The following is a 60948-nucleotide window of genomic DNA, read 5'->3' as shown; positions in this document are numbered from 1 at the left end:
GGGTAAAGTAAGGATAGATTGATAGATGCAAATAAGAGTGATAGCAAATAGAACGCATCAAGGTATTTTTGAGTTTTTGATAATATAGATCTGAACACAAAATAGTAAATAAAGTAGAAACGCAAATATCAAATTAGAGATTGCAAATAGATGATGTGAAGTAGACGTGGGGGCCGTAGGTTTCACTAGTGGCTTCTCTCGAGAAAATAACAAGCGGTGGGTAGACAAATTATTGTTGCAAAATTTATAGAAGAGCAAATAATTATGATGACATTCAAGACAATGATCATGTATATAAGCATCACGTCCAAGACAAGTAGTCCGACTTCTGCCTGCATCTACTTCTATTACCCCACACATCGGCCGCTATCCAGCATGCATCTAGTGTATTGAGTACATGGAGAAACGGAGTAATTCCTTAAGAACGATGACATGATGTAGACAAGATCTATTCATTTAGGAATACACCCCATCGTTTTATCCTTGATACCAATGATACATGTGTGTCATGTCTCTTTCTGTCACTGAGATTGAGCACCGCAAGATTGAACCCATTACAAAGCACCTCTACCCATTCCAAGATAAAAGATCAAGTTGGCCGCACAAAAACCAAATATCGGAGAAGAAATACAAGGCTATAATAATCAAGATTGAACATGTTTTCATAGATCTGATCATAAACTCACAATTCATTGGATCCCAACAAACACACCACAAAATAAAGAGTTACATCATATGGATCTCCAAGAGACCATTGTATTGAGAAACAAAACGAGAGAAAAGCCATCTAGCTACTCCCTACGGACCTATAGGTCTGATATGAACTACTCACGCATCATCGAAGGAGCACCAACGAGGATGGTGAACCCCTCCGTGATCGTGTTCCTCTCCGGAATGAGCTCTAGATTGGATTTCGTGGTTCTAGAACTTGCGGGAGCCGAAACCATTTTTCTTTGACTCCTCTAGGGTTTTCTGAATATTGGAGTATTTATAGAGCTCAAAGGCGGTGGAGAAGGTTCTCGAGGGCTCCACTAGACACCATGATGCGCTAGGGGCCTCTTGCGCGCCCTGATGTCTAGCGGGCCCCCTCGGCCTCGTCTGCTGGTCATTCTTGATTCCCAAGTTTCCTTCTGGTCCAAAAAAATCTTTGTAAAGTTTCATGGCAATTGGACCTCATCATATATGGATTTTCCGTGAAGGAAAAACAGCAAAAAATAGCAACTGGCACTAGGCACTATGTCTATAGGTTAGTCCCAAAAAACGATATAAAATTGCTATAAATAATTATAAAAAAATCCAAGAATGATAACATAGCAGCACGAAACAATAAAAAATTATAGATACGTTGGAGACGTATCAGCATCCCCAAGCATAATTCATGCTCGTCCTCGAGTAGGTAAATGATAAAAAATTTTGATGTGGAATGCTACCTCACATGTTCATCATATTGTTTTTCTTTGAGGATGGACATATGGAGTTATAGATGATGGAAAGCAATAGTCTATAATTTGACATGAAATTTGCAATACCCAAGCATATCAACAAGCAACCAAGTCTTTCAAAATATCAACGCTAAAGAACATCATCGCCAGCCCATCATGCGCTATCATTGATCCATTCATGCAATACACTCAAATGTTAACTACATCCAATGACGAAGTGTGATAATGATGTTCCTTAGTTGGTGCTTTATAAGAGAATATGGAGAATCAAAAATAATTTCATAAAGTAAATAGATAGGCCCTTCGCTGAGGGAAGCAGGGATTTGTAGAGGTGCCAAAGCTCAAAGTGAAAAATTTAGAGCTATTTTTTTGGGTGGCATGCTTTTCCTGTCAAAGAGAATAACTAAGAGTTTACAATATCCTCCATGATAAACAAGTTATAGGCGGTTTCCAAATTGAAAATAAAGTGTATTCCTTTTCCACCATTCTTTCAAATTCCACGGCTAGCCTTATCCACGGGTGTCATCCATACCAACACTTTCCATGGAATTTATTATTTGACAACATAAAATACAAAAATGGGACTGGGCATCCCTATTAGAGCAATACTCTCATGCAATCATAAGTGAACAAACACTCATCTTGAGAATAAACTATTTAACATAGAAGATACCGGCCACCGCTCGCCGCTTCATGAGTGGTATGGGTAGACAAAACAGAATTTTATTTTGAAAATTAGAGTAGATACTTGCAAATTTACTTGGAATGGCGTTGAAATACCACATATAGGTAGGTATGGTGGACTCATTTAACACAACTTTGGGTTTAGGATTTGGATGCACAAGCAATATTCCCGCTTAGTACAAGTGAAGGCTAGCAAATACTCATAAGAGACCATTGTATTGAGAATCAAAACCAGAGAGAAAGACATCTAAGTACTGCCTACGGACCCATAGGTATGATATGAACTACTCACGCATCATCGGAGGAGCACCAATGAGGATGGTGAACCCCTCTGTGATCGTGTTCCTCTCGAGAACGGGCTCTAGATTGGATTTTGTGGTACTAGAACTTGTGACGGCTGAAATGATTTTTCTTCTACTCCTCTAGGGTTTTCTAAATATTGGGGTATTTATAGAGCTTAGAGGCGGTGGAGAAGGTTCCTGAGGGCCCCACTATACACCAGGCCGCGCCAGGGGCCTCTGGCACACCGTGATGTCTACTGGGCCCCCGGGCCTCGTATGTTGCTCATTCTTGATTCCCAAGTTTCCTTCTCGTACAAAGCCAATCTTCGTAAAGTTTCATGGCAGTTGGAGCTCATCTGATATGGATTTTCTGTGAAGGAAAAAATAGCAGCTCACACTAGGCACTATGTCAATCGGTTGGTCCCAAAAAAATGATATAAAATTGCTATAAAATGATTATAAAACATCGAAGAATTATAACATAACAAAATGGAACAATCAGAAATTATAGATACGTTGGAGACATATCAACGTGCAAGCGACTCGCTTGAGGGCCTTTGCATTCACCTTAGGGAGCCTTTACGCTCTGGGTCGATAGGGCCCAACCATGCGCATATCTCAACCGCCACTAGAGCAACAGGGGGTGAGAGGCTACATGACTAGTGAAGGTCGTGAGTCGCGATGCTCAAGAACCCCCCCCCTTGATGTGCAAGTAGCTCCCTCGAGGGCCTTAGTGCTCACTGTTGGGAGCCTTTGCACTCTGTGTCGGCAGGGCCCAACCCTGTGTGTATATCAACCGCCACTAGAACATCAGGGGGTGAGAGGCTACATGACTAGTTAAGGTCCCGAGTCACGATGCTCAGGACCCCCCCCCCCTTGATGCGCAAGCATCTCGGATTCTGTGACGAGGGCCTTGTACTCTGCATCGGTAGGGCCCAACCCTGCGCGTATATCAACTGCCACTGGGTCACTAGGGGGTGAGTGGCTACAGGACTAGTGAAGGTCATGAGTCGCGATGCTAAGGACCCCCCCCCTGACGCGCAAGCGTCTCTCACATGCACAAATTGGTCAAAGCGTCGTGCGGCCGCCTGCTTACGCCTGGGTGTCGCGCAGGAAACTAGACACCAATGAACCCAGGAGGTGACGTACCCCGGAAACACACCTGGAAGGAAGGGTCGCCACAACAACCATTTTGGAAGGGGACAAGACTGCAGCCTGCCCTGAGAAACGTGGTCTTCGCCTGCAAAAGCCCTTCACCATGACGCACTGGTAGGCTCGGGGGTGACCTCCGCCCTGCTGAGCCCCCAGCCTTGGACCTCTTGCACCAATCGAGAAACCTTTGGGGCTTGCTTTAGGAACCCGCAGGCTGGCTCGGCTCCCTTAACACCAAAGGGGAAAGCTTCTTTGTCCGTGCTTGCTGGCACCGACCCTGGCGCTGCGCAGCTTGGCTCATGTCACCCATGTGAGGAAGCTGGACCATGTGACTCCGGCAAGCCGCCCTTGGTAAGTACGCCCCGCAGGGGCGGCGTTAGGAGGCGGTTTCTTGATGCGGGCCTCGGGGGGAACAACCTCGAGTGGGGCTCTGTAGGTCCCCGACAACCTTCAATGACCAGCAGCTCACGAGGAGGCGCCCTCGCGAGGGTCGGACTCCTGGTCCTTGGCATGTAGCATCCTCGGTCCCACAACATGCACCGTGCCCCGGGCCGCAGGCAGGCGGGCCTGGATACCCTGGGTTCCAGAGCCCTCACACCATCCTTGTAGCCGGGGTCATTGTCGCTGGCCCGTACGCCACTATGGTACGTCTGACAACTATTAGGCTGCTCGTTTCATTCTATGTGTTCGACACATTGTTCGACTTGGTTTATTGTGATTCCTTTTGGGGAAAGAAATGAATTTGATGCTTCATAAGACGAGGAGTATTGATCGATAGAGCTTGATCAAATGATTCAAGATGAGTTCTTTGATTCGTAGGATTCTCACGAAGAAGTGGACATGATCATGTTCATGAGCATGCAATAGGAAATGGACCGGAAGGAGGAGGTTATTCTCAACTTTAAGGGCTCGATCAAAGGGAGAAGAGTGAGCAATCAAGATAGGGTCTTCGAAGCATGGCGACTACACAAGGACTACTTTGCTGTGAACCCAATTTTGCCGTATGATCTATGGTTCTGTTGTCGTTTTCCCATGCGAAAACCATTGTTTTTGTGCATTGTGGAGGGTGTGGAGACACATGAGGACTACTTCAAGCTCACAAGCAGTTGTTGTGGCTAACTTTATTTCTCTGTTAAACAGAAATGCATGGCTACCCTGAGGATGTTTGCACTTAGTATTGTTGCAGATGTCATTGGTGAGATGGTCTGGATGGCGGAGAGCACATGCATGAAGATAACGATCAAGTTTGCTCACGTCGTGGTGTTGGTGTTTGGAGCAGAGTATCTAAGTAGAACCAAATGTGCAGGACACAGAAAAGTTGTTGGCTATTGGAGAGGCCAGAGGGTTTCCAGGAATGCTTAGATCAATTAATTATGTGCATTGGCAATTAAAGAACCGCCTCAAAGGTTTGCGAGGAATGTATCAAGGTCACAACAAAGAGGCCACCACATACTGGAAGCAATGGCATCGCGTGACTTATGGATTTGGCATGCTTTGTTTGGAATGTCGGGTTCTCACAATGATATCAACGTGCTTCAACAATATTTGGTGTTCTTGAGTCCATGTAATGGGGAATCGCCGCCGTGCAACTACATTGTCAACCACCCTGACTATAACATCAAATACTATCTTGCTGATGACATCTATCCTTAGTGGGCGACATTTGTGAAGACTATATATGAAACACATGACAACAAACAAAGCCACTTTGCAACAATGCGGGAAGCAGCTAAGAAGGATGTGGAGAGGGCATTCAGATTGCTTCAAACTTGTTGGGAATTGTTCATGGAGTTGCAATGATGTGGGAATCAGAAAGTTTGTGGCAGCTGATAACATGTTGTGTTTTTTTGCACAACATGATTGTCGAGGATAAGAGTGATGGTGTTGCCCAAACCAATGTTTTTGAAGCATGTTGAGAACAAGTTAAAATCCCAGAAGATCAAGATGCAAATCAGCTTATGAACTTTCTACATATGCATCGGAATCTTTGATATCATCAGGTGCACGCACAACTACTCGACGGAATTGTGGAGCATATGTGAACACACAATGAAAACCAAAGATGTAATGTTTGAGTTGTGCACTTAAAATAAAATTTATATAAGAGCTATGTATTTTCACTACCAACATTTGTTATTTACATGCGACATTGGCGTGTGATGGACGCACATGATTTTGCATGTATTTGAGAGTCCGGATTTGAGAGATGTGGATGTTGGACACGAGATATGAGCGGCAATCTAGATGCGCACGCGGGCGCGCCATGGATGTAGAGGGGAACGGATTTGTAAAGTCCGACCATAGGTGCTCTTGGGCATCTTCAATGCTCGCTCGCAAACCACACATCACGTCCATCCACAAACATGGGAGATCAATCCACAGACACGGATGCGGGAGCCGGCCATCCAAAGCTATCAACATATTGTCCATCAGTAAAGTAAATTTGTAATTCAAATCCATAAATCAATGCATTGGATCATGTTTAGCACGATCACAATCAAAGATATGCAACTATACTTAGTTTTTACATGTCTGATGACAAAAAAACCAGTCTGCCAGCCTGTGTAAAAAATTGAATTTTCTGCCCTGCCGGACTGACAATCACGGCCTCCGTGCTCAATTTTTCGTCATTGCCGTCTCAGCCGATGTCGCCTCCTTATCCTTTGTGTTTTCCCTATCCAACTCATCCTTCTGCTACTGCAACATCTTGAAACAGACGACTTGCAATGCCATTCTTGTGTCCTATTCTAAATCCTCCATCTTCAAGGTGAGCATCTTTACGCCTTCCAAATTGGCTGCGATATCCACCTTCTTCTCCTCGAGCATGACATTCTTCTCTTCGAGCATGACCTTCTTGCCATTGAGCTTGAGCTTCTTCTCGGTTCTCATCATTAACATGTTAAACCTCTTAACCTTGCATGCCTTCCTGGCGTTCGAGCGCTTGATGTATGTCTCCTCCTTCTTCGCTAAGATGTCTTGAAACTTCTCCGTCATCTTGGTCGCTGCTCCTTCTCGCTTCACCCTCTGCCCCCCCCCCCCCCCCCCGCTTCTTTCCTCGGAACGCTCTTCTAACCTTCTTGGGAATTTTTATTGGGTCGGTTGGATCATCGGTTTCTTCCTCCGTGCCATTGATGACGGCCTTGACAATGTATATGTTCCACTTGGGTTATCCATTCCACTTCAACCAAGAATCCATGATGGTGACGTTTTTTGTTTTCCAACTTCAAAAATACACTATACACACAAGAAGGATATAAAATAAAAACATTGTCAACAATGCATATCCGGCTACAAATGATATACACAACAATGCGTAGATATTCGGCTACAAATCATCAACAAAACAATGCATATACGGCTACAAAAAATGCATATCCAGCAAGTAATCTACACAATAATGTATATCGTCCAAGGTGATCTACAAAATATGCATATCGACTATAAATCAACAACAAAACAATGTGTATCTGGCTACAAAATAATGCATATCCGGCAAGTGATCTACACAAAAATGCATATCCGGCTACAAAACTATGCATATCCGGCAAGTGATCCACACAACAATGCATATTCGGCTATAAAACTATGCATATCCAGCAAGTGATCTACACGACAATGCATATCCGTGAAAATGGTCTACAAAACTGTGCATATCCGGCTATAGATGATCGATGGAACTATGCATATTCGACCAAATGATGTGCATATTTATAACTTACTTGCTCGGTGATTTACGTACCACTTTCCCATTGTGTGATGAGTTGCCTCAAATGTGTGCAATACTTTGACATGGCCTCTTGTATGGTGTATCATCGATGGTTGAAGGACTTTGGTACAAGGTTGCAGATGAGTGCTTCAGAGTAGGGCTCGAAATGCTTGTGTTCATGGAATTAAGTGTGAATGTTGGCCCAAATATTTATGCCCTTTTGCTCTGTGACATAGATCACATCGAGGCTAGTGGTCAACGATGCATCGCAAAACAGCTCGTCCTCCCGCATGTTGAAGCTTTCTCCTCTACCCCTCTTCTTTGAATCGACTGCATATTCATCTGGATCATCGTCCTCGACGTCCTCCTCCTCTTGTTGTCCGACGGCCTAATCATGCTGATGTGTGCCCTTGCCTGGCTGAGCAAACGTGCCTAATTGGGTGTAGCCCACATGCGTGCCAAGCTAGGTATGGTGCGATCCTGGCTGGGAGTACAAGCTGGCCTGGGTGGGCTCCGAGTCATTCACTTGCCCTTCCTTGTAATAACTTCCTCCTCTTGTGCCTCCCTCGTGGATGATGTCGAGCATCACCTTGTCCGTGTCGTCGTACGTCGGCTCGCCCCCTTTACGCATACCAGCGAACAACGTGTGAGCACCCAGCTGCTCCACGCCCGGCGCCCGCGTCCGGGCAAGCTTCGACGATGAGCTCTATGAGAAAAGCAGCGGCACCGCGTTGACATCGACGATGAAGGATATCTGCCCGAAGGCTTCTTGGCGGCATAGCAGTACAAAGCCTTTTAATGGTCCGGCCATGGCGGCGTCGGCACGATCGTCAAGAGCAACGAGGCGTCGCTGCCGAGGCACCGACCTCCACCACGTCCGTGACTTGCACGCCCACCACCATGTCCACCACCAGCACACCCCTCTGTCGGCCTTGTGCTCCTTATAGTTTTCGTCTTTGCGACTTTCGCTTTGACACAACGATTTTGCCATGTCGCAGAGTTGATCTTCCAAACGAGCTCATGATGCTCGGATCCTCCATTACCTTCGTCTCCATCAGGTTCACTTTCGAGTCCATGCATCAATGATGGAAGGGAAGAAGAGAGCGGGCGAAAAAAAAGGTGAGAATTATATGGAAAACTGTGAGATAGGAAACTATGCGGCCAACTCTGTTTTCGGATGGACCGAGGGTGTCGGGGTCCTACGTAGCTCCTGTCCAGACTCCCACAAAGCCCTCCCCCTCCTCCCCCTCTCACATGTTTGGTTCTGGTTTATGCGAAATTGTGATCCGGACCGATGGGGTCGGTGTTGGATGTCTTGCAGGTCCGAATAATTGCGTCCAGGCGGATACATCTATCTATGTATATCTATCTATCTATCTTCTATCTATCTATCTATCTATATCTATACTATAATCTATCTATATCTATCTATCTATCTATCTATTTATCTATAAAAGGACGAAGAGGCAGATCCAAATCACAATCTTAACCGCTAATCACATCATCAATGGTCTAAACATCTTCGTTAACAAAAACGAAAACGAATCTTGCGTATCAGCCTCCTTGTGCCCACGACCTTCTCCAACTGCCGCGGCCCACCCCGACGCCTACATCGCTGCCTTAAAGAAAACTAGCATGGTGAACAGGTGCCCGAGCAGGAGGAGAAGCAAGGACGCCCCGCGCCTGGCCGCCGCTCGCCCGGCCGCCTGGTCCTCACTGACCTCCCAGGCCGCGCCCGCGCGAAGCGCCGCCTCCGCCGGGAGAGGACGACGACAGTGCCATGGAGCTCCTTCCCCACAACCACGCAGTGGTAGAGGAGCTCCGTCTCCGTCATCGCATCTGGACGCCGACCCGGCAACAGCCACAACCTTGGAGTTCTCCTCGAGCGCCTCAAACACTAGCCCACCTCCACCCATGGTGACCCCCTCTCTTTCACCTCCACCCATGGCAACCCTGCTGCGGAAGATCTCAAGTCTCCTCCCCAACAACAAAACAGGAACATGAGCCTCCTCTCGACCAGGATATGAATACCTCCTCCCTTTCTCTTCTCCCTTGTTGTTCTCGCTATCTGATTTGTGCGGTCTGTGCAGTTGCCAAGCTCTTCCGGTTGCTTGTGTGAAGGGGTTTAATTTGGTTCCCCCTGTTTTCTACTACCAAGGAAGGTGACGACCTCTCCCCCCTCTGTTCAAGTTATTCATTAGAGAATAAATCTGGGAGCAGAATCATGTGTGTAAGTATTTCATATTTCATTAGAGAATAAAGACTTGACCCTCTTGCATGTTTATAGTATAGATTTCTGTTAGTGTTAGGGTTGAGGAGCTCGCTTACTGTCGGGATGGGTCCCCTCGGCCTCCACCATGAGGTACAAGCGATGGAGATGGGTGGGCATCATGCAAGGCATGGATGGCTGTTGCTTGCTCTCGGTTTGGAGAAGAGAGATAAAGAGAGGAAGAAATTGCCGTGATGTAGACTGCTTTGCTACTTTTATTGAAGTGCAGGCTATGGCTTAAGAGAGGAAGTAACGGGGAATCATTCAGAGTGAAATATTGCTGCTTTGGGCTGCTGCTGCTGTTTGTTCAGTACTGCTATATGTTACTGATGTGTGATAGATGTTGAGATTAGAGACTGTGAGCTATAGTTCATTTCTCCCTTCTTTTCTTTACACTGCAGTTGCTCTTTTTATTTGTTGAGATTAGAGACTGTGAGCTATAGTTCATTTCTCCCTTCTTTCAGCTGTAAAGAAGTCTAGAGAGAGTTGTTGCTGAATAAAATCAGAGAATAATTGTGCTCGGTTCACATGTGTGGCAGTATCAAGATTTTCTCTTTGAAACAAATTGCCAAATGCTAGGATCAAAATTTCTTGGGAAAGTTCTTGTCGAGAACTCAATTGACGTGTTCCTTTTGTTTCAAGAAACTCGATATAGACATTATTATTTATTGGTAGTAACCCGTGTGTGTGTATCTTTATATTTCTGTTGCTAGATCTAAATTTGGACATACATAGATAGCTTCAGATTTAGCCTAAATGTTTTTTACTACCCATATAACCACTGTTGTGAAACCTTGTGCCTAGATCAATTAGAGCCTAATGTACACTAAGAAGGCTTGGGTCTTCCTGTGCGTGCTGCTGCGCTGCTAGGTTTCTTGCCATCTATGAAGTTAGTATTCATTAGTCTTGGGTGAATTCATGTATGGATGGTCAGTTTTTGTACCTACAAATTAGAGATCAAATTCAAGTCATGCATGCAAAATGGTAATTAATATTTCATTACAATCACTACTATGCATGAAATTATTTTCCCATCTTGTGGGTGCCAGCGTCATTGCTATCATATGATTTTATATGAACCTCTGTGTCTTTCTTCCACATTTCTGCTTCAGTCACACGAAGACAGTTTATCCAACAGATAATGTTCAAGTATGTGCTGCTTGCAAATAACCTTGCTTCACCAGAAGGTAATTTTTGATGGAGTAGGAGCAGTTAGCAGTCAGCAGTCAAGCTCATAAAATGGACGTAGATGCTAACAGGAAATGAAATGACTGCCCGTACCATCTTTGTGTGTACGATTACTGTATTTCAGTGGTATTGATCTAGATGCCCATACCATCTTCTTGGCCTCAAGCACCACCACCTACAGGATCCTGGTGAGCGAGGAGCAGCCGCGGTTGATCCTGCACCATCGCAGCACGTGCGTAGTCGTCGTTCACCATCGGCACCACCATATGATGTGCAGGTACGGCAAACAACCCCATCTCCCTCTTAATCCTTTTTTCTACCCTCACATGGATATGCAGAGGTAAAGGAGCAGAATCAATTTATTCATGGTGTTACTGTCTGTTTAGACATTTGTGTATTAGTGTTTCACTGAAATTCACACTCCTTGATTCAATGCCGGGAGCTGCCGCCCCCGCTGGGGACATGGACATACGCAAGGCGGACGCTGGCGAACGATATCGTACGTGCGCGCCTCCACGCTGCCGCACCGTGGGCACACAGAGGAACGGCCATATCAGTTGTACGGATGCTTCGAACTATAAGTTGTACTCAATTTTTCTGTATCCAAACTGAATTGTTCATTAAGCAGCTCGCCTGTCTCGTGGACTAACGATTTTGCATGAGCATTCGTTCTCTGTACTGACGTGTGTTTGCTTAATTTAGTGTGGTTCATTAATCGGTAGATGCAAAATTCAGCAAAGTATACTTTGTGTAGGAGTTAGTGAGGTAGGGTGACTTGGGCAGGCCCAATTCAGTAATGTAGCATACATCTCTCAGCATGCATGTGTTACTTGGGATTTATACTAGATTGTGCAGTAGAAGGATTGGATTATTTCATAGGCTTATTTGAGGATACGATTTAGGCTCTGTTTGTATCACACCCAGTCTTCTCACTACGGTGATGCCGGACCTCGAGTCGCATGTCCACACGTCACCGACAAATGAACCCGCAAAAGAATCTAGGCCTACCGATTGGGATGACAACGATGAGGAGGAATTGATAGTGTGACATGGTATGGTCACGCCTGTAAGGGCATGAGTGTGTGTCTACAATTTTCTGCTGTATATTATGAAAACCACAATGTGTTTTGCAATTACAGTATTTGTGGTGGTACTTGGTGATCTGGTCATCAATATGTTAGTTCATGTTCTACCACATGCCCTCTTGACTGGCACTGTCAGCGGCAGCAGGCAAATATTCACACACGGCATCATAGATGAGGCCTGCTCGTTGCTATATGCAAATGTGGTCGCCGACACCCGGGCAGGCTCAACGTATAACATGCATACACATGCTCTTTTGTTTATACTAGGCATATTGAATTCTGTGAAACACACACATTCCTCCCAAGTCATATATAGGTTAATGCCCAATTCTTTATTTTATTTATAGAAAACTGTATTTTTTTCTAGAGATTTGATATTTCCTGACCATGAATTTGGTTTCAAATGCTCCTGGTGAAGCTTGAATGTTGTTGAAGTGTAGTAAGACTCACTCTCACACTCAGATTTATTCACCACTAAATTTCTATAAAGGGGCTTGCCAATCCACCTTATACAATGTACAAAAAATAGTGTTTCAAGAAAGCATGACAACTGAAATGCATTCCCCCCTACATTTTATCCTTTGGGCAGGGGAACTTTGTCAAACATGGCATGATGATGAAAATGTCTTATTAGAAAATGAAATTATAATGAGAAGATATGTTCTAATTTGCTCTAGCTTTGGAATTATTGAATATGATGTGATAAGAGTTGTGTTTTTTAATTAGTATGAATTATATAGCAGGCTAGCTAAATTATGCCCTTTTATTCACTGATTATCTATGCAAACTGAAGATACCCTCATGTACTACATTGGTCTTTTCCATATGCTTGTTGTGCACACATGTCATTAGCTTCTCCTTTATTATTTTGTTTCTTCAGTTTACTGGAAATAGAAGTATCAAACTTCTATGCGTGTGGCACCTTCGATCTTCAGTTCATTGGTCTTTCATGTGCTGGTGATTGAGGCGAATCGTCTTGAGGTGAAAGTCGTAAATTATCGTTTTGAGTTTTTGCTTTCTTTAAGGTGTTTTTGTCTCCACGGATGATATAATCATGTGTTTGCTATTTTACCTCGATGCATTCATTCATCTGGAAGGAAGTTTCACCAGTTGCAATTAATTCATTCTCCATGAGAGGGCTGGTAAAGTGTATTATTATTAGCAATATGTATTCTTCCATTCAAGTGGCACTACATCATTCTTGTTTGCATAGTCTTTATTTTGTTTGCCTTGCTACTCCGAACTCAGTGATGTTTGTTTATTGGTTCTATGCAAAGAAATAGATGTATAGTACGTCAAGGTGTCTTAATCTCTCCCTAATAATAAAGCAAATAGGGTTTCTGGTCGTCCGTCATTAATATTTTCCTCAAAGTTGATTTAAATTACCCACTGTGCCACCCAAAAGTAAAGAAAAACGCTTTGATTTTTTTTCAAAAGTTACGGCGTAGTACTTTATTCCAAGGAGATGTTACTATAGAAGCAGCAACGGACTAGCGCTGTAGTGGTTGAGGCATTGCACTTTTAGCCACGCGAGCAGGGTTCGATCCCCCATCTTGCACATGATTCCGTTTTCCTTTTTCATTTTTTTCTTCTCTTATTCTGTTCTCTTCCTTCTTTATATTAATTCGGGGTTTCCAAATTTCAAATATGGTGAGTTTTAAAGAAACGTTTGAGAAATTATAAAATGCATCAGAATTTAATTTTCTAAGAAAATTATAAAAGTTTCATGGATTCAAAATATATTTGTGTATTTGTAAAACTGTTTGAAATTACAAAACAAAATCACAATTTGAAAAATAAATAGTCAGGAAATAAAATCATGTTTCTCTCCCTAATTTTTACCTAATAATAAAGAGGCTATCGCTTCTGTCGGAAAACCCGCTGTAGTGATTTTACAAAAAAACCCTCTTGTTTTATGACGTTCAACCCGCAGTCCATGATGAGGGGAGAAAAACGGTTTGATTTATTCTTTCATCATCCCTGTGTGCATGTTCCGCTGCAGATCCAGCGGTGTCCCTTCCGATCTGATCGGGAGATGACGCAGGACGACGGTGGCGGGGCTCCATGAGGCGGGGAATGGCGGGGTCAGGTCGGGAGCCAAGGGAGTGGTGATGCGTTGCGGCGGCCGTCCGCGTCGCCCCAGCCCAGGAATGGGGCGAGCCGTCGCGGTAGGCGTGCGTTCATGGTGAAGCGAGTAGAAGGCCGCGTCGACCGACTGGTTTGCCGGTGCTGGAGAGGCTCGTGGCAGGAACCTCCTCTGCTCTGCTTCGAGCGCGAGGCAGATGAAGCGCTCGGGCTGCAGAGCTGCGGGGCGGAGCCAAAGGGTGGCGCAGGCACTGGATGGGACTTGGTGCAGGTCTCTCGAGAGATGGGGATGGCGTGGAGGGGGTCTCGACGCCGACATGTCTTTGGTTGTCGGCGCTCGGGCATCGGACGACCATGGCCCTCTCTCTGCACAGAAATAGAAGCTTGTGGAGAGGCTCGTATAGAGAAAAGAAGCACGGGAGAGAAAAAAGAGATGGAGGAAGAAGGGACGGGCTAACCGCCGATTACGGAAGAGAGGAAGAAGTGAGGAAGAAGAGAGGAAGGTTGGCTGCTAATTAGTACTTCTGAAAAGATGGTTCTCGAGGCTCCCTCGCGGCATGAACTCGTAAACGAGGAGGCGTTGCTCGTCCTCGAGGTAATATCCAACGAGCCTCACCAGATTGCGGTGCGAAAACTGCGTGAGGTAGTTCATTCAGCCTACACATCAGAAGTCAAGAACATATATTCAGTGATGACATGGGGATTAGGAAATTTCAGCAACAAATTGGTTTTCAATGTGTATACAAGCAAAGATTCAGAAATTTCAGCAACAAATTTATTTTGAATGTGCATACAAGCAAAGATTCATACATTTCAGCAACAAATTTATTCTGAATGTGCATACAATCAAAAATTCAGAAAAAATTAGGAACAGATGGGTGAAGATTGAACAGCCACTCACGGTGGCCCTAGAACCTTCCTGGTTGATTTCTGGTCGTCCGTCATTAATATTTTCCTCAAAGTTGACTTAAATTACCCACTGTGGCATCCAAAAGTAAAGAAAAACGCTTTGATTTTTTTCCAAAATTCGCGGCGTAGTACTTTATTCCAAGGAGATGTTACTATAGAAGGGACTAGCGCTGTAGTGATTGAGGCATTGCACTTTTAGCCACGCGAGCAGGGTTCGATCCCCCATCTTGCACATGATTCCGTTTTTCTTTTTCATTTTTTTCTTCTCTTATTCTGTTCTCTTCCTTCTTTATATTAATTCGGGGTTTCCAAATTTCAAATATGGTGAGTTTTAAAGAAACGTTTGAGAAATTATAAAATGCATCAGAATTTAATTTTCTAAGGAAATTATAAAAGTTTCATGGATTCAAAATATATTTGTGTATTTGTAAAACTGTTTGAAATTACAAAACAGAATCACAATTTGAAAAATAAATAGTCGGGAAATAAAATCATGTTCTCGATTTTGAAAAAAATGATCATTTGTTCAAAATATATTCGGAAATCTACAAAAAGTGTCCATCAAATTTTACAAAATGTTTACAAAAAGTAAAAAAACACAAATTCTAAAATTTGTTCCCGCATTTTCAAAAAAGTTAAGCGATTCAAAACATGTTTGTTGAGTCAAAAAATGCTCATGAATTCAAAAACTTTTCATGCATTTCAGAAAATGTTCGTACACAAAACAAAAAGTCAAAAAATGTTCGTACAGAAAATACATTTCAGAATATATACACAAAACATATTCGGGAATCTGCAAAAAGTGTCCATCAAATTTTAGAAAATGTTCACAAAAAAGTAAAAAAACACAAATTTTAAAATTTGTTCCCCAATTTTTAAAAAAGTGATGTGATTCAAAACATGTTTATTGAGTCAAAAATGCTCATGAATTCAAAAACTTTTCTTGCATTTCAGAAAATGTTTGTACACAAAACAAATGTTGGTGATTTTCAAATAAAAATGTCAATTCAAAAACTGTTCACCGAATCAAAGCCTTTTATGTCTAGGATTTGATTAGATTTTCGAAAGTCTTTATATGTCTAGACATTGGAAGTAGCTCATGGTCGGTGAGATTTGTTTTAAAAAAATTCTCTTACGCAGCATAACGACAAATGTGACATGCAGTAGCAAGCTCATAGCCCTTGGATTTAGCGCGTTAAATGCATTGTCATCACGTGAACATCGCGACCATCATCAACGAGGGTGGGAGAGAAAGTTAAGTGGCAACATGATGAGTCGCCCATGTTAAAAACAGAGGATGCTCATATGTGAGGGTATTGTGTCAATCCTTAAAAAAATATTACGCTTATTTCGCTAACGTATAATGTATATATTTCTCCCCTTGCAACGCACGGGCATATTTGCTAGTATGAATAGTGCGACTAATATTTGAACTGTTGCTTTTCCTGAAACTCTCAAAGGTGTAGCATGCGAGATTTATGTACTGGTTTGAGATTTCAGAGTTGGTCTGTGCATTGGAGTGTAACTGCAGCTGGAGTGACCATACGCAGATGCACGCTGTTGTTTAAGACCTTGAAACAATGGCCTGGCAAGTCCTTCTCCTGATATCAGCTTCTGTGGCTTGAGTAAGTGTCAACGGCATCCCTAGGCCTAGCAGACAAACACCCAAGAGTAATCAATTGTGGCAGATTTTTGCGTAATGTAACTTGAATTAGGATGTGACTATTTGATTTATTTATGTATGTTGCTACTTCTGTAACAAAGTTTCTAAATAACACAATATGAAATGGCTTCCTTGAAACTCATTTTTGAATAAACAAATTGTTGGGTCTCATACTGTCGTTTAACATTTTGTATTTTCTTAGTTTATTTGTGTTTCACAAATAACAAGAAAACCATGTACTTGTCCTGGAATGACCTATACAACTTCTTTTGGGCTAAAGAGACTATATGTTCCTGTAGGCTCTTTTGTTCAGTGTTGCACACCTCAAGCGTCTTTCCTAAAGAAAGAAACAACTTTAGTTTCTTGAAGATCCCTTTAGTTTCTAAAAACTAAAGAAAGAAACAACTTTAGTTTTTTGAAGATCCCTTTAGTTTCTGAAAGAAACAATCTTTGTTCAATATTGTACATTCTTGAAACAACTTTAGTTTTGAAAAGTTTTGCAAGATACTATGTACATTCTTTGTTATTTTGATAAGTTTAGGTTTTATTTTTGGTACGCATTTACTTTTTGCAAGTTATGATCTTATTTTACAGGAAGTTGTGATTATTTCCACAATTGTTAAACAACTTCATTGCCTTGCTTATTCTTTTGTTCATTTTATTGATATATTCTCTTCCTCGGACGAATGATAAAAAAATTACATTTTTTTAATAACAAAAGTTACATGGTACGTGCCTGCTGACTAGTGCAGTTTAAGTGTCGGTGTTGGAGATGCCCTGCAGAACGCAGCTTATGAGTCCACATTCTTCTAACGTGCACTCTATACACTACAGATTTGCCCTTCAGAAAGATTAATAACATGACTGAACAGCATTCCGCAGAAGAGTGCCACACCACAACAACGTGAGATTACATTTCCACAAGTGAAGTTGCGTTGCTATCACCAAAAGCAAACTATAAAACAGAAGAGACAAATCTGTACATGAATTCCTTGATGGCTTAGTGAATAACGTCTGGTGTACAACAGCGTTCTGATCAGCAGGGAAGTAACATTAGCATGCCATTCTTCTGAGAGAGAATTTAGACACACAAAGATAATGGTACGGTGAGTTGACTTCCTATCAATCATGAATATGAGCCGCCAAATGAAATCAACAACCTCAGCTGGCTGTTATCGCGATGAGCGTGACGAACGGTTGGTGCTGCCCTCATTGCGATCCTTCTTCCGCAAACCTTCGAAGCTCAGGAAACACTTCAGAGGTCTGACCTGTTGTTCCAGTATAGCCAACATGAGAACGCCTTCACTAGAATAATTTGTACTTTGCAACGATGGAACTAATCAGATCGCAATTCCATAGGAAATCATTAGCTAGTACCTTCCAACGGTTTCTGCGAGCTAGTTCGATTTGGATGGCAGACAACCGATCAATAACCACTCTAAAATTGGGCCTATCAGCAGGATTTTCACTCCAGCATTTCTCAATCAACCTGTAGCAACGTCAAGTAGTCAAGCAATCAGGTCAGGATGGAAGACAAACTAAGGTCACCATGTATAATGGTACCTGGAGTAAACAGTACAAATTAAGGTTTACATAACCGTGTGGTCAAGATGAATATGGATTGCTAAAGCTTGAATTTGGCAATGCAATCAAGCCATTCTAATGCAAATTGGTAATTGCCATAGTAAAACAAAAAAAGGGGGGGGGGGGGGGGGGAATCTTACTCTCTTAGCCCGTAGGCATAATGCTTTGGAGGAGCTCTAAAGGGTGGCCTTTCTTTAGAACCATGGGCCTTCTCAATTTCATCAATTTTCTTATCGTGAAAAGGGAGGCATCCTTCAATCATCTGAAAGAGTTCAAATATTAGTAAAAATACGTTCATCTAGAAGGATCTGGGAGTAGTTGGAGCAGAATTGAATATTACTTTTGAAATTATCTATCAAACAAACTTTCTGACTGTTCTACTCTCTCCGTTCCTAAATATAAGTTTTTTTTAGAGATTTCACTATGAACCATATACGCGGATGTATATAGACATATTTTAGAGTGTAGATTCATTCATTTTGCTCCGTATGTAGTCTGTAGTGGAATCTCTAGAAAGACTTACATTTAGGAACGGAGGGAATAAGTCCTAACTGAGACTACACAAAATGTGGATTACAAGCTGATAAGCTAGTATGGCATACAAATATAAAATGCTACTCCCTCCGTCCCATAATATAAGATCGTCTTGCAAGCTCTGTTTAGCCTGCAAAACGATCTTATATTATGGGACAGAGGGAGTATATAGGAAAAAAAATACCTCCTGAAGTATCAAAGCGAACGAGAAGACATCAACTTTATTATCGTACTCCTCTTTACGCAGGACTTCTGGAGCTACATACCTACCTATGACATATTCATGAATGATCAGTAACAGAAGGTGAATAAATTTGCAATAGCAGTGAGCTGCATACCAGCTTGGAACAAATTTAGGATGAAAAAAAGAAATAAATAAGCTTACAGGCATTGCCAGGAGAAGTAATTGGTTTGTCCTCTCTGACTTTTCTTCTCCATTTTAGCATCTTACACAAATCAAAATCTGCCACCTTCAGATGCCCAGTATCATCCCTCAATATGTTTCTATTTTGTTACATGAGGGCCAGAAAAGAATTCAACAAATTAGGCATGTGAAGCAACTAATGAGGTACATACAAGAAACTTCAAATTTCTCAATGTATTCTGAGATAAAGTACTCACGAAGGCTCAAGGTCACGGTGGATGATACCTTGGGGTTTATGCTCATGTAAGTAACTCATTCCTCTGTTACATTTGAACAAAGATGCACGAGTTAGGCATAGTTATAACTAATAACTTATAACAACAAAAAAAATAGCAATAATAGAGTCCCTGTGATTTAGGGAATATGGTGGGTGGCAAACCTTGCAATATCAAGAGCTAATTTAACTGCATACAAAGGTTCCAGAGCTCCTTTCCTATTCAAGTGTTTGCGCAGATCACCCTGAAAATAAACATTTCTACACTGATAATCTATAATAAAGTGATATATTTTGATAGTCAACACCTAGAACTAATGATTATGTTGCAGAAATAATGATGCAAAGTTAAGAAATGTAAGAATTTATGCAGTGTTGAAATAAAACAGCATGTAGCTAGGAAGAAATCATATTTTCAGTGATCTAATGTGATTTGGCCTTTTTTATTGGTATCACTATTTTATGTATAGTGACTGAAGGTGTGCTGCTGTCAGTTAACTGATTTGTGTCACTATACATAACCAAATACTAGTTCAAAAGGAAGCCGTGTGAGTCTACACCTAGAACAATTTGACTAGGGAATCTGTAATGGTGGTTTATTAAATAGCATCAAATAATGAGACTAGCGACTATCAAATACTTAAATAGTAGGAGTATGAACCTGGAAAGAACATTAGCTCAAGACAAACCTTCGGCATAAATTCCATGACAATCATCATTGGGTTGGTTTGTGTTACAGCACCCAGAAATTGAACGACATTCGGATGCCGTATTAGTTGGAGAACGTCAAGCTCATCCCTGAATGCCTGTCTGCAAATGCATCCATCCAAACTGTAAGGGAAGTACCAACTTGGGCGGTGGAGTAACACCTAAGTGAAAGAATGCCAACATAAATCAGGAAGAAAGGTAACTATTCAGTGGAATCAACTCACACTTTATTCTCGTCAGTAAGTACATCATCATCCAGCTTCTTAACAGCAACTAGAATGCCCCTCCATGTTGCTTTCCGAAATGTACCCTGAGAAGGTAATGAAATTACAAGAAACAAACAAGAGATCATTTAAACAACAGTAGCATTGGAAGAGACACTTCATGTCCAGACTAGTTATTAGAGTAAAATTTGTGAGTGCTAGTTTAACACATACCTTAGCTAAATCTTTGCCATTAGTGAAGTCAAGTTCGTTTGGGTCAATCTCGTATTCAGGAACATCACGATCACTGTTAACATGCATAGGAGCAACCTTCAAAAAAAGGAAGTGAATATCTATTATATAAGAACGCTGGAACGCCCGAACATGCAAGCGTAATAAAAATACAGCATAGTACCTTATGGTTGGAGTCATGCTTCTCCAAGATCTTGATAACATCATGATTCTGGTAATGCATCGCATCTGCCAAAGGCTGCCGGATAGTAGTGCAACACACAATTAACTGAAGTGAAAGCATATACATGTATATAGTTGTTGGCAGCAAGTACTATATGTACTATAAATTGAAAAAACAAAGCCTATAGAGAATTATTATTTTTAAAACAGAAATTTAGCTCTTAACGGAGGGCATATAATGATTGATTGCTTCTCCCAGCAGATAAGACAGTAAATCGGAATCCCAATCGGAAATTTATGAGAGTTGTCAAGAAAGCAGAACAGACGGAGCAACACAAAGGCGAAAGTTTGAAGCATGCTCACCGTGCTTCCCCACTGGTCCTCGACGACGGCCTCGGCGCCGCGGTCGAGGAGCAGCTCGACGACCTCGGCGTGGCCCTCGCACGCGGAGATATGCAGCGCCGTGCGGCCGTCGGAGTCGCGGAAGTTGGGGTCGGCGCCGGCGTCTAGGAGCTCGCGTATCCCCTCCGCGTTGCCCTCGTGCGCCAGGTACATGAGCTGGAAACCCGCGACGCCGGCGGCCTCTGGCGACAGCTCAGCGCCGTTTTCATCGGCGCCGCCGCGGACGGGCGCCAGGGACGACTGCTTCCCCAGCTTAAAACGAGGGGTCGTCGCCCCCGCCGCCTCCTCCTCCGTGGGCGTGGGCGGCTTGGGCTCCATGGTCGGCGCCGGGAGATCCGATCGGAGACTTGTGGCAAAGGAATTGAATAGAGCAGGGGAGGAGGGTCCGTCGGTCCGAGGAAGGACTCGAGGGAGGGGGTTTGGGAGCGGAAGTTGAGAACTTGGATGGAAAAAGACGGCTGGGTGGCGGCTGATCTGGCAACAGCTCCACCAACTAACTAGTAATCGCCGCTTGCGGTCTCAAACGGTGGCAATACCCCGCCGAAGCGGAGGCTTGTTCTAGGCCGGCCGTGCTGGGTGGGCGTATCGTGTACGCACGCACGGTTGGTGCTTGCTCGTGAAGTTTATAGTAATTGTTCTCTGAAAAAAAAAACTCATAGTAACTGTGTTTATTTTTAATAATAAAGGATGTACTCCGTATATTGTCGGCTCAAAAAAGAGCATCCAAAGCATGCACCTGCCTTGTGTACAAAGTGTTACACACAATCAACACCAACATACATTAAAAAACACCGACAAATAACAAAGTCATATATGATCAAAATTATATGTAGGCAAGAAAAATAGAAATCTCAAAGCAGTGAGATTCACGATCGACAGACTACAATAACAAAGGTACCCGCAACAACCATTTCATGACACCACATAAATGATAAGATTTTTCGACTCCAACACCTTCAATAAAAAATGACACTCAAACATCACCGTCACCGGATCCAACCATCAAAGACAACGGTCTCATGAATCAATCTATCCCAGCATATCCAAACAATGTAAGACCTACTGTGTATATTAGAGCATCTATAGTCGGACCTTCCATATCCTCCTCAAACACCTGAAACGCTCTTTAATAGTGTACGGTCAAAAAAAGTTGACCCAACCGGATTGTCACTTTCTTCCTAAACGTCCGGACTGATCGGCATCCCTCATATCCATCTTAAATGTAGGAAAGATATGATGGCTCGCGGACGCGCCCGGTCAGTTCATCACGTAGGACGCAACACCATGGACCAACTTTTCTCTTTCTTTATTCATTCTTTTCTTTCCCTCTCTTCTTCTCCATTGATCGCGTGTAAGTAACCGGATATATGGGTAAAAAAACAAGAAGTGTGGCCGCACAGACGAAAAATAGGGGGTCAAAATAAACGCCTTCGGTTGACGTTTAGGGGGTCATATTTGCTAAGTCCGGGCTCTTACCAATGTTTTGATCTAATCCAGAAATAAATCGTGAACAACATGGACAACACTAATAACATACCGAAATATGACCAAATAGACAAGTGCTATTCTTATAACAGAAACATCTACGTAGACAACTAGTACGACGGTCAACACACCAATAAATAAGAAAGGAATAAACAAGTTATATCCTTTGGTGGACATGATGCTGACGAAGGCGATGAGGACACAAAGAAAGTAGTGGATGTAGACAAACGGTGGCGAGCAGTCGCGTAGGAGACACTCCCTAAAACCCTAAAGGCCCTTCTCCCGTACATTGTCTCGAAGAGCGGAATTCCAGATGCATGCTCTCCCGTACAATCATGCACATGGTGAACGGAGTGGGATCGCCGATGACACCATCAGCGAGCGAAACGAGAGTGAGCACTACACGTGGCGGCAAAGCAGATGTGGTGGACTAGGGTTGTCGACGCCTCCAACATATATACGCAGCCGAGTGAAGAGACGTGGGATGAACCCATGTTCGAGTCGACAAGAACCCACGATCTGACATCTCGGAATCATGGCTCGACTATCAAGGACTCTTGGTTTCTAACCGACAAAAATTAAGCGCATCTGAGCTCGGCACAATTCATTCACGAATCATGATGCGCGTGTGTGACGCGTGGTGAGGCGGGTGACAGAGGAGGAGCACGTGGGAACCACTCCTCTTCTCAAGCTCTAATAGCATGTGAAAGAGGACTCCTTACAAAGGGGATCCAAAACTTTCTCCACTAGCGAGGTGGTACTAAATTTCCCACCACCTAGTGAGGTTACCCACATCAGCCCTTATACATTTTTCTAAACTTGTTGGATGGGCCTAATACCCACCCTATATTTCAACAACAACGTAAAAAAACATCGACATTGCCAGGTATAACCTGCTCGGGTCTTTCTCCTAGAGATCGCGATCGTGGGCTTGAGTAGCACCTCCATCAGAGTCACTCAAGTGTTGTCGCCACCACTTTTTTGCCATCCTAGGTGCTACATGCTATGTGATTTCCACCAATGCACAACCATTATTTTGAGTCAAGTCATCGTCCATATTTTGCATCTCACCACAGAAGTCAACCACCGGATCTTGATAGATGAACATTCTCACATATCTTGTAGTGATCACCATCATCGTGAAGCCATAAAAGGTCATTGCGGCACAGTGTGCAATAACCCCCACTCGACCAGCCCGATGTGGATCACCACAACCAAGTCGTCTATCTAGTGTTGCAGGTCGGCCACCACTCTCACGAAAGTCTAGCACCTCACCGTCGTGATCCACCTCCAAGCAGACAACCCAATGCCCGATGGCCCATCAGAGCCACCTCATGGCCCGACATGCCGACCACCAGACATGTGCAGCCTAGCACCCACTGCTGCATCAAACCACATATTTCCCCATGAGAACGAAGAGTCGCCGACATGAACGCTTGTAGGATCCGAAGTATGTCTAGAGGGGTGATTAGACTATTTAACCAAATAAAAACTTAGTCGTTTCCCAATTTTAGTTGTGGGCCAGTTTTAGCAAATATGACTAGTCAAGGTCACACTACACATGCATATCTAAGAATATAGCAGCGGAAAGTAAAGACATGCAAATGTAAGTAGAGGGTAGGGGAGGAAGATCAAACGCAAAGGTTGACACGATGATTTTTGGCGTGGTTCCGATAGGTGGTGCTATCGTACGTCCACGTTAGTGGAGACTTCAACCCACGAAGGGTAACGGCTGAGAGAGACCATGGAGGGCTCCACCCACAAGGGGTCCGCAAAGAAGCGGCCTTATCTATTCCACCATGCCTTACGTCCACATAGGACTAGCCTCACTCAGGGTAGATCTTCACGAAGTAGGGCATCTCCTTGCCCATACAAACTTCTTGGTTCAACTCCACAACACGAAATAGGAGGCTCCCAAGCGACACCTAACCAATCTAGGAGGCATCGCCCTCCAAAAGGTAATAGATGTGGTAGAACGATGAACTCCTTGATCTTGTGCTTCAAAAGATAGTCTCCTCAACACTCGATCATTCTCTCATAGATTTGGCATTTGTAGGAGAGATTGATTTGGTGGAAAGAAACTTTGGGAGGCTAGAGATCAAGTTTCTAATGGATGGATTGGAATATCTTGATATCAACACATGAGTAGGTGGCTCTCTCTCAGAAAAGTGGATATGGCAAGTGTGTGTGTGTGTGTGTTCTGAGTGCTTCCTATATGAATGAGAGGTGGTGGAGGGGTATATATAGGCATCTCCCAAAATCCAACTATTACAACATTATTGCCGAACTCGGTGACACCAAAATGAATCTCGATGGTACCTAGTTGCACTAAATGTGGCAACTTTTGAATTCTTGGTGAGAACGATATATGAATCTTGGTGGTACCGATTCGATGACCTAGGGTAGTTTCCAATTCTAAGTTAGACCGACTTCAAAACTCGGAATTTCTGATTCTTGAAATGGACATACCAGAAAGTTAGTCACTGTCTTTTGGTGGCACCGATATGGAAGTTGGTGGTACCGAGAGATTAGGGTTTGGCAAAGGTTCCGTCTTTGGAAAAATCGGTAGGGCCAAAATGGAATTCTTGGTGGCATCGATTTTGATGTGTAGGCTTTGGACAAAGATTTTTGTGAGAGAAATGTTGAGTATTTTTGGTGGCAATCCCTAAGCTCTTAAGAAACCACTTCATCATAAATACCGCATCCCCTTTTAATAGTATTGGCTTTCCTATGGACTCAAAAGTGATTTCTCACAAATATAAAATGCAGAGTCCTCTTGCTTGAAGCTTGGCCAATCCTATTCCTTTCCTTGCATCAAGGGGTTACTCATCACAATCCTTTAGACAATGCATCTTTGAACTTTTCTAAAATATACTTGGATAGAATCATTAGTTCAATGATACATATGTTGTTATTAATTACCAAACCCACCTTAGGAAGAAATTGTCCTTTCAACGCTAGATCGGGACACCAAGCCCAAATCCCTCTCGCGTTGGGCCACCCTTTGAACCGTCGTGTTGGACCTTCCCGCTATGTCGCGGAGGAAGGTCGCCACAAGATCTGCCGCCCCATATCCCGTCGTCGTTCGTAAGTGTGCAACGCCAACCAGAGCGACATGCCACACTAGAAGGAGCTCACTATATCGTCGTCATCTATTAGGGTAGGCTTCACCTGGAGGCCTCATTCGCCCGCCAGCTAGGGCCGGTGATTGGAGGGACGGGATGTGGCAGCAGTGGATGGGTTCACTTGCGACGTCCGTCCTAGAGAGTGACATGAGAATCCATGGACGTTTGCCCCGATAATTGGATCTCCCCTCCAAGGTAGTCAGAGTCGGTGTTTGGAGTCGAATTGATTTTCCTTAGACAGATATCGAGTCGTGGAATCAAGGATTCTACTAGATTTACTCAAATAATATATTTTGTATCCACACCAGAAATTTATATGATTTATGTAGAATTTTAATGCTAAATATAGAGATAAAAGTACATGTTAGTGCTACTATCTAGCCTGCATGTATGGAACATATATGAGAGGGAAACATATAGAACATTTGAACCTTCAATGGACGAGGAGGTTTTTGTAGATTACATGAATAGCGGATCACTTACATAACTAACATGTAGTGTCGAACCTTGAACGGTCTTGCTCTGCTTCTCTCATCAATCTTGATGCATCCTCCTTCTCACACCAATTCCATCTGTTACAGGCCCATTTCGATCTAGGGTTTCTGAGACCGAGATCAAAGGTGTCGATGGCTAAGTGGTTGGACTTGTGAGGGAAATAAAGGGATGTGAATCATGTAAAAAGGTGTTTGGAGGTTGGCATTGTAGAGTCGTACATAGTCCATAGCATAGTCAGGATTCTATAGTTATGTACATGATTCTACGATTTGGATCGCGACTCAATATGGATTCTACCTGATCTGGATTCATAGTGGGACTTGGATCGACAAGCCTTCATAGGGTCATGAAATCATAGGATTCTAGGAGTCAAATCACGACTCTGGCTACCTTGGCCTTTGTTCTGTTTAATCTACATAACCAAGACTCGTCGTGGGCCTATTTTAAGAAAAAATGATATTAACAAAGAATAAACATGCACAAGCGAAAGTCTTTAAAGACTTGGATGTTGAGAAAATTAGTAAAGAAGATGATGTTAGAGATACTCAACCCCATATTGTCAATTTTAATAGACTCAATGGAACCTATGGATTAAATTGTATAGAGGAACTTAATTGAAAGTCGAATGAGATTATGCCAAAATCTGTGTTGTATTTCTTACATGGTGCTTCAGCTTCTCGCTGGGACTATGACCTTGTTTTAAGGATGTGGATGTCGCCTAGAGGGAGGTGAATAGGCACTTTAAAAAAATGACGATTTAGGCTTGAACATATGCAGAATAAAAATAGAGTTTAATTTGTCAAGTACAAAACTTAAAACAACTAAGCTCACCTATGGCACAAACAACATATGCTAAGCAAGATAAACAACTAAGTGATAGCAAGATGTATAACATGAAACAATATGGCTATCACAAAGTAAAGTGCATAAGTAAAGGGCTCGGGTAAGAGATAACCAAGGCACGCGGAGACGATGATGTATCCCGAAGCTCACACCCTTGCAGATGCTAATCTTCGTTTGAAGCGGTGTGGAGGCACAATGCTCACCAAGAAGACACCAGGGCCACCGTAATATCCTCACGCCCTTGCACAATGCAAGATGTCATGATTCCACTAACGGACCCTTGAGGGTGGTCATTGAACCCGTACACTTGGTAACCCTTGGGGCGGTCACCGGAACCCGTACAAATTGCTCAGGGCAATCTCCACAACCTAATTGGAGACCCCGATGCTTTCCCAGCTTTACACCATAATGATTGAGCTCCGAGACACCACCAACCTTCTAGGGCGCCCAAACACCCAAGAGGCACAAGCTCTAGGGTCTCAAACACCCAAGAGTAATAAGTTTCTCAACATTTCTCTTCCACGTATCACCGTGGAGAACTGAGACCGATGCATCTAATGCAATGGCAAGAACACACAAAGTTGTCACGTCCCACACTCCCAAAATACCACAAAACAACAAAAGCTATGGAGGAATATGAGAGGAAGAACAATGAGAACACAAAAAACTCTAAGATCTAGATCCATGGGGTTCCCCTCATAACGAGAAGAAAATGATTAGTGGAAATGTCGATCTAGATCTCCTCTCTCTTTTCCCTCAAAAAAGGAGCTCTAATAAGGTCAATAATGGGGAAAGAACACGAGCTCAAAGTATAAGGTCCATTGGGGAAGAAGACCCCCCTTTATAGGTGGAGAAAATCCAACCGTTATGCCTTGACATGCAGTAAAGCGGAACTACAACTCCTAGGAGCAGTATTACCGCTTAAGTGGCAGTTTGAGGAGTAACAGAGTGAGCACGTCAAGTGCTGGAGATGTAGTGCCCTCGGAGCAGTACTACCACCCATCCATCAGCAGTACTCATGCTTAGGGACACCTGGTACAGAGGAACAATGGTATAATGGGGCGCTAGAGCGGAAGTACCACATGAAGTGGTACTACTATCCTAGTACCTCTCTAGTACTGGATAAAAAAAGGAAATGGAAACTTACACACCTCTCGAAAACAAGCGGTAGTAGCACGTTAGAAACAAGCGGCGGTACTACCGTGCATGTGGTACTACCATGCTACCACCGTTCCACTACTGCTATCGAAATATAGACAATAGAAAGATGCACCGAGAGGATTTCCCAAGTGGTAGTAGTAGTGGTAGTCCAACGGAAGTACCGCCTAATCGATACTACCCTGGTACCGAGCGGTACTACCGCCTGAGCAGAGAAAAACTATCCTGACAGTAAAACCGCCATAACTTCTCCATAGAGACTCCAGATTGAGCAAACTCAAGCTTGTTGGATAGATGACCTTCCCAAATACGATGTGGCAAAATCTCCAACACCAAAACACAAAGATGATGCATGTGAAATCCATTTTTGATGAACTAGATGTTATCATGATGAAGACCATAAGCTCCAAAACTCACAAAGCAAAAAAGCAAAACAAGAACCAAGAAACATGATGATGCCAATAATCAATGGTTTGAGCTCTCTACGAATGATACGATCAAGCTACTCACCCGAGAGCCTCCTTGATAGTATGATAATCGATCCTATAACCCAATATACTAACTAACACCATGCGTCTGGTAAAATAGAAAACTTATCGAGGACAAACCGTTGCCTTGAACATAGTCCACTTGAGATAGATGATGATGATCTTGACTTCGCCAAGTTGGACCACCTTTATTGATTCCACACGCTAGATGAAGACAATCAGATTGGTCCCCCATACTCCACTAAGGGTGAGCCTCTTTTAGGAACATCTTCACATGTCCATTATCACCATAATGTATGACAAGCTTCAAGCAAGTGATCTCTTCATGATGCTCCACTTGAACTTGCACACCGCAACCTTGATGGCGAGCACCACTTGATGTCATCCTCCCTGGGTTGTATGAGATATTCTGTTTGATGTATTCCCATATAAACATACTTAACCCCACAAAGACCACTCAAATAGGTCATGGTTAGTACACAAAGCATAATGGACAATAATTACCATACCATGAGATCACTTGATTCCACTTGCTACATCTTCTATGCTTTGTGTGTTGATCAACTTGAATTACTCTTTGTACTTAGTCTTGATCAAAAATTTATATGACCAATCTTTGGATAACTCCTTGAATAACACCTTCGTCAACACATGATCTTCCTCTAATAACCTTGAAACAAACAAATGGCTTCAAGCAAGATCTATGGACAAACCCTTCAAATATAACTCATGTAAACCATTAGTCCATAGAGATTGTCATCAATTACCAAAGCAACACATGGGGAACCATGCTCCTTCACTTGCTACTCTATGCACGTGTACGTGTGTAAATGTGGCTTCATCACCTTTCTTGAAGTTATGTTGAGAACTCCGCTGGCCAATGAACGATCCACTCAAGTTTCAGCTTGGATTTCGACTATAAGTTTGTTACTGTACATAGTGGCAACACTACAATAGAATATTATTCAGTCATCTCTTAAATGTATGTGTATGTGGTAAATAACAGGGACTAATCTCGATATCTCACAAGAGACAACATGTTAGTCCATAGTTCTAGAAAATTAAACCACTACGAAACCTTATGTATAATCACTTATTTGGCACAATAATGTCACATGACAACAAAAGTTTTGACAAACAATGATTTAAACAAAGTGCTTGAGAGCCTTTATAATGAGGCACTCGTGGGTGTGTTAGCGGGTTACTTTATGATCATGTTGTCTTTACATACCTTTCACTACCTCATTTATGTTTTCATTGCTCAAAGAAATAAAACTCTTTCATGCATTCCCAACAAGCAAGTGTTAACTAGAGAAAATATAATAGAGATATCATACTGTTTTATCTAGTTGAGGAGGAACTTTGTAATGACTATCTTTGCTTCACTAATAGTTGCATAATAACCATGACACCCATACAATTATATTAAATTCTTAGGTTAAGAAGCGGATGGCTATCTAGGCGTACCGATTGTAAGTGAACAAAAACCTTCTCGTTATTTCAGTTTAAGCAACTAAGTTCCTTATGATCTGGATTTCTCTCTATGTTGCTCAAGGACGATCAATTTTAAACTTTGGGGGGTTGATGAGTGTTATTTTTACACTTCTCTAACCTGAGTTTAAACCAAACTATTTCATCAAAACTGGGATATTTGCTCCAATATTGCCACTAATGACTAATGATTACAAACGATTCGAAATATTTGATATTTATTTTGTTTCCATGGTAAATGGGGTATTTATGGACAAAAGCAAGCCAATACATGGAGATGAGTAAAGTGGAGATATAGTAGATCAAGTGAGAGGCACATTAGAGGAAACAAATCAAAAGATGGCCTTCCATACAAGCGCGACCACTCGTATGGATGGTTGTATGGCGTGCCAACCGAGGTGTGTGATCCACCTGAACAACCTTTATAGAATACCCGACACTAAATGAGCAAGAGAATAAGCTCCACACCGTTTCATCTTTATAACAATCATCTCCATCAAAACAGTTGCCGCCATTTCCCATCTCTATATCCATAGCCACCACCTTCATCACCACAATATGTTTCATCCATCTATCCATACTTGTAATCGCATATCACATCTCGCATCCAATGTAAGACATATTGTCAATCAATCAATCTTCATGATGTGTTCTACGATGAATTCTTTGTGTGATATGGTCTCCGTGTATGAGTAGTTTGGTATGGTCATGAGTTTAGGCAAGGCCTTGCAACCCGACCTATTTGTTGGAGGGGTTGACATGTCTCCAACATATCGATAATTTATGAAGTATGCATGCCATATTTACCTATCTTTACAATACTTTTGTATAGTTTTGATGCACTTTATATGATGTTCTAACCCGGACTGACACTGTTTTCAGCAAAATTACCATCGTGTTGTTTTTGTGCAGAAAATATAAGTTCTTAGAATCCCCAAAACTTTTTGATGATTTTTTTCTAGGGAAAATAAGAAATACATAAGCGAAGAACCACCGGAGGAGGCAACCTGTTGGTGCCAAGCCATCAGGGAGCGCCTAGGCCCGTGGGACCGCCCGTGGGCCAATCATCACTGGAGGTCATCTTCATCATCCTAGTGGTGTCCATGATGATGACGGAGTAGTTCACCCTCGGGGCTGAGGGTATGTACTAGTAGCTATGTTTTTTATGTCTCTATCTCCCTCCCCACTCTCTCTCTCTCATGTTCTTGATAGTCACGATCTTGATGTATCACAGGCTTTGTTAATATAATTGGATCATATGGTGTTTGTCCCTTGCTATCTTGATGTGATGAATTCAATCTTTCGCTTTGAGATTTTGTTATATTGGATTGAATATTGGATTTGAGATCACTTGATGTATGTCTTGCATGTGGATACCCGTGGTAACAATGGGGTGTTATATTGATTCACTTGATATATGTTTTGGTACTCAACTCACACATTCCCGAGGTGACATTGGGGTAATCTATGTATAAGGGTTGATACACGTTCTTGTCCTACTCTCTCCGATAGCAATCTTGGGGTACTCTTTTAAGTTCTTTGTGTTGGATTGAATATGATGAATCTGAAATTATTTGATGCATGTAGAATAATTAACCCATGGATACTTGAGGTGACATTGAGTATCTAGGTGACATTAGGGTTGATTGATATGTATCATAGGTGTTATGCTAGTATGAACTCCAGGGTTATTTGTGACACTTATAGGAATAGCTCAATGGGTTGACCGTAAAGGATAACTTTGAGGTGGTTCGTTGCCTACAATAATTTCATCTTATGTTCTCCACTACTTATGAACTTTGGAGTGATTCTCTGTCGCACGTCGAGGGACGATCATATGATTTTGGTATCTTAGCATTCTTGAGAGATTGCATTAGTGAAAGTATGAACCCTAGGCCTTATTTCCAAGCATTTATATAATGTTTTGATCGATGTTTACTACTTGTTACATTTCTATTTTAATTTATTCAGATTATGAAATATATTTCTACTATCCATACTACACTTGTATCACGATCTCTTCGCCGAACTAGTGCACCTATAAAATTTGCGATTGTATTGGGTGTGTTGAGGACACAAGAGATTTCTTGTATTTGATTGAAGGGTTGTTTGAGGGAGACCATCTTCATCTTACACCACCCACATATTGATAATCCTTAGGTCATCCACTTGAGGGAAAATTGCTACTGTCCTACAAAACTCTGTGCTTGGAGGCCCAACAGAGTCTACAAGAATAAAGTTGTGTAGTAGTCATCAAGCTCTTTTCTTTCGCCGTTGTAGGGGAGGTGAGTGCTTGAAGGTATATCTTTATATCTTGCAATAGTTTCTCGTTTATCACTAGTTTGGTTTATAAAAATAAAACTGCAAAAAAACTGGAATTGAGTTAGCTATAATGCTTCGTCTTTATAATATCTTTCGTGAAAAATGATGGTTCGGAAAATTGTGCTCAATCGTTAGAGCAATAATTTAACAAAATGTTTAATGCGAGTTCCTTGAATGATGAGAATGATTACAATGTTGCTAGTATGAATTATCTGAATATCCATGATGCTAATGATATGCCAAGCCACAAGCTTGGGGATGTTATGTTATATGAAGATAATATTTTTAGTCCCCTAAGTTTTGATCACCAAATTTATTATGATGATAGCATGCATCCTATTTATGATGATTATATTGATGAAAGTGGGTTTGGAACAGTTTCAACTTTAGGTGTTTATTATCCCACTACTTTGGAGGGTTTTGAATCTTTTCATAATGATAAAAGTGGATTTGGAGAGGTCATGACTTTATTTAGTGATGAGTCCACTATTTTGGTAGAGGTTTCAATTGACTATGACAACAAAGTTGCTATCTATGATGATTATGGTGATGGCATGTATGATGTAAAGTGTAAAAGTAACCATGAAACTGTTGGGGAACCTCGCATGGGAAACAAAAAATTTCCTACGCGCACGAAGACCTATCATGGTGATGTCCATCTACGAGAGGGGATGTGTGATCTACGTACCCTTGTAGACCGTACAGCAGAAGCGTTAGTGAACGCGGTTGATGTAGTGGAACGTCCTCACGTCCCTCGATCCGCCCCGCGAACCGTCCCGCGATCAGTCCCACGATCTAGTGCCGAACGGACGGCACCTCCGCGTTCAGCACACGTACAGCTCGACGATGATCTCGGCCTTCTTGATCCAGCAAGAGAGACGGAGAGGTAGAAGAGTTCTCCGGCAGCGTGACGGCGCTCCGGAGATTGGTGATGATCTTGTCTCAGCAGGGCTCCGCCCGAGCTCCGCAGAAACGCGATCTAGAGGAAAAACCGTGGAGGTATGTGTTCGGGCTGCCGTGGAAAAGTCGTCTCAAATCAGCCCTAAAACCTCCGTATATATAGGTGGGAGAGGGGATGCCTTGCCTTGGGACTCAAGGAGCCCCAAGGGGGTCGGCCGAGCCAAGGGGGGAAGGTCTCCCCCCAAACCGAGTCCTACTTGGTTTGGTGGGTGGAGTCCTTCTTTCCTTTCCCACCTCCTCCTTTTTTTTTCTTTTCTCTTTGATTTTCTTCCTATGGCGCATAGGGCCTTCTTGGGCTGTCCCACCATCTCACTAAGGGCTGGTGTGCCACCCCCAAGGCCTATGGGCTTCCCCGGTGTGAGTTGCCTCCCCGGTGAACTCCCGGAACCCATTCGTCATTCCCGGTACATTCCCGGTAACTCCGAAAACCTTCCGGTAATCAAATGAGGTCATCCTATATATCAATCTTCGTTTCCGTACCATTTCGGAAACCCTCGTGACGTCCGTGATCTCATCCGGGACTCCGAACAACATTCGGTAACCAACCATATAACTCAAATACGCATAAAACAACGTCGAACCTTAAGTGTGCAGACCCGGCGGGTTCGAGAACTATGTAGACATGACCCGAGAGACTCCTTGGTCAATATCCAATAGCGGGACCTGGATGCCCATATTGGATCCTACATATTCTACGAAGATCTTATCGTTTGAACCTCAGTGCCAAGGATTCATATAACCCCGTATGTCATTCCCTTTGTCCTTCGGTATGTTACTTGCCCGAGATTCGATCGTCAGTATCCGCATACCTATTTCAATCTCGTTTACCGGCAAGTCTCTATACTCGTTCCGTAATACAAGATCCCGCAACTTACACTAAGTCACATTGCTTGCAAGGCTTGTGTGTGATGTTGTATTACTGAGTGGGCCCCGAGATACCTCTACGTCACACAGAGTGACAAATCCCAGTCTCGATCCATACTAACTTAACGAACACCTTCGGAGATACCTGTAGAGCATATTTATAGTCACCCAGTTACGTTGCGACGTTTGATACACACAAAGTATTCCTCCGGTGTTAGTAAGTTATATGATCTCATGGTCATAGGAACAAATACTTGACACGCAGAAAAACAATAGCAATAAAATGACACGATCAACATGCTACGTCTATTAGTTTGGGTCTAATCCATCACGTGATTCTCCTAATGACGTGATCCAGTTATCAAGCAACAACACCTTGTTCATAATCAGAAGACACTGACTATCTTTGATCAACTGGCTAGCCAACTAGAGGCTTGCTAGGGACAGTATTTTGTCTATGTATCCACACATGTAAATGAGTCTTCATTCAATACAATTATAGCATGGATAATAAACGATTATCTTGATACAGGAATTATAATAATAACTATATTTATTATTGCCTCTAGGGCATAATTCCAACAGTCTCCCACTTGCACTAGAGTCAATAATCTAGTCCTCACATCATCATGCGAATTACATTGTAATAAATCTAACACCCATACAGTTCTGGTGTTGATCATGCTTTGCCCGTGGAAGAGGTTTAGTCAGCGGGTCTGCTACATTCAGATCCGTGTGCACTTTGCATATATTTACGTCCTCCCCTTCGACGTAGTCGTGGATGAGGTTGAAGCGTCGTTTGATGTGTCTGGACTTCTTGTGAAACCGTGGTTCCTTTGCTAAGGCAATGGCACCCGTGTTGTCACAGAACAAGGTTATTGGATTCAGTGCGCTTGGCACCACTCCAAGATCCGTCATGAATTGCTTCATCCAGACACCCTCCTTAGCTGCCTCCGAGGCAGCCATGTACTCCGCTTCACATGTAGAATCTGCTACGACGCTTTGCTTGGAACTGCACCAGCCTACCGCACCCCCATTAAGAATAAATACGTATCCGGGTTTTGACTTAGAGTCGTCCGGATCTGTGTCAAAGCTTGCATCGACGTAACCTTTTACGGCGAGCTCTTCGTCACCTCCATACACGAGAAACATCTCCTTAGTCCTTTTCAGGTACTTCAGGATATTCTTGACCGCCGTCCAGTGATCCACTCTTGGATTACTCTGGAACCTACCTGCCATACTTATGGCCAGGCTAACGTCCGGTCTAGTGCACAGCATCACATACATGATAGAACCTATGGCTGAAGCATAGGGGACGGAGCGCATATGCTCTCTATCCTCATCAGTTGCTGGGCACTGAGTCTTACTCAATCTCGTACCTTGTAAAACTGGCAAGAACCCTTTCTTGGACTGTTCCATTTTGAACCTCTTCAAAACTTTATCAAGGTATGTGCTTTGTGAAAGTCCTATCAGGCGTTTTGATCTATCCCTATAGATCTTAGTGCCTAGAATGTAAGCAGCTTCTCCTAGGTCCTTCATAGAGAAACTTTTATTCAAGTAATCCTTTATGCTCTCCAAAAACTCTACGTTGTTTCCAATCAGCAATATGTCATCCACATATAATATTAGAAACGCCACAGAGCTCCCACTCACTTTCTTGTAAATACAAGATTCTCCAACCACTTGTATAAACCCAAAAGCTTTGATCACCTCATCAAAGCGTTTGTTGCAACTCCGAGATGCTTGCACCAGTCCATAAATGGATCGCTGGAGCTTGCACACCTTGTTAGCATTCTTAGGATCGACAAAACCTTCGGGTTGCATCATATACAATTCTTCCTTAAGGAAACCGTTAAGGAACGCCGTTTTGACATCCATCTGCGAGATTTCATAATCGAAAAATGCAGCTATTGCTAACATGATTCTGACGGACTTAAGCATCGCTACGGGTGAGAATGTCTCATCGTAGTCAACTCCTTGAACTTTTGAAAAAACCCTTTGCCACAAGTCGAGCTTTATAAACGGTCACATTGCCATCAGCGTCCGTCTTCCTCTTAAAGATCCATTTGTTCTGAATAGCCTTGCGGACCTCAGGCAGTACCTCCAAAGTCCACACTTTGTTCTCATACATGGATCCTATCTCGGACTTCATGGCTTCTAGCCATTTGTTGGAATCTGGGCCCACCATTGCTTCTTCATAATTTGCAGGTTCATTGTTGTCCAACAACATGATTGATAAGACGGGATTACCGTACCACTCTGGAGCAGCACGTGGTCTCGTCGACCTGCGTGGTTCGACAGAAACTTGAACCGGAGTTTCATGATCATCATCATTAACTTCCTCCTCAACCGGCGTCGCAACGACAGAGGTTTCCCCTTGCCCTGCGCCACAAACCAGAGCGATGAGAGGTTTGACAACCTCGTCAAGTTCTATCTTCCTCCCACTCAATTCTTTCGAGAGAAACTCCTTCTCGAGAAAAGCTCTGTTTTTAGCAACAAACACTTTGCCCTCGGATTTGAGATAGAAGGTGTACCCAACTGTCTCTTTTGGGTAACCTATGAAGACACACTTTTCCGCTTTGGGTTCCAGTTTTTCAGGCTGAAGCTTTTTGACATAAGATCACATCCCCAAACTTTAAGAAACGACAACATTGGCCTTTTGCCATACCACAGTTCGTATGGTGTCGTCTCAACGGATTTTGAAGGTGCCCTATTTAAAGTGAATGCAGTTGTTTCTAATGCATAACCCCAAAACGATAACGGCAAATCGGTAAGAGACATCATAGATCGCACCATCTCTAATAAAGTACGATTACGACGTTCGGACACACCATTACGCTGTGGTGTTCCAGGCGGTGTCAACTGTGAAACAATTCCACATTGTCTTAAGTGAGCACCAAACTCGAAACTCAGATATTCACCCCCACGATCAGACCGTAGGAACTTGATCTTCTTGTTACGATGATTTTCAACTTCACTCTGTAATTGCTTGAACTTTTCAAATGTTTCAGACTTGTGCTTCATTAAGTAGACATAACCATATCTACTCAAATTGTCAGTGAAGGTGAGAAAATAACGATATCCGCCGCGTGCCTCTACGCTCATCGGACCACACACATCGGTTTGTACGATTTCCAACAAGTCACTTGCACGCTCCATTGTTCCGGAGAACGGAGTTTTAGTCATCTTGCCCATGAGGCATGGTTCGCACGTGTCAAGTGAATCAAAGTCAAGTGACTCCAAAAGTCCATCGGCATGGAGTTTCTTCATGCGCCTTACACCAATATGACCTAAGCGGCAGTGCCACAAGAATATGGCGCTATCATTGTTAACTCTAACTCTTTTGGTCTCAATGTTATGTATGTGTGTATCGCTATCAAGATTCAATATGAACAATCCTCTCACATTGGGTGCATGACCATAAAAGATATTACTCATAGAAATAGAACAACCATTATTCTACGACTTAAAAGAGTAACCGTCTCGCAATAAACAAGATCCAGATATAATGTTCATGCTCAACACAGGCACTAAATAACAATGATTCAAGTTCATAACTAATCCTGATGGTAACTGAAGTGAAACTGTGCTGACGGCGATTGCATCAACCTTGGAACCATTTCCTACGCGCATCGTCACTTCATCTTTCGCCAGCCTTCGTCTATTCCGCAGTTCCTGTTTCGAGTTGCAAATATGAGCAACAGAACCGGTATCGAATACCCAGGCACTACTACGAGAGCCGGTTAAGTACACATCAATAACATGTATATCGAATATACCTGATTTTTCTTTGGCCGCCTTCTTATCAACCAGATACTTGGGGCAATTGCGCTTCCAGTGACCCATACCCTTGCAATAGTAACACTCTGTTTCAGGCTTAGGTCCAGCTTTGGGTTTCTTCATCGGATTGGCAACAGGCTTGCCGCTCTTCTTTGAATTACCCTTCTTGCCTTTGCCGTTTCTTTTGAAACTAGTGGTCTTATTCACCATCAACACTTGATGCTCTTTACGGAGTTCAGACTCTGCGACTTTCAGCATCGCAAACAACTCGCCGGGAGACTTGTTCATCCCTTGCATGTTGTAGTTCAACACAAAGCCTTTATAGCTTGGCGGCAGTGATTGAAGGATTCTGTCAGTGATAGCCTCTTGCGGGAGTTCAATCCCCAACTCAGCTAGACGGTTTGAGTACCCAGACATTTTGAGCACATGTTCACTGACAGACGAGTTCTCCTCCACCTTGCAAGCATAGAATTTATCGGAGGTCTCATACCTCTCGATCCGGGCGTTCTTCTGAAAGATAAACTTCAACTCCTGGAACATCTCAAATGCTCCATGACGCTCAAAGCGACGTTGAAGTCCCGGTTCTAAGCTATACAAGACTGCACATTGAACTACTGAGTAGTCCTCCTTACGTGCTAACCAAGCGTTCTTAACATCCTGATCAGCCGTAGCGGGTGGTTCATCTCCTAGCGCAGCATTAAGGACATAATCCTTCTTCCCAGCTTGTAAGATTAGCTTAAGATTACGAGCCCAGTCTACAAAGTTGCTTCCATCATCTTTCAACTTAGCTTTCTCTAGGAACGTATTAAAATTCAGGGTGACTGTCGCGTGAGACATGATCTACAACACAAATATATTCAAAGTGGACTTAGACTATGTTCAAGATAATTAGAGTTTAACTTAATCAAATTATTCGCTAAACTCCCACTCAAAAAGTACATCTCTCTAGTCATTTGAGTGGTTCATGATCCACTTACACTAGCTCAAGTCCGATCATCACGTGAGTTGAGTATAGTTTCAGTGGTAAGCATCCCTATGCTAATCATATCATCTATATGATTCATGATCGACCTTTCGGTCTCATGTGTTCCGAGGCCATGTCTGCACATGCTAGGCTCGTCAAGCTTAACCCGAGTGTTCCGCGTGCGCAACTGTTTTGCACCCGTTGTATGTGAACGTTGAGTCTATCACACCCGATCATCACGTGGTGTCTCGAAACGACGAACTGTAGCAACGGTGCACAGTCGGGGAGAACACAATCGTCTTGAAATTTTAGTGAGAGATCACCTCATAATGCTACCGTCGTTCTAAGCAAAATAAGGTGCATAAAAGGATTAACATCACATGCAATTCATAAGTGACATGATATGGCCATCATCACGTGCTCCTTGATCTCCATCACCAAAGCACCGGCACGATCTTCTTGTCACCGGCGCCACACCATGATCTCCATCAACGTGTCGCCATCGGGGTTGTCGTGCTACTCATGCTATTACTACTAAAGCTACATCCTAGCAAAATAGTAAACGCATCTGCAAGCACAAACGTTAGTATAAAGACAACCCTATGGCTCCTGCCGGTTGCCGTACCATCGACGTGCAAGTCGATATTATCTATTACAACATGATCATCTCATACATCCAATATATCACATCACATCGTTGGCCATATCACATCACAAGCATACCCTGCAAAAACAAGTTAGACGTCCTCTAATTTTGTTGTTGCATGTTTTACGTGGTGACCATGGGTATCTAGTAGGATCGCATCTTACTTACGCAAACACCACAACGGAGATATATGAGTTGCTATTTAACCTCATCCAAGGACCTCCTCGGTCAAATCCGATTCAACTAAAGTTGGAGAAACTGACACTTGCCAGTCATCTTTGAGCAACGGGGTTACTCGTAGCGATGAAACTAGTCTCTCGTAAGCGTACGAGTAATGTCGGTCCAAGCCGCTTCAATCCAACAATACCGCGGAATCAAGAAAAGACTAAGGAGGGCAGCAAAACGCACATCACCGCTCACAAAAACTTTTGTGTTCTACTCGAGAAGACATCTACGCATGAACCTAGCTCTGATACCACTGTTGGGGAACCTCGCATGGGAAACAAAAAATTTCCTACGCGCACGAAGACCTATCATGGTGATGTCCATCTACGAGAGGGGATGTGTGATCTACGTACCCTTGTAGACCATACATCAGAAGCGTTAGTGAACGCGGTTGATGTAGTGGAACGTCCTCACGTCCCTCGATCCGCCCCGCGAACCGTCCCGCGATCAGTCCCACGATCTAGTGCCGAACGGACGGCACCTCCGCGTTCAGCACACGTACAGCTCGACGATGATCTCGGCCTTCTTGATCCAGCAAGAGAGACAGAGAGGTAGAAGAGTTCTCCGGCAGTGTGACGGCGCTCCGTAGGTTGGTGATGATCTTGTCTCAGCAGGGCTCCGCCCGAGCTCCGCAGAAACGCGATCTAGAGGAAAAACCATGGAGGTATGTGGTCGGGCTGCCGTGGAAAAGTCGTCTCAAATCAGCCCTAAAACCTCCGTATATATAGGTGGGAGAGGGGAAGCCTTGCCTTGGGACTCAAGGATCCCCAAGGGGGTCGGCCGAGCCAAGGGGGGAAGGTCTCCCCCCCAAACCGAGTCCTACTTGGTTTGGTGGGTGGAGTCCTTCTTTCCTTTCCCACCTCCTCCTTTTTTTTTCTTTTCTCTTTGATTTTCTTCCTATGGCGCATAGGGCCTTCTTGGGCTGTCCCACCAGCCCACTAAGGGCTGGTGTGCCACCCACAAGGCCTATGGGCTTCCCCGGGGTGGGTTGCCCCCCCGGTGAACTCCCGGAACCCATTCGTCATTCCCGGTACATTCCCGGTAACTCCGAAAACCTTCCGGTAATCAAATGAGGTCATCCTATATATCAATCTTCGTTTCCGGACCATTCCGGAAACCCTCGTGACGTCCGTGATCTCATCCGGGACTCCGAACAACATTCGGTAACCAACCATATAACTCAAATACGCATAAAACAACGTCGAACCTTAAGTGTGCAGACCCTGCGGGTTCGAGAACTATGTAGACATGACCCGAGAGACTCCTCGGTCAATATCCAATAACGGGACCTGGATGCCCATATTGGATCCTACATATTCTACGAAGATCTTATCGTTTGAACCTCAGTGCCAAGGATTCATATAATCCCGTATGTCATTCCCTTTGTCCTTCGGTATGTTACTTGCCCGAGATTCGATCGTCAGTATCCGCATACCTATTTCAATCTCGTTTACCGGCAAGTCTCTTTACTCGTTCCGTAATACAAGATCCCGCAACTTACACTAAGTCACATTGCTTGCAAGGCTTGTGTGTGATGTTGTATTACCGAGTGGGCCCCGAGATACCTCTCCGTCACACAGAGTGACAAATCCCAGTCTCGATCCATACTAACTTAACGAACACCTTCGGAGATACCTATAGAGCATCTTTATAGTCACCCAGTTACGTTGCGATGTTTGATACACACAAAGTATTCCTCCGGTGTTAGTAAGTTATATGATCTCATGGTCATAGGAACAAATACTTGACACGCAGAAAAATAGTAGCAACAAAATGACACGATCAACATGCTACATCTATTAGTTTGGGTCTAGTCCATCACGTGATTCTCCTAATGACGTGATCCAGTTATCAAGCAACAACACCTTGTTCATAATCAGAAGACACTGACTATCTTTGATCAACTGGCTAGCCAACTAGAGGCTTGCTAGGGATAGTGTTTTGTCTATGTATCCACACATGTAAATGAGTCTTCATTCAATACAATTATAGCATGGATAATAAACGATTATCTTGATACAAGAATTATAATAATAACTATATTTATTATTGCCTCTAGGGCATAATTCCAACAGAAACTTGTCATCATGATTTTAATGTTCATTTTGGTTATGTCAATCAAGTGTCTCATGATAGTTATTTTGTTGAGTTTGCTCCCACTACTATGAATGAGAAGAAAATTGCTTATGTAGAGAGTAATGAAAATTATATGCTTGTGGATCATGAAAAGAATGCTTTATGTGATAATTATATTGTCGAATTACTTAATGATGCTACTGAGAATTATTAAGAGAGGGTAAGATATGCTTATGTATATTTTAATAATATTAAGTTTCCTCTCTATGTGTTCAAGGATTTGAAGTCATGCTTATTTTGCCTTCATATGCAAGCTGATTCTTGCTACAATAAATTGTTTTATTGCAAAATCCTTATGCATAGGAAGTGGGTTAGACTTAAATGTGCTTTCCATGTGATTCATGATCCTCTCTTGCATGTTTCAATAACTACTTTTTATGTGAGCATCATTGAAATTATCATGCCTATCTAAAAGGCATTGAAAAAAGCGCTTGCTGGGAGATAACCCAACACTTATTATTTCAGTTTTTGTTTGTTAACATGATTAACCAACTGTATTAAGCATTTTTTGTGTTTTTTATTTTGATAATGTGCCAATTAAAGCCTTTGGGATAGTGTGGACTTATTGATTTGATTTTGTGCGAAAACATAAGCTTTTGCGTCCAGTATACGAACTATGTCATTTTACTAGACAGTCAAAAAACAGCAATTTTTAAAGAGTTTTTCTATGCAAATTATATGCATTTTAATATTTTTCAGAATTTACAGAGATACGGAAGTACGGTTTAAGTTCAGATCTTTATAAAGTGTTCGTTTTTGACACATTTTGCTTTGTATGCGTAGTTTGCTTATTTTATTATTTCTATAGATTAAATTTAGTGATATAAATTATGGGAATGATATAATACAATAGGTATTATGTGAGAACAATTATGAATCTTGTCTTGGCAGTACTTAAGCGAATGGTCTATCATTATTACACTAACCCATCTCACGAAGGTCCGTTAAGTTTTGTGTGATTGAAGTTTTCAAGTTTTGGGTGAGATACAAATACGAGGAGAATAAGAAGCATGAAGAACCTAATTTTAGTTATGCCCAAGGAACTCCCAAGGTAGTATTCAAGAAATAATCAAGTGTCTAAGCTTGGGTATGTCCCGAAAGACATCCCCTCTTTTGTGTTCAACACTATCGATATATCTTACTTGAAGCTATATTTTTATTCATCACATGACATGTGTTATGCTTGGAGTGTCATTTTCTTATGTTAGTATTTTCTTTATTTTATCTATAATCTTGTTATTAAAAAATACCAAGAATTTTCCTTTAGAATGCTTGAATTGCATGTGTGATGTGTGTTGTACAAAAAGAGAAACTTTTGCTGTAGTATTTGAATTATGAGATTTTACTGGAACGTGGAAAGTTTCTAAACATTTTACATAGTACTGTAATATAATTTTTTATCATGTACTAAATTTTCATGATTTTTTGAGATATATAAGTACACTTTTCAAATTTATTGCTGCAAAATGTTCTGTTTGGATAGATCGTTGTCATAGTTTTGTTATCTACTTATGCTAGAGTTTTCATGGCTTATATTGGTAGATATAAATTGTGGAAATGATAGTATACAATACCTAATGTTTGAAAATTATTATGCAACTTGTCTTGACACTAGATGAAGTGTTGATTTATTCTTATTTTTACTAACTGATCTCACGAGTTCTTTTCAAGTTTTGTGTGGATGAAGTTTTTGAGACTTGGGTGAAACTGGGATATGAGAGGATTGAACGAGATACAAAAGCTCAATCCTGGAGATGCGTAAGGCACCCCCAGTCAATATTACAAGAAGTCTCAAGGATCAAAACCTGGGGATGCTACACATCCCACCTCTCTTCATCGACAACTATCAATTAGCCTATGTTGAGCCTAAGTTTTTATTTGTTCACATGATATCTGATATTCTTGGTGTGAATTTTGTTTTGTTTGGTGTTTTGAAATAAATCTCAGATTTTAAAGTCTTTATTAAGAGATATTCCTCACATAGCTACTTAATTTTTTTAACTACCCATTGATCTTCACTTATATCTTTTGAGAGTAGTTTGATGTTTACTCTCGTGCTTCACTTTTATCCTAAGAGTAAATTGTCAATGAATTGAATATCATAAATATGAAATTATCAATCTGCTATATTATTAGTAGTAGTGTCACATTTGGTTTCAAAAGTAAAATCTATTGAAGTTTGACAATCATAATATTGGTCATACAAGCAATTCATGAATGATTAGTATAAGTAAGAGAACTTTCACGTACAAATATATTATATTGGACATATTTTATGATTGTGAGTACCCATTAATTACTTTCAACCTTGATAAAATTGCTGAAGTTGGACAAGGAAGACGACGTAATGATTATGTTTGGGTATATTTGCATAGAAGTTATATTGTTATGGATCCTCCAACATGTAGTGCTTGTTTAGAACCTTTTGCTAGCCAAAACTTCGTACTAAGTAGAGATACTCTTGTGCATAGAAATCCTTGATCCAAGTATCTTCCATGAGAGTCCACCATACCTACCTATATATATGGTATTTCACTGTCATTCCAAGTAAATTTGCATATGGCACCTCTAAAACCTTCAAATAAACATCCGTTTTGTGTGCCCGTACCGCTCATGGAGCAATCGGTGCAGTCAATATCTTCCATGCTAAGCGTGTTATTCTCATAATGAGTGATTATTCACTTGTCATTGCACAAGAGAGGCTGGTAAAAAGGATACTAAGTCCTGTATAATACCAAAAATAAATGAACAAGAACTCCCCCTAGAAAGTTGATTGTTTAGAGGGCACCCGTGGATACGGCTAGCCATGGAAAATGTTTGAATGGTTGAGGGGGAGTAAAATTTTTATTATGTTTGGGAACCGCCAATAATGTGATTAGCATGGAAGACATTGAAATCCCTTGTTGTAACATCGACATGAAAGACACACCACACAAAAAAATATTCATCTATGTTTTAAACAATGAGCTCTCGCACCTCTACAAATCCCTGCTTCCCACTACGAAGGGAAAATCTATTTACTTTTTTTTTCATTTAATTTTCATGTTGAGTCAACTTCTTATTCCAACCTCAATCTATTAGTTGGCAAGCATCATGTGGTGGGTAAAGATACAAACACATATATCGAGTCAAATATATTTGATGTTGATTCATTTTTTCACTAGGTACTGTAGGGAAAACCCCCACAACGTTTGATTTTATTTCAAAGAAAAGGTATTTACAGGTGTTACAAGGGGTAACAAGGGGGGAAAAGTAAAGCAAAAATTACAGGTATGTATAAATCATCATCAAGGGGGTAAGTACGACATCCATTTCAAGATGTCATCCTTGAAGGTTGACTTAATTTTGTGTTGCATGAGAGATATATCATGTACAAATGCTGCTCTTTGATACGTCTCAAACGTATCTATAATTTTTTATGGTTTCACGCTGTTATCTTGTCAACTTTGGATGTTTTATATACCTTTTATATCTTTTTTGGGACTAACTTATTAATTCAGTGCCAAGTGCCAGTTCCTGTTTTTTCTGTGTTTTTGACTCTTTTCAGATCTGATTTTGAAACGGAGTCCAAACGGAATAAAATCCCCGAAATAAATTTTCCCAGAACAGAAGAAGATCGGGAGACTTGAGGGCCAAGGCAGGGGGCCCACAGGGAGCCCACAAGCCCTGTTGCCGCGGCCAGGGGGGCCCGCGGCAACCAGGCTTGTGGACTCCCTGGCGCTCCCCTGCCCTAGCTCTTTGGCCTATAAATTCCCTAAAATCGCAGAAAAAATCAGGGCATCCATGAAAACACTTTTCCGCCGTCGCAAGCTTCCGTTTCCGTGAGATCTCATCTCGGGACCCTTCCCGGTGCCCTGCCGGAGGGGACTTTGGAGTTGGAGGGCTTCTACACAACATCATCGCCTCTCCAATGACTCGTGAGTAGTCCACTTCAGACCTACGGGTCCGTAGTTAGTAGCTAGATGGCATCTTCTCTCTCTTGGATCTGGAATACAAAGTTCTCCATGATCTTCATGGAGATCTATCCGATGTAATCCTCTTTGGCGGTGTGTTTGTCGAGATCCGATGAATTGTGGATTTGTGATCAAATTATCTATGAATTATATTTGAGTCTTTGCTGATTTCTTATATGCATAATTTGATATCCTTGTAAGTCTCTCTGAGTCTCGGGTTTTGTTTGGCCAACTAGATCTATGATTCTTGCAATGGGAGAAGTGCTTGGTTTTGGGTTCATACCATGTGGTGACCTTTCCCAGTGACAGAAGGGGCAGCAAGGCACGCATCGTGTTGTTGCCATCGAGGGTAACAAGATGGGATTTCATCATAGATTTGAGATTGTTCATCTACATCATGTCATCTTGCTTAAGGCGTTACTCTGTTCTTTTGGACTTAATACACTAGATGCATGCTGGATAGCGGTCGACGCGTGGAGTAATAGTAGTAGATGCAGAAAGTATCGGTCTACTTGTTTTGGACGTGATGCCTATAGATACAATCATTGCCTTAGATAACGTCACGACTTTGCGTGGTTCTATCAATTGCTCGACAATAATTCGTTCACCCACCGTCTACTTGCTTTCATGAGAGAAGCCACTAGTGAACACTACGGCCCCCGAGTCTATTCACAACTATCGTCTCCACTTTCACTTTTACCTTGCTTTGTTTACTTTTTGCTTCCAGCTCTCACTTTGCAAACAATCTATAAGGGATTGACAACCCCTTCATAGCGTTGGGTGCAAGCTCTTTGTGTTTGTGCATGTACTTGTGACTTGAGCGCTCCTACTGGATTGATACCTTGGTTCTCAAACTGAGGGAAATACTTACCGCCGCTGTGCTACATCACCCTTTCCTCTTCAAGGGAACACCAACGCAAGGCTCCAAGGCCGCGGGGAAATCCTTTGCATATTTGCCAAGGAAGTCCCTATAGGCGTAGCCGTAGCAGCAGGATTCCTGGCGCCGTTGCCAGGGAAGGTCTGTTGTCGCACTAGCACTCTCCACGTGTAAAAACTGGGTCTTTCATGCCTGAAGACTTTTGCATTCCTGATTGTCCAAATGTTCTAACAAGCAAGAAATACCACTTCTGAGAAGAACGGCTTCTTGAAATCTCTCCTTGCATTGATGGCAACTTCTGCAATAGTATTCCCGTGTGACTAGTCAATCTGCAAGTAATTCCACACACTGACACTGAAGTTACACTCAAAGAAAAGATGATCCCTGGTTTCCCATTCATCGAATGGGCAGAGAACACACTGTACACCATCCTCCATGTGCCAATGCCTCCTTTCAACCATATCTTCGGTGTTCAGCCTATCCATAATCAACATCCATGAAAAGACCTTGATTTTCATGGTGCAACAGGATCTCCAAATCCAAGAGAGAAAAGGATTAAAAGTAAGATTGAAGTGCATGCTCATATAGAAACACTTGGGCTTAAATTGTTTGGAAGAACCCTGCCACCACCAAGAATCAAGGAGATCTGCATCTCTACCATGGGCCCCCACCAGATTTCGCAAGTCCAAAAAGTCCTTGTAGGCTTGCTCAGACAATGGCAAGTGGAAAAGATCCACTAGTTGGTGCACATTGAAAACTTCCTTTGCACAAATCCATGGGTCTTTCACATAAGAAAAGAGCCTAGGGAACCGTGATTCCAAATCAGCAACATTATCACCAATTTTCCAATGATCTGACCAAAAGAGAATAGTGTCCCCAACATTTACTGTTACCCATGTTGAAGACCTGAATTGAGTCAAAACTTTGCAAATATCCTTCCACCAGAATGATCCACAATCCCTAGTTGCTCGTGGGACTCTTTCATGATAATAAGTGTCCCAAATTAGGGATACCCAAGGAACATATTTTTTGGTCATGAAGTGATTTGCATGCTTTAGCTGTAATGCCACATTCTGGATTCCAAGATTCATGATTCCAAGGCCTCTCTTAGCTTCAGGTCTGCAAACCAAGTCCCAGGCAGCAAGAGAAAGAGCAGGTTCATCCTTATGTTTCCTCCAAAGGCACCGTCTTTGAATTCTCTCAAGCTATTTAAGGATGCGAGGAGGAATAGCTAAGCTACTTAAGAAGAACATTGGTAGTGAAGACAAAACAGAATTTAGGAATTGCTACCTTTACCCTGGGTTAAGGAAAGCAGAGCTCGCAGTCATTCTCCTTTCCATGCCATAAACCAATGGCATGAAATCCACCATCTTTGGTCTAGTGGTCCCTAGGGGGAGCCCTAGGTAAGTGAAAGGCATTTTACCGAGTTGACATGGAAAAGTTTCAGCAAGTTCCTTTATGGTCTCATCATCAACATTAATTGGTATGATAGTTAACATCAAGCCCAATAGACTGACAAAAAATCTTGAGCATGTCCTTGAGAGCAAGTAATTGCACCTTATCAGTTGGCAGAATGATGAGAGTATTATCAACATATTGAACAATAGGATAGCCCTGGTCATGGCATGGAATTGGTAGCTGCAAAATCCCTCTAGCATGCATATCATTAACCACTAATTGCAAGGGATCAACAGCAATTACAAATAGCAGAGTGGAAATAGGATCTCCCTGCCTGACCCCCTTTTGGAAAGAAACTTTCTGCGAGGGACCCCATTAAGCAATACTGAAGAGGCACGAGTAGTTAAAAGCTGTGTCATCCAAAAAATCCACTTGTCACTAAAACCATTGAACCTCAAGATTTGCACATTTGCCTCATGCTCCAAAGAATCAAAAGCTTTCTCAAAATCTAATTTCAGGATAATAATAGGCCTCTTGGATTGGTGACATTGATGCAAATATTCAAAGGCCCGTCCAATGCAGTCTTGAATAGTTCTGCTCTTGATGAAGCCATATTGGTTCTTATGGATGCACTTCATAATTAGTTTCTCGAGTCTATTTTCCAACAATTTTGAAAGAAACTTCAAACCAATGCTAGTGAGGGAGATTGGTCTATAATCACCACCAACTTTTTTGGAACTAACGTGATGTAGGGTCCATTAATGTTTTCTAGAGTAGCAGTGCCATCATAGAAGGATTGAGATAGCTCATAAAAGTCTTCACATATAATGAGCCAACACTTTTTGATGAAAAGACCATTGAAACCATCTGGTCCCGGAGCCTCATGATTCATTATTGTTGACAATTATCTTCATGATAAGTATGTTGGGAGGCGAAACATTAAGCACCTATCTTTTGTTGTGTTCGTGGATGTTGTTTGTTCTAAAAATATGATTTGAGTATTAGCAATCATAGAAGACTATATGATAATTGAGTATGTGGATATCTTACTTAAACTATGCTGAAAATAAGATGCATTGAAATTGTTTGGTGACTAAGAACATAGGATGTCAAGTTTCAAGAGAATGTATTGTTTGAACCATGACACGCGAATTGATTGCTACCCTATCATGATGAGTTTTATGGGAAAAGATCTACTATTTGTGATGCTAGAAAAAGTGATTGGAATTATCATTGATCAAATTTATATACTATGCTAGCATTCACACTTCATAAATTACTGTTTTTACCATTTACCTACTCGAGGACAAGTAGGAATTAAGCTTGGAGATGTTGATACGTCTCCAATGTTTTGATAATTTATAAAGTATTCATGCCATATTTACCTATGTTTAGAATACTTTTATATGGTTTTGATACACTTTATATGACTTAATTATAACTAACCCGGACTAACGTTGTTTTGAACTTAATTACCGTGGTGTTGTTTTTTTGTGCAGAAAATAAAAGTTTTCGGAATCGCCTAAAACTTTTTGACAATTTTTACTAGGGAAAATAATAAATACCAGAGCAAGGAACCATCGGAGGGGGGGGGCACCTATTGGTGCAGGGCGCGCCCACCCCCCTCGGCGCGTTGTGATGGCTTGGGACCTCATCGTGGCTCCGTTTGACATGATTCCAACAATGAAAAATCTTATATGTAAAAGAAACTCTCATAAGTCCCTTGCTATCTTGATGTGATGAATTGAATCTTTCCCTTTCAGATTATGTTATATCGGATTGAATATTGGATTTGAGATCACTTGATGTATGTCTTGCATGTGGATATGCATGGTGACAATGGGGAGTTCTATTGATTCACTTGATATATGTTTTGGTACTCAACTCCTGGATTCCCGAGGTGACATTGGGGTAATCTATGCATAGGGCTTGGTAGACGTTCTTGTCCTACTTACTCTGGTATAAATCTTGGGGTACTCTTTTAAGTTCTTTGTGTTGGATTGAATATGATGAATCTGAAATTGTTTGATGCATGTAGAATAATTAACCCACGGATACTTGAGGGGACATTGGAGTATCTAGAGACATTAGGGTTGATTGATATGTATCATAGGAGTTATTCTAGTACGAACTCTAGGGTTGTTTGTGACACTTATCGGAATATCTCAATGGATTGACCGTAAAGGATAACTTTGAGGTGGTTCGCTGTCTACAACAATTTCATCTTATGTTCTCCGCTACTTATGAACTTTGAAGTGATTCCTTGTCGCACGTTGGGGGGTGATCATATGATTCTATTATGTTAGCATTGTTGAGAGATTGCACTAGTGAAAGTATGAACCCTAGGTCTTATTTCCAAGCATTTATATAAAAAAAATTCTCATTGTTTACTACTAGTTAAATTTCTGTTTTTATTTATTCAGAGTATAAAAATATATTTCTGCTATCCATACTACACTTGTATCACCATCTCTTCTTCGAACTAGTGCACCAATACAATTTGCCATTGTATTGGATGTGTTGGGGACACAAGAGATTTCTTGTATTTGTTTGCAGTGTTGTTTGAGAGTGACCATCTTCATCCTACACCTACCACGGACTGATAAACCTTAGCTCACCCACTTGAGGGAAATTGCTAATGTCCTACAAAACTCTGTGCTTTGAGGCCCAAGGGTCTACAAGAACAAAGTTGTGTAGCGGACATCAGGGGTCAATGTAAGTACTGCTTTGAATTAATGTCCCGTAAGGGTATCGTGAAGTTATTCCATAGTTGTCTCTTGTCTAGAACTCATTCTTCATCCCTATAGGTATCCAAGATCATGGAGAGCAACCCATAGAGAGGCTAAGAGAAGAGAGACCATGAAGTGTTATTCTGAACAGGAGTGAAAAAAGGTTTAGTATGGTAACACTGATCATATCTCTGGGGATTCAAGTGGTGTAGTCATTAAACGCCCAATGATTTTTACTGATCATTTCTACTTTAATTACCGGGAAAACCCCGTGTGACAGATATGGCCTTTGGTTGGATAACTAACTCTTGATGCAGGACACGTGACGGTTGGACACACACCCCACTTTGATACGTAACAAGCACATCTCGATGGATGACTTACATGGCACGAATTAAGCTCATGATGATCCCAACAAAAATATGTGGTTGTAAGCATGATACCTCATACCCATGCCTATTTTTATTATAATTGTTTTCAATATCAACTTGATTTATGATCCGATCAAAAGTTGGAACTTAATCATCTTGCAAAATCTTATTAGAAACCCTTGCTTAAAGGGCACCACCCTCTCGTGGGTTCGATAACTCAGGGTCACCTCTATGGAAAAGATGAGATTCCTTTTTGCTCCTTTACCGGGTCACTAAAGGGACTAGTCATCTAGTTCTTTTCCAAGGGACTAATCAACCGACATCTTCTAGTTCCAATTGTTATTGTGCCAGATATTGCGTCAACAACATTTCCCTTATTCCTATGGTGTTTCGGAGGTACCAAGGGGTCATAAATATCTCATGACACGTTGCCGGTCACTGTAGCATGAAAACATAAAGAAATTTGTGTAATTTATGTTTTTCTATTAATAGTCCTATAAGGGTTTGTTGACTTTAATATATGCCCTTGTGCATTTTCATAGTAAAAAGATGTGCAACTACAATGAAAATAATAGTGTAGCTTATAAATTATACATGAAACAATTCATAACATGCATGGTCGAACATTGATTTAAACATATTTTTGGGTCATGAAAAAGAACATTGGGATTTATAACCTAGTGATGCACACAATTTAATTTATTATAAAGTGTAAAAGTAGAAAATGATTACAAGCTTTACATACGATTTTTATTCAAAAGGGGGATGATTGTTTAATGGGTCGTTATAACGGTGGTAGTAATTGTTCGGTGGTGCAGGGTCTTCAATGTAGTTTTGACTATATTTGGGCTATGCACTTTTTATGAACCTTCATAATTGATTCGAGTCCTTCTACATAAAAAAAATTCTTTATGGTGGAACGTGCCCATCCGAATTGAAGTACAAGATTTAACCATGAGTGCCCTCATTTTTTTGAATTTATTTCAGATTTAACATATTTATTTCTTTAAAGCGGCTCATAGTGAGAGTACCACAAGTAGTAACATGCATGCCACATCGACAAAATATATGTTGTGATGAGTAATTAATGAGGAGAGAAGCAAATGAAGTAACATAATATGTTACCATCACATAACGGGTCTCAATGTAGATGACTCTATAAAGTAATACATGAAGTTCTTTATGTTACCACACCTATGACACTACCCATTATAGGGATAATAACATAAATTAGTAAAATATGGATGTTGCTAGTCTAAGTTACTCTCCATTATGACTAACCTAACAGTAAGCGATATGCCCATGAGTGAGGCACATGTGATGGCTGTGTTAATCTCAACACCCGTCACATCACTCTCTTGGGAAGTTTTCATAGGAGTAAGTTGTGTGTGCATACATTCGTAAGCGTAAATATATGTACATGTTTGTGAACGTATGCATCTGCACTGTTTCACAACTTGTTGTTAGAAAGAAGACGTGACAGAAAAAATGGTAAGACATGCAAAACCGGAGTAGTTAACTATGAAGAAATAGGTAATAATATGTCTTATGCTCTATTTGTACATAGATATAACCCATTATCTATTTTTTTCTTAGCATGCAACTATGCCACATCAAAACTTATGCATGTCAACCACAAATACTAAGTTACATTTATTTACACGTAATCCACTATATAATCTTTCAAACCATGCAACTATGGCACATCAGCACCTATGCATGTCAATTATAAGTTACACTTTTGTAATAATTTAACCATGCAATGGCGCCACATTAGCATGCCACACATGTTGTCCATAAGTTATATTTTGTTAGCATTCATTTAACAATGCACTTGCGCCACATTAGCACGCCATACATGTCGTCCATAAGTTATATTTTTTAAATCAATTTCTACATTCTCATATATGGTATGTGTTGGATATTGAAGCATACCTACACAGTTCATGATCTGCATTTTTCATAGAAAGAAAATAACATTTTGTTAAGTACGAGTACACTGTAAATCAAGAATATTCTTTTCTTTCACATTAGTTTAGTTGTTTTTCTAGCACCTATTTAATGCAATTGTTTCAACAAGATTCTCCATGGGAACCACGGGCATTGTTTAGTATACCAAAAAGAATGATTCTATTACCTTATTTATTTCAAAATACGCACATGCCACATCATCATACAATTATGAATGAAATAAGGCTAACTCAACATACAACTATATACTCCATCCGTGTCCCAAAATAAGTGTCTCAACTTTATACTAGTTTTAATATAAAATTATACTAAAATTGAGACATTTATTTTAAAACGGAAGGAGTAGATTATTAGAAAGACCTACCACTACATGCAACCATGCATAAGAAATATTTTCATTCTATTATTGTACTTATATTCAATAAATATTTTATCATTATACATAATCAAATATAATAAGTCGTATCTATTTTTCATTGTGATTCGCGTGTTATTAATTTAAATATTTATGTTTAATAAAATCAAATCTCATTAAAACATACTGGAACCCATTCCCATGACAACACGAGGAGGGAGATGCGATAAGGACGATCTGTCATTGTTAAACGTATTACGAGCGGATAAAGTTGCGTGATGTCATGTCCTTCGGTGTTGTCATTGTTACGCAGAAGAAAACAAATGGGCGAGGCAAAAAGAATTGTAAGCAGGATGGTGCCGACGAGCGCTAGACTGTTTAGAAGCAAAGCTAGATCCGCTAAGGCATCCATTCGTTGAATGAAGGTCCAAAATAATACCAACTCGTCGCGAAACATGTGCAGCTCAACTCCGTGGCCTATGATGCGAGGCTTCTGATCTGCGGCTGGCAGCGGTGTATACTAGACTTTCACACTGTCTGCGCTGATAAGACAAGCATTTTGTATCGGCTACACAATTGCTCTCATCTGAAAGCTTCGGAAAGAATCTGACGGCCGATTACATTCTCAAATCCTAAAGCCGAAGCCGACTCAGCAAGGGCACTCCACCCAGGAAAAATAAATGTTTGACATTTGCAACTTCAGGATCGAGCTAGTGCGCTTGAAATTTATGATGAAAAATTCAGGGGCATCATGTGTTGAGAAATCGGGGAGGCCGAGATATGTACCCTCTCAAGGACTGAAAGGCCATTGTTGAGCCGTTTTATAGTCGTTGGTGCAATCGTCGAGCCCCAACTTCTTATTTTCTTATTTGTACATATACTGGCCTTTTGCGGGGAGCATGTACCAAGGAACATTAGAGTGACTCTCAAACCGCCCGTAAGCTTCCGGACCGCACGGTTTAAACATATTATGTCATCCAACACGGATGTGTATCGATCTGTCAAGCGATCCAGACGCGATTTGTTTCACAAATTAGGGATAAACTAGGGCGGCTTTGTGGGTGTCCCAACAACATCCACGTCTGCTTCTAACCGTCATGGCCCATCCAAATCCTTCCCCCCTTGCGTGCGCATGTTCCCGCCCGACGTCACCTGTCCGCATTCATGTCACTTCATATTGAAGCCGGTTCAGAACGGACGCGACCTCTTACTAGCTCCGTCATTAAAGCGGCGTGTCGGCCGAGGACGCCCCCCCGTGATGCATCCTTGATGTTCGTGCATTTTCAATGCCAAAGACGTGTTACTCGACGAGACGGGACGGATATCTATTACGCCGCCAACTTCTTATTTTCTTATTTGTACATATACGCCTTTTCCGGGGAGCATGTACCAAGGAACATTAGAGTGACTCTAAAACCGCCCGTAAGCTTCCGGACCGCACGGTTTAAACATGTTATGTCATTCAACACAGATGTGTATCGATCTGTCAAGCGATCCAGACGTGATTTGTTTCGCAAATCAGGGATAAACTAGGGCGGCTTTGTGGGTGTCCGAACAACATCCAAGTCTGTCATTGAAGCGGCGTGACGCACGCCTGTGATGCATCCTTGATGTTCGTGCATTTTCAATGCCGAAGACGTGTTACTGGACGAGACGGGATGAATATCTATTACGCCCGTTCAATTCATAGTTCGTTCATATGCCGCCATTAAACAGGCTCGCCGGACGAGAAACACACTCCGACGCTGCACATTGACTCACCCGAACGCGTGTCCTCATCGAAATCTGCCACACCTGGCTAACTCCACGTCATAACATAAGCCGCTCCACATCCTCCTACCTTATACCACATCTGCCATGACTACATGCGACAACGCTCTAGGGGAGAGCCTTTCGACGGAGATGAAGCACGAGGTGGTCGGCCTTCCGGCCACCTGGTAGAGCCGCCATGCCAGGCAGATATAGGCCGTCATGTGGGCCAGTTCGCCCGAGGTCTCTAATGACGAGACGACCCCACGATGGGGTCGGCTCTGACGACACTGCACCGAAGCGCGTGCATGTGCATGCCGGCTTCACCATGGAGCAGGCGCACTTCAACACCGCTATAACGGAGGAGTAGCTTGCGCCGCTACCTATGTCGGCGTTCCAACCGGCGCAAGAGGAAGATTGACATAGCATGTTCCTCCTAGAGTAGCACGGGCTAGAGGAGGACCAAATCAACGACGAGCGCGCCAACGAGGAGGCCGTGACGGCCATGCCCGTAGAAAACCCCAACTTTCTCGCGGAGGAGCGTGCGATCTCCGAGACCCTCCATGCTTAAGACGCCGCTCTTCACGCCGCGGCCGCCGCGGAGGCGTAGCCGCAGGCGGATCGTGGACAACAACAACGCGGGTTGCGCCTCCTAGGCGACACCGACGAACTATTGGGTGGCCGAGAGGGACGACGACAACGTCGACATCACGAGTCCCATCGTGAACTACTACAAGAAATATGTTAATTTGGGACCCTTCATATTGGTCCTTGAAAGGTTGTTGTTTTTTATTTGTGATATTTTTATGGCAAAAAATAGTTGGTCAAAAGCTGACTGTCTGCTTTCATAACATGAATATTTGTCTTGATAATTTGTTTTCTTATGAGATTCTTATGCATAGGAATTATGTTAGACTTAAATATGTTTGTCTTATGCTACATTATGCTCCTTTTGTGTTTCAACTACTATCTTTCATGTGATCATCAATAAAATCTCAAGCCTATCTTAATGACTATAAAGAAAGAGCTAGTTGGGAGGCAATGCAATGAATAAAACTTATTTTTCATTCTTGCTTTATGTTGTTGAGTGTTTCAACAATTATGCTACTGTTATAATTGTCTTTTTTGTGTTTTATTTAGTGATTGTGCTAAGTAAAGAATTTGGGATCATGTAGGGTGTTAGTTGATTTAATCCTATTGAAAAACAGAAAGTTTTGCGTCCAGTAGAAAAATCCTAAAAATCACACAAACGTAAAACGTGTGGATATTTTACACAGTACTGGTATACAAATTCCCAACGTCTTCCTAATTTTCTGGAATTTTTGGATTTACAGAAATATGAGTAAAATTGGAGTCTTTACAGACTGTTCTGTTTTTGACAAATTTTGTTTCTTTGCGTTATGTTCTTGTATTGATGATTCTATGGTTCATATCGTGGGGGGGGGGGGAGGGTATACGCCATGGTAAATTTAGAATACAGTAAGTATAATGCAAAAACAAAATTAGAATAGGTTTTCGACAGTACCTAAAGTAAAGGTAGGTTTTCTTATACTAACGGATCTCATGAAAATTTTGTTGAGTTTTGTGTAATTGAAGTTTTCTAGTTTTGAGTGAGATCGCGATGGACGAAGGAATAAGGAGTGATAAAAGCCTAAGCTTGGGGATGTCCCATGGCACCCCAATGTAATATCCAAGTAGTACCAAGCAACTAAGCTTGGGGATGCCCCAGATGGCATCCCTCTTTCTTCGAACAACCATTGGTAATTTTACTAGGAGCTATATTTTTATTCGTCACATATCATGAGTTTTGCTTGGAGCGCTTTGTATCATTTGTGTCTTTGCTTTCATTGTTGGTTAGTTTGTCATAATAAACTTTGCTGGACACACCCATTTGAGAGAACCAAATTATGCTATGGTTTGTTTGAATCGTTCTTTATGCTTCACTTAATTTTTTTATCCATGGAATTGCTCAAGTTCTTCACTTATATATTTTTGAGCACGGTGGTGTTGTTATTTTGAAGAAATTAGCTCTCATGATTCACTTAGATTATTTTGAGAGTAGTAGAAATTTTGGAGAAATCCTCTCTTACTTCACTTATATTATTTTGAGAGTTGAAAATTTTAAAGAAACGTGTGCTCTCGTTCTTCACTTATATCCGTTTGAGAGCTTGTTATTCGCAATGGCAATTTGCTTTAAATGAAATTAGTCCCAATGTGATGAATGTCCACGAAAGATATAATAAAAACTTTCATGAAGATCATTGGACATTAAACTTGATTCTTTGCAATAATTTTGTGATATGAAGATAGTGATATGTGAGTTATGCTAATGAGTAATTATGCTCTAGTAAGAATATTTGTGTTAAGGTTTGTGATTCCCTAGGCATGCACATGAAGTCAATAATTATGCTATGAAATTACATCCTACTTGTGTTGCATTATTCGGTGTTAGTTATGTTTAATGTTCAGTTATGATGATTTTTGTTCCTTGGTTGGGCGCTTCTCAATCTACTTGCTAGCCTTCACTTGTACTAAGCGGGAATACTGCTTATGCATCCAAATCCTAAACCCAAAGTTGTTCCAAATGTGTCCACCATACCTACCTATATGCGGTATTTCAACGCCGTTTTAAGTAAATCTGCAAGTGCCAACTCTAATGTTCAAAATAAATTTTTGTTTTGTGTGCCAGTACTACTCATGAAGCGGCGAGGGGTGGCTGGTATCTTCCATGTTAAATAGGCTATTCTCAAGATGAGTGTTTATTCACTTGTCATTGCACGAGATTATGGCGGTAATAGGGATGTCTGGTCCCGAAATGCAAAAAAATTATTTTATGTTGTCGAATAATACACTCCTTGGAAAGTGTTGGTATGGACGGTACCCATGGATACATCTAATCGTGGAATGTGAAAGAATGATGAAAAAGGAATAAAATTTATTTTCGATTTGGAAACCACCTATAATTTGTTTAGCATGGAGGATATTGGAAACTCTTAGTCGTTTTTGTTGACAGGAAAAAGCATACCATCCAAAATATTTTATCTCTAAATTTTTCACTTTGAGAGGTGGCACCTCTACAAATTCGTGCTTCCCTGTGCAAAGGGCCTATATATTTACTTTATGCAATTTTTATTTTGAATTTGAGTCTCCATCTTCTCTTATAAAGCACCAACTAAGGAACACCATTGTCATACTTAAGCATTGGATATAGTTAATATTTGAGTGTGTTGTATGAATGGATCAATGATAGAGCATGATGGACTAGGGATAGCGTTCTTTAGCCTTGATATTTGGTTGCTTGTTGATATGCTTGAGTATTGAAATTTTCATGTCAAACTATAGGCTATTGCTTTGAATCATCTACAAGTCCATATGTCCATGCTAAAAAGAAAGATAATATGATGAACATGTGAGGCAGCATTCCACATCAAAATTCTATTTTTATCATTTAACTACTCGAGGACGAGCAAGAATTAAGCTTGGGATGCTAATACATCTCCAACGTATCTATAATTTTTGATTGTTACATGTTGTTATATTATCATTCTTGGATGTTTTATGATCATTTTATAGCAACTTTATATCATTTTTTGGGACTAACCTATCGACATGGTGCCTAGTGTCGGTTGTTGTTTTATGCTATTTTTTCCTTCATAGAAAATCAATGTCAGATGAAGTCCAAATGACACGAAACTTTACGGAGATTTTTTTGGACCAGAGGGAAACATGGGAGCAAAGAAGGAGCACCACAGGAGGCCGAGGCAGCCCACTAGACACCAGGGCGCGCCTAGGGCCCCTAGCGTGGCTTGGTGTCTAGTGGGCCCTCGAGGGTATCCTCCACTGCCTCTGAGCTCTATAAATACCCCAATATTCAAAAAACCCTAGAGGAGTAGACAAAATATCGTTTAAGCTGCCACAAGTTCCAGAAGCCATGAAATGCAATCTAGAGCCCGTTTGGGGTAGGAACACAATCATGGAGGGGTTCATCATCCTCATTGGTGCTCCTCTGATGATGCGTGAGTAGTTCATATCACACCTACGGGTCTGTAGGCAGTAGCTAGATGGCTTTCTCTCTCGTTTTGTTTCTCAATACAATGGTCTCTTTGAGATCCATATGATGTAACTCTTTCTTTTGTGGTGTGTTTGTTGGGATCCGATGAATTGTGAGTTTATGATCAGATCTATGAAAACATATTCATGCTTTATTATTATAGCCTCGTATTTATTCTCCGATATTTGTTTTTTTCTGGCCAACTTGATCTTTTATCTTGCAATGGTAAGAGGTGCTTTGTGATGAGTGATAACCTACAAGTATAGGGGATCACAACAGTTTTTGAGGGCAGAGTATTCAACCCAAATTTATTGATTCAACACAAGGGGAGCCAAAGAATACTCTTGAGTATTAGCAGTTGAGTTGTCAATTCAACCACACCTGAAAGACTTAGTATCTGCAGCAAAGTTTTAGTAGCAAAGTAGTATGATAGTAACGGTAGCGGCGGTAACAGTAGTAGTAGTAATTTGTATAACAAGTGTGACAGCAGTAGCGGTAAAGTATCTTAGCAAGGGCCAGTATAGGAAAAGCTCGTAGGCATTGGATTGGTGATGGATAATTATGTCGGATGGCATTCATCATGTAACTGTTATAACATAGGGTGATATGTAACTAGCTCCAGCTCGTCAATGTGATGTAGGCATGTATTCCGTATTTAGTCATACATGCTTATGGAAAAGAACTTGCATGTCATCTTTTGTCCTACCCTCCCGTGGTAGCTGGGTCCTAATGGAAACTAAGGGATATTAAGGTCTCCTTTTAATAGAGCACCGGAACAAAGCATTAGCACATGGTGAATACATGGGATCCTCATACTATGGTCATCTCCGGGAGAGGTTCCGACTATTGTCACTCCGGGGTTGCCGGGTCATAACACATAGTAGGTGACTACAACTTGCAAAATAGGTTTAAGAACACACATATATTGATGAAAACATAATAGGTTCAGATCTTAAATCATGGCACTCGGGCCCTAGTGACAAGCATTAAGCATAGTAAAGTAGTAGCAATATCAATCTTAGAACATAGTGGATACTAGGGATCAAACCCCATCAAAACTAACTTGATTACATGATATATCTCATCCAACCCATCACCGTCCAGCAAGCCTACGATAATATTACTCACGAACGATGGAGAGCATCATGGAATTGGCGATGGAGGATGGTTGATGACGACGACGACGTCGATTTCCCCTCTCCGGAGCCCAGAACGGACTCCAGATCTGCCCTCCCGAGGAAGAACAAGCGGCGGCGGCTCCGTATCATGAAACGCGATGAACTCTTCTCTCCTATTTTTTTGTGCGAGAGAGGTTATATGGAGTTGGAGATGAAGTCGGAGGAGCCATGTGGGCCACAGGAGCCTGCTAGGCGCGCCCTAGGGGGGCGCCTGCAGGGCTCGTGGCCCATTGGCAGCGTATCTTTAGTTGATTCTTTCTCTGATATTTTTTATATATTCCATAAAAAATCCTCGTAAGTTTCCAGGTCATTCTGAGAACTTTTCTTTCTGCACAAAAATAACACCATGGCAGTTCTGCTGAAAACAGCGTCAGTCCGGGTTAGTTT

The 60948-nt window shown here is 41.8% G+C and overlaps 1 protein-coding gene and 1 long non-coding RNA gene across 9 annotated transcripts; one reads left to right on the top strand and one right to left on the bottom strand.

Annotated features, from left to right (window-relative positions):
- The first annotated feature begins 8930 nt into the window (after positions 1 to 8930).
- On the top strand, positions 8931 to 20902 carry LOC123444401. Of its 8 annotated transcripts, none has more exons than XR_006630988.1 (4): positions 8931 to 9495; positions 9569 to 12949; positions 16262 to 16426; positions 20808 to 20902. It is a non-coding gene; the product is annotated as an uncharacterized LOC123444401 (long non-coding RNA). The 8 variants fall into 8 exon arrangements; XR_006630989.1 differs by having other exon boundaries at positions 20805 to 20902; XR_006630990.1 differs by lacking the exon at positions 20808 to 20902 and adding an exon at positions 17299 to 17427.
- On the bottom strand, positions 17445 to 21563 carry LOC123444400 (integrin-linked protein kinase 1-like). The gene is made up of 12 exons (XM_045121100.1): positions 20909 to 21563; positions 20547 to 20621; positions 20366 to 20461; positions 20153 to 20238; positions 19910 to 20030; positions 19386 to 19465; positions 19204 to 19266; positions 18968 to 19086; positions 18767 to 18852; positions 18189 to 18310; positions 17842 to 17953; positions 17445 to 17732 (listed from the first exon to the last, which is right to left on the bottom strand). The coding sequence occupies exons 1-12, from the start codon at positions 21263 to 21265 to the stop codon at positions 17637 to 17639; spliced, it is 1413 nt and encodes a 470-aa protein (XP_044977035.1). The 5' UTR covers positions 21266 to 21563; the 3' UTR covers positions 17445 to 17636.
- Positions 21564 to 60948: the final 39385 nt, after the last annotated feature.

The sequence above is a fragment of the Hordeum vulgare genome, chromosome 3H (assembly GCF_904849725.1).
Source record: "Hordeum vulgare subsp. vulgare chromosome 3H, MorexV3_pseudomolecules_assembly, whole genome shotgun sequence".
NCBI classification, from domain to species: domain Eukaryota; kingdom Viridiplantae; phylum Streptophyta; class Magnoliopsida; order Poales; family Poaceae; genus Hordeum; species Hordeum vulgare.
The sequence above is the reverse complement of the archived record's forward strand: the minus strand, read 5'-3'. Positions and strand labels throughout refer to the sequence as shown.

Bases quoted from the DNA above. Each gene is read 5' to 3' on its own strand.
- LOC123444400 (XM_045121100.1), bottom strand. From the start codon at position 21,265: ATGGAGCCCAAGCCGCCCACGCCCACGGAGGAGGAGGCGGCGGGGGCG. The intron at 20,239-20,365 runs GTATGTGTTAAA...TTACCTTCTCAG, and splicing joins ATGGCAAAGATTTAGCTAAG to GGTACATTTCGGAAAGCAAC. The intron at 18,853-18,967 runs GTAAGCTTATTT...AATATGTCATAG, and splicing joins TACTTCTCCTGGCAATGCCT to GTAGGTATGTAGCTCCAGAA.